This window comes from Acinonyx jubatus, chromosome B3, assembly GCF_027475565.1.
Source record: "Acinonyx jubatus isolate Ajub_Pintada_27869175 chromosome B3, VMU_Ajub_asm_v1.0, whole genome shotgun sequence".
Classification (NCBI taxonomy): Eukaryota; Metazoa; Chordata; class Mammalia; order Carnivora; family Felidae; genus Acinonyx; species Acinonyx jubatus.
In genome coordinates this window covers 65,786,621-65,858,709 of record NC_069386.1, presented here as the reverse complement: position 1 = coordinate 65,858,709, position 72,089 = coordinate 65,786,621, and positions in this window count along the sequence as shown.

Below are 72,089 nucleotides of genomic sequence, written 5' to 3'. Positions count from 1 at the left end.
TTGTTGTTGTTGTTGTTGTTGTTGTTAGTTTAGTCAGAAGCTATCCCTTAATGTATGGAGCACAGAGACTAGAATCAAATTTTAAGTATTTGTATCACAGCTCTGTCACAAGTTGTATACCTTTAACCTCTCTGTTCCTTAAATTCCTCATGCTTAAGATTACAGGGATGTGGTCAGGATTAAGAGACACAATGTGGGTAGTACGTCACACAGGGAGTCGCTCAATGAACATTAGCTATTACCTACATTCAGCCATCCTTATGGAAGGGAGAACAGAGGCAGATAATATGCAAAATTATTGAAAACTCTCTCCTTTATAGCCCATCTTTACAAACCAAACTGAGGGACTCCTACAAAGTGATATGTGTTCATACCTACACTGTAGGCAGCCTTCTCTCTTGGGAGGGTTAGTATTTCTATGAGCTGCCTTTATGGGAGCCTTGTGTGATGTGCATGTGTGAGCAGGATCCCCTCTAAGAGTGGGGTCCTACAATGGAGACACTGAGTATTTCTGCTGCTCCATGACTTCCCTCTGACATCATGCTTCCCAAAGAAAGCACCGAAGTAAAATGGGCCAGTCAGTGCCTTTTGGCTTCCAAGGATGAATATTAGAGTTGAGGTAGCAGCATTTTCTGGCAAATAACTATAGATACATACGATTCTCCCTTACAGTGCTTTTCCATAACTTTCATACATGTTACTCTGGGTTGTTTTTATAGCTGCAGCCAACACCAATACCCTTCTGTTTCTTCGTTTTCTTGACATTTTACCCAATCAATTATGAAGTAAATTGCTCTTTGCTCTCAAAATGGCATGGCTTTCTTTCTTTTGAACAAGCTTATGAAAATGTCATAAATTGTTAAAGGAAGTGAAGAAACAAAAAGCCACAGAGGAGAAATGTGGCTTTTATGTTTAATTGACATACAGCCTGTCGTTTTACCTTAGTGATCTGAAATTGTGCGCATTAAGGGTTAGGGAAATTCTATTTTAATTTTTCACACGCCTTTCCCTGTTTGGTAGTTTTATGGCCCTGTCAGGAGGTGGACAGTTATTTTTAGACCCATGTCAGAGATGAGGAACCTGAGACTAAGTATCTCCCTCAAGGTCTTAGGCACTAAACTTTCAGGTTCCCTGATGCCTAGGCCCACCCCTACCACTTAATAGTTCTATGACTTTGGGCTAGATACTTTGTTTTTTTGCATCTCAGTTTCTTCATCTGTAAAAGTTATATTAACACTTTTATTTCAGGGTTCTTGTTAGGATTAATTTAATTCATTCTCTGAAAACTCTGCCTTACATATCATGAGTGCTCAGGAAATATCAGCTAGTAATATGATGCTGTAAAATAATAATATCTGCTTTTCAGGTTTGTGAAGTTTAAATGAGATAATCCATGCAGAACTCTTAGCCCATTTCCTGGCAAAATAAAAGCACTGAATAAGTGTTTGGAATACTTTTAATATGATTTTGATGCTTATTTATTTGATCATGGTGATAACATATACAATCAAATAAATTATCAGTTGAGGACTAGAAGATCCTGTTTGCGTCCCTCCCTCACTAGAATGCTGGCAACAACACTCAGTACTTTTAAGCTTCCTTTACTGTCATATATTTGCAAATAAACTTATACGTGTGGATTAAAGGCCTAAAGACTCATCAGCTGGATAATTTGCTAAAAGGTCATTATTGGCCGTGAATGCTACTTACCACTATGACAACTGTCCTAAAGAAATAGCAGTGTTTATTCTTCTGTGCCATTGTTAGGTATCATTTTATGTGTAGAAGTTTTGGAGAGCACTTGAGGACATATGAGGAAAGAGGCAGCTGGTGATAACAGACTTCAGGCTTGGCAGCCTCGTTTTCAACAGATAGCCTTCTTCTCCTCTCTGCTATATGCTCCTGAGCTTTGGGTGCATAGGCATATCCTGATACTGTTCAGAAAGTAAAATGTTTTAAACCAAATAAAATTATTGATGATTTTAAATGGGATTTTTTAAGCTTGCCCATTATAAACCACCACATTCTAAGAAACCTATTTCATACAAGGGTGAAAAAACTGTCTAGTGACTTTTTTTTCCCCCTCCAAATTTGGGTTCTTTGTCTTTTAAATATCAAGAAGTTTTTCTGATAATTAAACATACCCAATGCACGCTAGGCTTTTGACTCTCAGGATTAAGCTTTCAGTATTTCAGAAAAAAATCTGAAAAGCCACATTGTTCTTGCTTGAGGCATGAGGTGTGATTAACTAGCAAAATAACTTACCTCACCAGGTCTTGCTACCTAACTCAGAGATGAATAGTGATTTTTAATATCTCTAGGAAGTCAACTCTGGTGCTGGGTTGTGCAAAATGAATTTAGCTGCTAATTTGGATATGTGCCTGTAATATCTCCAATATAGCCTCTCCGGGTCTAAATGTCTGTGTCTTAAATTCCCAAGTTTGAAGGTCCAGTTCTTCAGTATAGCTAGAGAAGAGAACTTTCTGGCCTGGAGTTTTAAATATTTTAGATTCTGGTCTGAAATATCTAGTGCAATTGTCCAGACAGGCCAAAGTCTTCAGGCAACTGCCAAATCACATGTCTGTTTGTGGTAAGTAGACACCATTTTCCTACAATATCACCATATCTGGAGGGCATCGTCAGTGCCTTCAACCATGTTTGGTGTCAGCCTATTTGTCTGAGAATCCAGCTGTTGAGTGGAAGTTTACACTGGTCTTCTCCCCAAGGGCTTTCAGAGTAGTCAGTATAAAGTCCGGAAAAAAAAAAATGAAGGGTAGATTGTTCTTAGCATGCAGGAAGGAAGTTGTCAGGCGGAAAGAGGATATGGGTTTGTTTGCATGCAAGGGTCAGTATTTGCTGGCTAGATATTTCCGCTGTGTCCACACGACAAGAAAATCCTCAGTTTCCTGTGCTGGACAAATAGCAGGAAAGGGTGTGAGGGTTATTGAATGACATTATCATGTTATAGCCTCATGGGTGAGGAAAGCCTGCTTATCAAAACTGATAGCAGCACAGGGCTTATTTGGGGAGGAGACCCAAGGTGCTGGAGTCACACTGGATGTTTTTCCTCTTGGGTGCTTTGGATCATTTGGCTTTTGCAGACCTGACATTCTTCCTCGCAGATAGAAGGGACTGTTCTTACTCACTGGAAAGTTACTATCAGTTCCATTATTTGCCATCTCCTCTTCAGCAAACAGTTCAGGTAGAAAGGAAATAAGAAACACTCAGACTGATTGTCAAAGTAGAAAATAATCAAGATACGAAACTTGCACCCCGCCCCCAACACCAACCTTCTTTTTTATGTTTAGCCACAGATGCTCATGTAGACTCGACTTTATTCAAGTGTGGATCTTGTTTAGTGTAAAGCTCATGTCCAATAACTGCCAGTACAATAGCTTAAATGAGAGCTAGGGTTAAACGTGTGACTCACTCTGCCATTTAAATGTTCTGGGTGTAAAAATTCTCTCTAATGTGTAACTCTGCAAGGTGGAGGAATATACAGGTAATGTCTATAGTCCTTACCTGTACATCTATTTAAATCATGATTTAGAAGTGCAATTGTGCATTTATTAATTTGTCCTATAATTAATTAGTGCTTACCACTTTTAGCAATTATAGAACCTCAAATGAAGCAGTTTGATATATAGTGAGTATTTGTAGGTGCTTTCTTGTCAGTAACCTACAGTTTGTAACAAGCAGTTTTCAATTAGGATTCTGGAAATTTTGAAAATTAGAAAATACCATGAGCCAAACAAATTGGTTAGAGTGATAATATTTGCTCTTAATGAAAGGTATTCCTTTCTTTTTTAATTCAACTTCAACCACAAACTCTGATTTCCAAGAAGAAATACTTAAATCCAATAAAAAAGGAAATGATCGGGGCCTATTTTCAAGGAGAAATCTTATTCTAAAAGTAAATAATAGAAACAATTGATCTTCTGAGAAACACATCAAAGAGAATTGAATTAAATCTTTAAAGGAAATAATAAAATGACTAACAGACAACATTGCAGAATATTAAAATGCCAATAGAAGAGGCTTTCAAAAATATTCTTTGGAAAATACATCCAGTCTTTAATGACACCCTGGGGATGAGGGTTGTAGTTTATTTTGAAGTCGGGAAATCATTTATTTTCCTATGTTAATTTAGAGGTATCTTTTCATTATATGGATTTACCAAGTAAAATATTCTACCTGGGCCATAAGAATTCTAGTAAATTTACAGCCAACTTACACCGTTTTTTAATTTGTAGCATGAAGAAAACAAACATGACTGTAATAGATTTTTAAGGCAACGTTACCCACAATAAGTACCAAATTTCCCTATTTCACCACGGAAGATATGTTTTTGCTATTCCAGGTAATGAAAAATAATCACAATATTATGATATATGGTTATTTGTATATACTGTAATCAGTTGAAACAACCAAAGTCAAATAGATGTCTTTTAGATTGCTTGTCCCAATTTCATTGTTCTTCTTATTTGGGGAAAAAAGGCTGGTTCCAGTTTTTAGTAAGTCAATCAGGTCTTTTCTTAGCCCTGGATCACTTCCTGTGATTTTCCTGGGGCTTACGTCTTCTCGTCGCCATAAGGGGATACAGAAAGCTCTGTCTGCTACTGAAATGTAGTGTGCGGTGGCCACACCTTGCTCTGTCCTTGCAGATGACTCCTTCCCACGGCTAGGTCTGCGGGAATGCTGGGAAGGTGGTGGAGCCTTGTAAGGTGCTGTGGGAGAAAAGGGCCTTCGACTGTCTCAAGGGTGCGTGAGACGTCAGTAACTGGTTCCAGAGGTTGTTTATGGTGCTTTACTCCTGGAGTCACTGTCATCATTTTTTTTTTTTTTCTGCCTGGCTTCATTCCCACCCTTCCAGGCTCTTTCCCGTTCAGACATTTTCTACACACTTCTCAGAATTATTTTGCTTTCTGAGAACTCTGACCGTGTCACTCTGTTTCTCAAAGGCCCCTGGAGGCTTTTCTTCACTCTTTAGCTTGAGCGCTGACTGCCACCTTCCAAACTCTCTCACACTGTTCCCACATTACCTGTCTGTCCTTCTCTCCTCAGAGTCACAGCATTGTGTGGCGTGAAATGGCAAAGCACTCAGGAAAGAAGGCTCTGGCCATGCACTTCTTTGTTAACCTAGCCGTGTTGCCCTTGCTTTTGTGCACCTATGCCCCAGCTCCTTGTGAGCTACAGGGGGAGCTCTGAGTCAGAGCTTGCTTGGGCTATCGGCCTTCATGTGATCTGAACCTCTGTATACAAGTAGTAGGAATATATACGTTCGATAGACATTTTCATAAGCAATTTTTCTCTTTTTTAACTTTAATGTCTTCCCATATTGCATTCATCTGCATAACAGTAAACACATGCCCCGACAGAAAGTTGCAGGCAGGGATATTTATTTATAACAGATGGCACAAAGCAGGAGCATGATGAATTGGTGTGTGGCTCCTGAACTAGCAGGCCCATAAATAAAGTATCCTCAAAGCTACTTTGGGGATCTTGCTTGCTCAGAAGGAAGAAAGGAAAGATGATGCTCACAGTTTTGTTGCCTTATATAATATAATCCCAAACATGTGCAATTTAACCACATGCAACCATCATTTTATAACTCTGAATTTTTTCATCCAAAAATCTGTTCATAGGTAGCATTTCAGACCTACAACATAATTATAGCAATGACAATTTTCCTTCCTTAGTTCCTCTGGTGTTTATTGATCGAATGACTCCGTGCATTTTAGGAAACGTATAATTACAAACTGATAATGTTCTAAACAAGACATAGACCAATAACATTTATATAACCTTTCACTTAAAACCTTATGTGTTAAAAAAAAAAAAACCTTGTATGTTGATAACTAGAATAATGAGATTATTTCCAAGAATACACTTATCAAAGACACAAATATTTTTCTTGAATTCTGAATAATTTTGTTTATTTCTCAATATACAAGGCATACAAGGATAGTAAATACAAAGGTCAAGTTCAGCTGACCTTGTGAATGCAAAGTATTCATTAAAGGCTTTGAGACTAAGCATTTGGGTTTTTTTCATCAACTTGAGGGTTTCCTTAGCCTTGTCATTATTTTAAAAATGTCTTTAGATTGAAATTTAACAGTTTTTTCAATTCTACCCACATGTACACAGCCAAATATTTTTACAGAATTATATGTATTTATGCGTGTATATGTGCACAATGCATGCTTATCTGTGTATACATATCTGCACATGTGTATGCATACATGTGCATGTATATACATTTGTATGCATGTACACACATTTGTATGCATGTATACATGCATGTATATGTGTTTCTATATTTTAATACTGGAAAAACTACTGCTATTATTTTGATTATGGAAAAAGCAATTGATGTGCGGAAGTCTTAGCAGAAAAGGACAAATGTTTCACTTTTTGGACATATAGTCTGGACTTCAACTGTGCTTCCTGAACAGATAATATTAACTACTGTGTCTGAAACGATAATCCCTTAAGTGAAACAAATGATCTGACTCACCGTAAAATTTCCTAACTGTTTTGGATCCTTTTTCTTTAGAGAGGGGAAGGAACATTAGATGCTTACTGTTTTTATAAATTAAACCAAATATGCTAATATCCTGGAGGTGTATCAGTCCCTACAATCACAAAGTTAAATTGCTATAAGCCCTTTTCAAATTTAAACAAATTTTTGCGAGAGGCAGAAATAAAGGACAACATAACCCATTGATAACTGAAGGGTGAGAGCAGAGTTATTACAGAAAAAAAGGTCGAGGGGTGCCCAGGCGGCTCAATTGGTTAAGCATCTGAGTCTTGATCCTGGCTCAGGTCATGATCGCTTTGGTTCCTGAGTTAGAGCTCCACATTGGGCTCTGCGCTGACAGCATGGAGGCTGCTTCAGATTCTCTCTCTCTTTCTCCCTCTCGCTCTGCCCCACCCCACTCATACTTTCTCTCTCTCTCAAAATAAATAAACTTAAAAGAAAAAAAGGTCAAAGACAATATTTTAAAAGTTTATTAACTGGACAAATATTTATTGACTACTTGCAATGTTATATGAAGTACGCGAGGTGCACTCAATACAAAGATGCATAAGAAAATCTTGTTGGGGATATAGATAACTAAAATCAAATATGGCAAATGTGTATGGAGATGTTGAAATGGTGTTAGGGGAGCAGAGGAACAACATCCTATCCAGTTCAGTGAGCAGTGTTTAAGGAAGAATGTCCTCTTTTTAAAATATATAGAACTATAATGTCTCTTATTAACATTTCTTGGGGAAAAAAAACATTTGAAAAATGGCTGTGAATTATTTTCACTTTGAATTTGCTAAGTATATAAGCGTGATTTGTGGTATGCTTTGAAACTCATAGTTAAAAAAAATTTTAGAGTACTTTCAAAAGACTGGGCTTTTCTGTGATAATGCCTTATAAAACACTTGGCATGCCGGCAGCACATGGTAAGTGCTATAAATCTAAGCTATTATTATTATTATTATTATTATTATTATTGTCACTAGTTCTATGACTGCTACTGCTTAGCCTACTGCATGTTTGTGGTTAGAATCAATGAGATAATAGTAAAGGGGAAAGTGCTGCTATGAAACTTTGTAAACATAGAAGACATTTTCATTAGTTAGAGATGTGGTCAGCTCTAAGAACCAGAATAAACAAGGCCAACATCTCTGGGGTAAACTTTGCTTTCTTCTTACTGGGTTGACTCATTGGTATAAGGATGACTTTTGTACCTCTGGGCATCCTGTCTGTATTTCAAGCAGGAAAAAAGGGGAAAAATTCTTTGTGACACTTTTTCTTTTTATTCTGGAAGGGAAGACTTTCTAGCAGAATTCTGCCTACCTCTCATTGTGGAGAACTGTGTCACATGGCTGTCTACTTACAAGAGAGGTTAAGTAATTGAATATTCACCTTTCCAATTTTTAGAATACAGGAAGGCAAAGAAGAAACTTTTTGAGTGGACTAACCTACATTGTCTGACATGATGTTATATGAATATTTTTATATATCAAAAATGCTGTGTTACATTTGCATAGTCAGGACTCAAGTCCAACATCTGCATTAACTGCATTAAGTCTAATCTGGTTTCTATGAATGTTTTCTCTGTGTCTATTAATTCTTTGGTAGAGCCAATTACTAGAATCTTGGGCAAACTGTAATCTTTTTGATATACTTTATTTTTAAAGAAAAATATGTTAACAAAATGAACTTATATTTTTCATAAAAGAAAATCATGGAGTATGTATATGCATTATATGCATTGATGGCAGTCTATTATAATTTCTTAATCTGTAGCTCTAATAAGAGATTGCTGGTGTTCAGTTTGATAGCCTCAAGTCTTGGCAAAATCCCAAATGAAGCATTTAATGGAAGCTGTGAGGTCAAGTATTTGAAATAGGAGCTATCCTAGAAAACCCAAAATCCAGTGCTACTCTAACTATATTTTACTTGCTAGAACAGCAAAGGTCCAAAATAATATTTTGGGAATTTTTAAACAATAAGAATGTACTTGTGTGGTGCTTCACCCCCGTCTACTGCCAAGCTAAAGACAAATGAATGAGAAAATGAGGTTAATTACAGCCCATGCTAATTGTCTAATTGTACCGGTTGGTGGAAGCTTTGTGCATATTAGTTTACATTTACTGATAATCAATCCATCACACCTGATAAATCACTTCATATGTATACACGTTCTCTCCCCAGCTAGATTATATACTCTGATTTCTCTTTCACAGATCCCAGACTAATGATGTGACCCTGTTCCCTTCTTAACCATTCTGCATGCTTCATGCTTTTGTTGTTGTTGTCTCACAGTGTTTTAGCTCAAGGTTAGTTTAATATAGAAATAGCAAACAAAAAAGTGCCAAAGGTCCTAGGATATACTTTCCTGGGAAAAACAAGCTGGTGCATTTATTTATTTATTTATTTATTTATTTATTTATTGCTCAATCTCATTTGCATTCCCCCATGCCAGAAAATAGCATAGTTTGTGTAGACAATTGCCATTTATAAATATTTAGCAGAACCTCATCTTCTCAAGGCAGTAAAAGAGGGTATTGAGGTGATTAGATATTCATGATATTAACTGGCCTAAAGGGCATGATTTATTGCCAAAATTCAAGTCAATGCATTAACACTTATTTCCTCTTATCCTTTTAACATATATTTCTTTCTTATCAAGAGCTAAATTAAAACAAAAAGTTCTCAAAAGAATAGCATCATTATAACATCTTTTAATCAGGCAGTATGTTATTTTGTCTCTAGCCGCATGTGCCTCTGTTACTAAGAAACTAAAATCGATAATTTTCAGGGAATGTACAAATATTCAATATAGATAAGTAGTTTTGTTTCTTTGCCTCAGACTTTGAGAATCTACTCAAGAAGAGACATAGCCTTTCTTGCATCTCCCAATTTGTAAACTCAGCAATCAAACCCAGTTAACTTGGGGAGACTCCTAAGGGATTGAATTACAGTTGTAATATTGTAATCATCAGGACAAAGAAGGTCAGAAGGAACAGATTTGTTGTGCTGTTTTTCCTAATAACAGAAGCATCAGATCCTAAAGTCTGACCCTAATTAAGTCTATTTACTCTTTTGGATCTCTCTTTTCCTATCTAACATGGGTATATGCGTTTCCTTTGCTATTCTAAAAGTGTATTGAGAAAATGAAAATGGAAATCCTTTTTAAATACAGAATAAGCTGAAAAGCACTTTTGTTAGTCTCAAATTTCACCTCCCAAAATAGGTCAAATGTTTGTCATCTATAATTTTTCAGATTATTTCCTCTAGTACCATTACTTGCTGAAATAAATTGTACAGGTGTTTAGAAAATAATAAAGATGACTATATATATATATATATGTATTGTGGTCCATATGTTATTTTTCTGTACCTGAGTGGGTTAAGTACTTAGGATTTCAATCTAGTTTGACATGCTCAGCTGTTTTTGACCTTTTGCTCAGAAACTAGTTAGTTAATCCAAAACTCTGATGGTCTGTAAGAGTGTTCCTCTTTTATGGGACCCCTAGGCATAACTGCTTAGAGAATGTGCCTGCCTGCTCTGTAATTGTCAGCTAAATTAGGAAGATTAAATTCAAATACAGCAAAAAAAGTATGATAATAACAAGCTCAGAACAATATGAAATTCTTCTGGTTTTGAGAACTGTTTTGATGGAGGGAAAAACCACCATACCCCTTGGAATGCATGTGTTGCACCTGTTTTTGGTATATAAGAAAGGAGAGGACACATTTTACAAGAGGCAACTGTGATTGTGTGGTAGGCAAGTGGAAGAAGGATGTTTTCATAGTCTTGAAAGCAATGCATGCAGGTGATTTCAGGAAAAAAAATCCCCACCGAACCCACCTCCACTGTTATTTTCTTCTGTTTTTATCCTCACTATTTTTGCTTTAGATCTTCAGATACTCACTGATATTTTGCATTTTTTAAAATGTTTTATTTATTTTTGACAGAGAGAGAGAGAGAGAGAGAGCGAGCATGAGCAGGGGAGGGGCAGAGAGGAAGGGAGACACAGAATCAGAAGCAGGCTCCAGGCTCTGAGCTGTCAGCACAGAGCCAGACGCGGGGCTCAGGCTCACACACCGCGAGACCATGACCTGAGCCAAAATCAAGACTTGGACGCTCAACTGACTGCGCCACCCAGGTGCGCCGATATTTTGCATTTTTAAATCAGTCTGATTTCTTCTTTTGCCAGATATCCTTTGTATTGGCCACTGACATCCCGACATATGGTATTGCATATAAAGCACAGAGATCCATCAAGTTCCACTAAACTCTATTTTTTTTCTGGGAAATTCCTATGATCTTATTCATTGTTATGTTGGGTTTGGCCAATAGAATGAATCAGAAATGACAGTGTGCCTCTTCTAAATCTAGGCCTTGAGTCGTCTTTGTGCACCTTTTCCTTGGAATCTTGAAACTGCTCAAGCTAGCCTGTTAGATGATGAGAGACGTGGCCCATTCACCAACCCCAAGAGCTGGCATGCAAATGAATCTATCCTAAACCAGCAAACCCTGGTCAGCCCATTCATTGACTATAGATGCATGAATGTGCCCAGGCAAGGTCAGCTGATCCTGGGTGATATCAGCATAAGATGCCAGCTGATATAAGACTCATGAGCAATTATAAATCTTTATGTTCTAAGTCATTGAATTTTGGGGTCGTTTGTAATAGAGCAATAGCTAACTGATGCAAACAATATAATTCTCTCAAATTTTCCATGGTCTCTTTACTTTGTAAATTACTAGTAATATTATTTTTTATTTTATTTTTAATTTTTTTTAAGTTTATCTATTTGTTATTTTTGAGAGAGAGAGAGTAGGAGAGAGGCAGAGAGAGAACCCCAGGCAGGCCCCATGCTGTCAGCACAGAGCTGGATGCGGGGCTCAGGCTCACAGACCATGTGAGATCATGACCTGAGCCAAAATTAAGAGTTGGACACTCAACCGACTGAGCCACCCAGGTGCCCCAGTAACAGTAACATTATATATATATATATATATATATATATATATATATATATACACACACACACACACACACACATATACACACACATATATATGTGTATATATATGTGTGTGTATATATATATATGTATATATATACCATTTTACTATTAGTTTTCTATTTGGTTTACCTCTGCAATATTTTTGAGTCTCTTTAAACTATCATACAACTAGGTGTGCCTGGGTGGCTCAGTCGGTTAAACATCTGATTTCAGCTCAGGTCATGACCTCACAGCTTGTGAGTTCAAACCCCCTGCTGGACTCTGTGCTGACATCTCCGAGCCTGGAGCCGGCTTCAGATTCTGTGTCTCCCATTCTCTCTGCCCCTCCCCTGCTCATGCACTATCTCTCAAACATGAATAAACATTAAAAAAATCTAAACTATCACACAACTAGATTTTAAAAGTCCAATCTGAGCATCTTTTTAGTCCATTTACTGATGTGTGTGTGCATGTGTATATTTACAGCATCTTTGGTGACTTCTGTGGGCATTTTTGTTCATTGTTTCTCCTTCCTTGCTTTATATTGGATTGACAAAGTTTATTTTCCTATTTTCTCCTCTATTAGTTTGTTGGATATACTTTCATTTCTCTTAGTAGTTATCCTGATATTAAAAAAAATAATGTTTATTTATTTTTGAGAGAGAGAGAGTGTGCGGTGGGGAGGGGCAGAAAGGGTGGGGGACGGAGGATCTGAAGCAGGTTTTATGTTGATAGCAGAGAGCCCAATGCAGGGCTGGAACTCATGAACTGTGAGATCATGACCTGAGCTGAAGTCGGACACTGAACCAACTAAGCCACCCTGGTGCCCCCTGACATTTTTAATATGCATGTTTGATTTAAGAAACTCTAAGGATGATCAGTACATCTATTTTTCTTTCAGGCAATACAAGATCATTAGAGTATTCTGTTATTACCATTCCCAGCTAATATGCTACTATTATGTTTTGGTACAGCCTTGATTTTAGCTTCTCCCTTTAAATAAGTGGTCATTACTTCTGACAGTCCATATTTATTCGGGTCTTCCTAAATATTTATCTATTAATGTGATCACTATTGCTTCCTTCATTTCATTTTTTTCTTCTGTAATTTCCATCTTTCTGAAGTCTAAATTTTGCTAGTTCTTTTAAGAAGGATCTGTGAATGGAAGACCATCACAGTTTTTGTTTATCTGAGGAACATTAAAAAAAATTTTTTTTAATGTTTGTTTATTTTTGAGACAGAGAGAGACAGAGCATGAGCAGGGGAGGGGCAGAGAGAGAGGGAGACACAGAATCTGAAGAAACTCCAGGCTCTGAGCTGTCAGCACAGAGCCAGATGCAGGGCTTGAAACCATGAACTGTGAGATCATGACCTGAGCTGAAGTTGGACGCTCAACCAACGGGGACACCCAGGCACCCCTGAGGAACATTTTTATTTTTCCCTTGCTCTTGATGAATAGTTTAGCTGGACATGAATTTGTGGTCAATAGTTATTTTCTTCTAACACTTTGAAAATGTAATTTAATGACTATAGTTACTATTGAGAGAAATTTGCTGTGTTTGTAATGGATAGTTCCATATATGCACTCTTTTCTTTGGTTGCTTTATAGGCTTTCACTTTTTGATAATTTTGCAATTTCACTGGGAATGTGCCTAAGTGTAAATTTATTTTCATATATCCTGCTGGGGACTAGTGTTTCTTAAATCTGGGCTTTCTTCTCTTTCTTTAAGTTTAGAAAACTCTAAGCTATTCTGTCTTTGAGTACTATGTCTATTCCATTTAGCGTATACCTCCCTTAAAGGTATATTGGTACTCTTTGGTATATCTTTTTTTTCATGTATTTTTTCGTATATTTCACCAATTTTTTTCTTTTACTCTCTGGGCTGTATTCTTGTTAATTTACCAAGATTTACGCTTTTGGTAACTAATTGACTCATATTTATGTATAACCTTTTCTTTAACTCATTCACTGAAGTTTTAATAATTGCAGTTTTTATTCTGCAACTTCTATTAATTTCTTTTTCAAATCTGTCTCTTCTTTTGTCTATAGCTTTAGTTCTTGACTTACGGTTTCTATTCTTTCTTTTATGTTTTAACACTTTTAAATATATTTGTTCTATATTCTCATTCAAATTGTTGTTTTACTATTTTATTAGTTCTGGTTTCTCCAGAAGTTGACCTTGAGTAGATTCAAGTGCAAGTGGCTTATTTGGGAGGTGAAGGAAATGTATGGGAAACAGCTAGAACACAACTCTCAGAGTTATCACACCTCCCTCTCTTGCCCAGAAGCAAGGGAGCTGGGATATTTACATATTAGTCATTGGTTGTGGGCTTCTCTGTGGCTGTTACCTCCTTGGAACATGTAGCCTGCCCTGTGCAAGGACAGTGGAACTTATGCTGCTGCTTTAGGGACAGCCCTCAGAGGGGGCCTGGGTGGCTCAGTTGGTTATGGGCCCTACTTCGACTTCAGCTCACGTCATGATCTCACCATTTGTGAGTTGGAGATCCGCATCAGGCTCTGTGCTGATAGCTCAGAGCCTGGAGCCTGCTTCGGATTCTGTGTCTCCCTCTCTCTCTGCCCTTCCCCTGCTCGCACTCTGTCTCTCTGTCTCTCTCTCAAAAATAAATAAACATTAAAAAAAATTAGAGACAGCCCTCAGGCAGACAGGCAGATACCTGCAGTTGGGAGTTAACAATGTAGTCCAAGGCCCAAACTATACTGGAAGGGCAGCAAACAACATTTGCTACAAGAAGTTAAACTCCCCATTGATTTTCATTGGTAACTCTTGGTTATGTTTGCTTTATAAGTTTCAACTATTAGCTCCATTAACACCATTTAGTGGTGTTGTGTGTGTGTGTGTGTGTAAATTCTCTGCCTTCCAGACTTAAGTATTTCTTCAGAATGGTTTTATTTTATATCTGCCTTGTTTCCCTAGGAAAAAATTATTCTTTTTTGTTAATTTCTCAGTTCAGGGGAACTGTGAACTATGAAGGTATAAATTCAGTCTTTAATTCTGTGCAAGTTGCAGGCTTGGGATGTTTTTCATTTTCTCTTCCCAGAGCTCATGGACAAGCTTCCTTGTCATCTCCCTTGGGCGGTGGTCTATTTTCTTTCTATTATCCTTTTCTCTGAGGGTGTGGCTTTAAAAGTCCCAACTTTATGCTCCGTTTCAGTTCTAATACCTTGCATCATATAGGCCCAAGGTCTTGTCTCCTATGCTCTGCTACCTTAAGCGGCTGGCTGTTGCCAAACTAGAGGACCCTACCCCAGGGCAGCTACAAAGTCAGCTCATGTGCTTACAATTAGGGCTTTCAGTTTCCTGGTTCTTGCCACCTGGGATTTTCCTTTTTTCTTGCAAACTTAGACATGCATTAAAAATTTTGTTGTGTTTTTCCATTATTTCTGGATGTTGGTAGCAGGATGGTTTCAGATTTATACAAGTCTGCTTTTTTTTTTTTCTGGAATTGACCATTTAGATTTTAAATATTTAAAACATGCATGGGGTATTTAAAAATAAGATAAATAGACATGCTTTTAGTAAGGCGTTGTGCTGTTTAAGTAAAAAGATTCTCAGGAGTCTGGACACTGTCCTAATCGGGAAACTTCCATTACTGAGCTGTAGTAGCCTTAGACAAGCTATTTAAACTTTTTATGATTCATTTTTATCATGTAAAAAGGAGACCAGATATTTGCTAAGCCCTTTGCAGTTATAAAATTCCACCAACTAGTTTACAATCTAGTACACAATGCGGATGCAGCAATTTAAGTCCATTTTCCTATCCTTTTCACTAGCCTGGAAATATTTCATGGGGCAGAAGAAGATGCAATTTAACTCTTTATATACCCAGTGCCTAGCATGGTGCCTGGCCCTATTTCCACCAAAGCTTGCTGGGAAACTTTTGAATGTACTCTGCATAAATCGCTATTCCTTTATAGTGTCTCTCTTCCACTTGCTTCCTCAATACAACCAGAAACACCAACTTTCTCTCTCCCTAACAAAACACACTGCTGAGAGTTTGCATTCTTTTTCTGTTATTGCCCTGTCTCTCTCCTTTCTTCATGGACAAGCTCTATGAAGTAGTAATTTTGGACCTCGCTCCTTTCATACACTCTTTTCTATTTTCATTTATAATCCTAATCTTTCCTGGCCTACTTCCATCTCTCTGATTTTTCTTTCTCAGTCTGTTTCATGGCTTCATTCCCCCATTTTTAAATGAAATTTTATTTTATTTTTTTTATTTTATTTTTTTTAATTTACATCCAAATTAGCATATAGTGTAACAATGATTTCAGGAGTAGATTCCTTAATGCCCCTTACCCATTTAGCCCATCCCTCCTCCCACAACCCCTCCAGTAACCCTCTGTTTATTCTCCATATTTAAGAGTCTCTTATGTTTTGTCCCCCTCCCTGTTTTTTTTTTCAACGTTTATTTATTTATTTTTGGGACAGAGAGAGACAGAGCATGAACAGGGGAGGGGCAGAGAGAGAGGGAGACACAGAATCGGAAACAGGCTCCAGGCTCTGAGCCATCAGCCCAGAGCCTGACGCGGGGCTCGAACTCACGGACCGCGAGATCATGACCTGGCTGAAGTCGGATGCTTAACCGACTGCGCCACCCAGGCGCCCCCCCCCCCCGTTTTTATATTATTTCTGTTTTCCTTCCTTTATGTTCATCTGTTTTGTCTCTTAAAGTTCTTATATGAGTGAAGTCATATGATATTTGTCTTTCTCTGACTTATTTCGCTTAGCATAATACCCTCCAGTTCCATCCACATAGTTGCAAATGGCAACATTCCATTCTTTTTTATTGTGTGTAATACTCCATTGTGTGTGTGTGTGTGTGTGTGTGTGTGTGTATACACACCACATCTTCTTTATCCAGTCATCCATCGATGGACATTTGGGCTCTTACCATACTTTGACTATTGTTGATAGTGCTGCTATAAACATTGGGGTGCATGTGTCCCTTCAAAACAGCACACCGGTATCCCTTGGATAAATGCCTAGTAGTACAATTGCTGGGTCATAGAGTAGTTCTATTTTTACTTTTTTGAGGAACCTCCATATCGTTTTCCAAAGTGGCTGCACCAGCTTGCATTCCCACCAACAATGCAAAAGAGATCCTCTTTCTCCACATCCTCGCCAACATCTGTTATTGCCTGAGTTGTTAATGTTAGCCATTCTGACAGGTGTAAGGTGGTATCTCGTTGTGGTTTTGATTTGTATTTCCCTGATGATGAGTGATGGTGAGCATTTATTCCTGTGTTGGTTGGCCATCTGGATGTCTTTGGAGAAGTGTCTATTCATGTCTTTTGTCCATTTCTTCACTGGATTATTTATTTTTTGGGTGTTGAGTTTGATGAGTTCTTGATAGATTTTGGATACTAACCCTTGTGCTGATATGTCATTTGCAAATATCTTCTCCCATTCTGTTGGTTGCCTTTTAGTTTTGTGGATTGTTTCCTTCGCTGTGCAGGAGCTTTTTATTTTGATGAGGTCCCTGTAGTTCATTTTTGCTTTTGTTTTCCTTGCCTCTGGAGATGTGTTGAGTTAAGAAGTTGCTGAGGCCAAGATCAAAGAGGTTTTTGCCTGCTTTCTTCTCAAGGATTTTGATGGCTTCCTGTCTTACATTTAGGTCTTTCATCCATTTTGAGTTTATTTTTGTGTATGGTGTAAGAAAGTGGTCCAGGTTCATTCTTCTGCATGTTGCTGTCCAGTTTTCCTAGCACCACTTGCTGAAGAGACTGTTTTTATTCCATTGGATATTCTTTCCTGCTTTGTCAGAGATGAGTTGGCCATATGTTTGTGGGTCCATTTCTGGGTTCTCTATTCTGTTCCATTGATCTAAGTATCTGTTCTTGTGTCAGTACCATACTGTCTTGATGATTATAGCTTTGTAGTATAGTTTGAAGTCTGGGATTGTGATGCCTCCTGCTTTGGTTTTCTTTTTCAAGATTGCTTTAGCTATTTGGGGTCTTTTCTGGTTCCATACAAATTTTAGGATTATTTGTTCTAGCACTGTGAAGAATGCTGGTGTTATTTTGATAGGGATTGCACTGAATATGTAGATTGTTTTGGGTAGTATCGACATTTTAACAATATTTGTTCTTCCTATCCGGGAGCACGGAATCTTTTTCCATTTTTTTTTTGTGTCTTCTTCAATTTCTTTCACAAGCTTTCTATAGTTTTCAGTGTATAGATTTTCACCTCTTTGGTTAGTTTTATTCCTAGGTATTTTATGGTTTTTGGTACAATTGTAAATGGGATCAATTCCTTGATATCTCTTTCTGTTGCTTCCCTTTTGATGAATAGGAATGCAACCGATTTCTGTGCATTGATTTTATATCCTGCCACTTTGCTGAGTTCTAGCAGTGTTTTGGTGAAATCTTTTGGGTTTTCCACACAAAGTATCATGTCATCTGCAAAGAGTGAAAGTTTGACCTCCTTCTGGCTGATTTGGATGCCTTTTATTTCTTTGTGTTGTCTGATTGCAGAGGCTTAGACTTCCAATGATATGTTGAATTGCAGTGGTGAGAGTGAACGTCCCTGTCTTGTTCCTGACCTTAAGGGGAAAGCTGTCAGTTTTTCCCCATTGAGGACGATATTAGTGTTGGGTCGTTCATATATGGCTTTTATGATCTCGAGGTATGCTCCTTCTATCCCTACTTTCTTGAGAGTTTTTATCAAGAAAGGATGCTGTATTTTGTCAAATGCTTTCTCTGCATCTATTGAGAGGATCATATGGTTCTTGTCCTTTCTTTTATTGATGTGATGAATCACGCTGTTTTTTGAATATTAAATGAGCCCTGCATCCCAGGTATAAACCCCACTTGTTCGTGGTGAATAATTTTTTTAATATATTGTTGGATCCAGTTGGCTAATATCTTGTTAAGGTATTTTGCATCCATGTTCATGAGGGAAATTGGTCTATAGTTCTCCTTTTTAGTGGGGTCTCTGTCTGGTTTTAGAATCACGGTAATGCTGGCTTCATAGAAAGAGTTTGGAAGTTTTCCTTCCATTTCTATTTTTTGGAACAGCTTCAAGAGAATAGGTGTTAACTCTTCCTTAAATGTTTGGTAGAATTCCCCTGGAAAGCCATCTTGTCCTGGACTCTTGTTTTTTGGGAGATTTTTGATTACTAATTTTATATCTTTACTGGTTATGGGTCTGCTCAAATTTTCTATTTTTTCCTCTTTCAGTTTTGGTAGTGTATATGTTTCTAGGAATTTGTCCATTTCTTCCAGATTGCCCATTTTATTGTCATATAATTGCTCATAATATTCTCTTATTATTGTTTTTATTTCTGCTGTGTTGGTTGTGATCTCTCCTCTTTCATTGTTGATTTTATTTATTTGGGTCCTTTCCTTTTTCTTTTTGATCAAACTGGCTAGTGGTTTATCAATTTTGTTAATTCTTTCAAAGAACAAGCTTCTGGTTTCATTAATCTGTTCTACTGTTTTTTTTATTTTGTTTTGTTTTGGTTTTGGTTTTGATATCATTAATTTCTGCTCTAATCTTTATTATTTCCTGTCTCCTGCTGGTTTTGGGGTTTTATTTGCTGTTCTTTTTCCAGCTCTTTAAGGCATAAGGTTAGATTGTATATCTGAGATCTTTCTTCCTTCTTTAGGAAGGCCTAGATTGCTATATACTTTCCTCTTATGACCATCTTTGCTGCGTCCCAGAGGTTTTGTGTGTTACCATTTTCATTGGCTTCCATATACTTTTTAATTTCCTCTTTAACTTTCTTGGTTGGTGCATTCATTCTTTAGTTGGATATTCTTTAGTCTCCATGTATTTTTTACCTTTACAAATTTTTCTTGTGGTTGAGTTCGAGTTTCATAGCATTGTGGCCTGAAAATATGCATGGTATGATCTCGATTTTTTTTGTACTTGCTGAGGGCTGATTTGTGTTCCAGTATGTGGTCTATTCTGGAGAATGTTCCATGTGCACTGGAGAAAAATGTATATTCCACTGCTTTAGGATGAAATGTTCTGAATATATCTGTTAAGTCCATCTGTGTCATTCAAAGCCCTTGTTTCCTTGTTGATTTTTTTTATTAGATAATCTGTCTATTGCTGTGAGTGGGGTGTTGAAGTCTCCTACTATTATGGTATTAGTATCAATGAGTTTCTTTATGTTTGTGATTAATTGATTTATATATTGGAGTGCTTCCACATTTGGTGCATAAATGTTTACAATTATTAGGTCTTCTTGGTGGATAGACTGCTTAATTATGATATAATGCCCTTCTTCATTTCTTGATACAGTCTTTATTTTAAAATCTAGATTGTCTGATATAAGTATGGCTACTCCAGCTTTCTTTTGTTGACCATTAGCATGACAGATGGTTCTCCATCCCCTTACTTTCAGTCTGCAGGTGTCTTTAGGTCTAAAGTGGGTCTCTTATAAACAGCATATAGATGGATCTTGTTTTCTTATCCATTCTGTTACCCTATGTCTTTTGATTGGAGCATTGAGTCCATTGACATTTAGAGTGAGTAGTGAAAATATGAATTTATTGCCATTATGTTGCTTGTAGAGTTGGAGTTTCTGGTGGTGTTCTCTGGTCCTTTCTAATATTTGTTGCTGTTGGTATTTATTTATTTCTCTCTCTGTCTCTGTCTCTCTCTGTCTCTCTCTCTCTCTATATAAACATATATGTGTGTATGTATATATATATTTTTTTTTTCCCATCTTTTCTCCCCTCAGAGAGTCCTCCTTAAAATTTCTTGCAGGGCTGGTTTAGTGGTCACAAACTCCTTTATTATTGTTTGTCTGGGAAACTTTTTATTGTTCCTTCTATTTTGAATGACAGCCTTGCTGGATAAAGAATTCTTGGCTGCATAGTTTTCTAATTCAGCACATTGAATATATCCTGCCACTCCTTTCTGGCCTGCCAAGTTTCTGTGGATAGGTCTGTTGCAAACCTGATCTGTTTTCCCTAGTAGGTTAAGGACTTTTTTTTTCCCTTGCTGCTTTCATGATTCTCTCCTTGCCTGAGTATTTTGTGAATTTGACTATGATATGCCTTGTTGATGGTCGGTTTTTGTTGAATCTAATGGGAGTCTTCTGTGCTTCCTGGATTTTGATGTCCATGTCTTTCCCCAGGTTAGGCAAATTTTCCACTATGATTTGCTCACATAACCCTTCTACCCCTATTTCCCTCTCTTCCTCTTCTGGGACCCCTATGATTCTGATGTTGTTCCTTTTTAATGAGTCACTAATTTCTCTCATTCTTAAATCGTACTCTTTTGCCTTAATCTCCCTCTTTTTTTCTGCTTCATTATTCTCCATAAGTTTGTCCTCTATATCGCTGATTGTCTGTTTTGCTTCATCCAACCTTGCCGCTGCGGCATCCATTTGTGATTGAAGCTCAGATATAGCATTTTTTAGTTCATCCTGATTAGTTTTTACTTCTTTTATCTCCACAGAAAGAGAGTCTAATGTATTTTCAACTCCAGCTAGTGTTCTTATTATTAGCGTGATACTAAATCCTGGTTCAGACATCTTGCTTGTATCTGCGTTGGTTAAGTCCCTGGCCATCGTTTCTTCCTGCTGTTTCTTTTGAGGCGAGTTCCTTTGTTTAGTCATTTTGAATGGAGAAAAGGAATTAATGAGGTAGAAAAAATTAAAAATTAAAAAAAATTAAAATTAAATAAATATTAAAGTTAAAAAATTAAAAATAAACCCACACACAAAAAATCGAATAAATGATGCTAGATCCTAAGTGTGTTTTGGTCTGGTTGTTGAAAGTGGCTTGATAGATTAGAGAAAAAAGGTAAGAAAAGAAAATAAATCATTTGAAAAATTGAAAAAATGAATACGCTAAAGTAGACTAAAATGAAATGATGGAAGTAAAATAGAATTTGAAAAAATTTACACAAAAGTAAAAAATATAGTAGAAAAAAATAAAATATTTTTTAATAAAAATTGAAAATAAAAATGAATTTTTTCTCTGTATTCAAGAAAAAGAAAAGAAACAAAAAAGGGAAAAGAAAGAAAGAAAATTGAATAGGTGGACTGGCTAACAGGCTGAAATATGACTGAAATTACTTCGTTTTCCCCTAGAAGTCAAACTATGAAGCGTTTTATAGTCCATAAACTAAGCAGGCGGTGAGACTTGGGTTCTCAAAGAGTGAGGTTGGCCCAGTTGGGCAGGGCTTAGTGTAATGGCTCCATTCTCCACTAGATGGCGCTGCTAGCCTACTGGGGTTGATTGTTGTGGCGCTTATGGTGTGTATGCGCATGCACGGGAGCGGTGAAAACGGCATCACCCAGCTACCCAGGCTCTAGTGTTGGAACTCTGTTCTCCCTGATCAGCAATTGTGCATCTGTCTTTCCTCTTCAGCTTCTGTCCACTCCCCACTTCCACACTGTCCATGACCAAGCCCCAAGCAGCACCTCCCTCCTGAGTTTTGTTGCAGATGCGGCTGCCTTCCCCAGCCCCCCAGTTCTGAGAGACTGTGGCTTTGACCCACTCTGCCCCTCTGCAGATGGCCTCACCAAGCAATGCTTGGGGCTGGCTGCACCCAGGAACGCTTGCATGACCATGCTACTGCCAATGCCCACAGACTGTGGCCGGGTGCCAGCCCACTCCAGAAAAAGTTCACGAGAAGTGTAACAGTAGCATCTCAGGGATTATGGAAAATCACAACACACATCTGGCACCAGGCTTCACCCCCAATGACCTTGTTCCAGCACCAGCCAATGTGGCCATTCTCTGGGGTCTTCTGGGCCCAGGTGGCCTCACAGCCTCTATTGAATGTCTTTCCAGCAGTGGAACCGCTCCTCTCCATGTGGTTCACGAGAACCTCCTGGACCCCACTCCGTTCTTGGGGATTCACTCTTCCACCAGAGCACTGCCAGGTATTGAGCTGAGGAGTTGCAGACTTTGCACTCCCCTGGTTTGCAGTCTTAATGGAATTTAAACCCTCTCTTTTCTCCTTTCTCCCTTCTTAGTTCAGTCCCTGTGCCTGTTTCCAATTTTCCACTTTCTCTCCAGCTGTTTTTGGGGAGGGGTGCTTTTCCCGTATACACACACTCCCATCTCTGTCCTCTCACCACACACAAAAGCAGCTTCCTGCCCTCTGCGGCTTCTCTCTCCCCAAGTTCACCTCTCCGAGCCATGTACCTGCTGAATTCTGTGGTTCAGTTTGTGCGTATTGTTGTGTTAATCCTCAGATAAGTTTTCTAGGTGTGCAGGATGGTTTGGTGTTAGTCTCACTGTATTTCACGGACGTGAGACACACAAAAACTTCCATGCTGTTCCACCATCTTGACTCCTCCCCATGGCTTCTTTTTTAATACTGCATCTAAAATTTGAATATGATTGGGGGTTCTGTTTCTTTTTATTCTACATGATCTTCCCAAATCACATCATGTGTTACCTGGGCTTTAATCACGTGCATGCTGATAATTTTTAAAACTTGATATATTATTATACATAGATGTCTTAGTCTGTTAAGGCTGCTATAACAAAAATAGCCTAAACTGGGTAGCTTAGAAACAATAAAAATTTATTTTTGATAGTTCTGGAGGCTGTGAAATCCAAGATCATGGTGCGAGCAGATTTGGTGGCTGGTGAGGGCCTGATCCCTATTTCATAGACACCACCTTTTGTGGTGGATGAGGTGAGGGAGTTCTCTGGGGCCTTTTTTATTGTTGTTGTTAATAAGAGCACTAAGTCCAATATTGAGAACAGAGCCCTCATGGCCTAGTCACCTCCCAAAGGCTCTACCTTCTAACACCTTTATCTTGAGTTTTAGAATTTCAACATATGAATTTTGGGGAGGAGGGGAGCAAACAGTCAGACCATGTCCATATTTTTTACTTATTTTATGTGTAGGTTTGTCTCTCCTGTTGAATTAAAGCCCCATGCAAGCTGGGACATTATCTGCCTTGTTCACCACTGCATCTGCAAAGCCTGGTATAATGCCTGGCTTGGGGTAGGCACTCAACAACTACTACTTGAATAAACAACCAATTTCAGTATGTGATGCCTCATGAAAGCACTGTGTTTGATTTTCGTCAGCAGAGCAAGAAAGAAATTTTAAAAAAAGAATCTGAAAATCTCAAAAGATTATCCATCAGAGATTCTAAGATGGTGACAGCAGTGGCCAGTGTAGTTTTTAAATTTCTCTTATCTGTATAAAAACAGAATAAAACAGCAAAACCAAAAGCTCATAGATAGACCTTGGGATAAAACTAGGTGATAAGGCATTCCCACAAATCCCAAAAGACAAGTGGACAGGAACAAACCACGTGCAGTCACGGTATCTGCATGCTATTGATGTCAGGGAGAGAGGAAGTGGACAGAAGCAATAGTTGAGAAGAGAGCCCCCAAATGGACGAAGGGTGCTGCTTGGCAGTATGGCAGGCCCACTTAAGGGCAGCAGCTGAAATTGGAAGATGTTTGCCTTGCCCAAGAGCTGAAACGTTCAAGGGTTCCAGGGCCCTTCCCCAGCCCCCACATGCTCTCAAAACTGATGTAAGAGCTCCCTTCCAGGATGGAGTCCCACAGTGAGGAGAAACTTCTGGAAGCAGAATCAGAATTTAATAAAAAAGGAAAAGAGAGCATCAATGAAATGCAGGGGATGGGAAACAGAGCAAAGAAGTATCAGAAGGCAAACCATTGTATTTATTCTTATTGAGGTATAATTGGCATGCAATAAATTCCACATATTTCAAGTGTGCAGTTTGACAAGTTTTGACATGTGAAATCATCATCACACTCAAGATAGTAGATATTTCTATCACCCCAAAAGTTTCCTATGCCTCTTTGTGATCCATCCCTCCTGCCAAAGTCTGCTCCCTTCTAGGTAATCCTGACCTGCTTTCTGTCACCATAGGTTGGTTTGCATTTTCCTGGAATTTTATGTAAGCTGCACCATAATGTTTTACTCTTTTCTTTCTGGATTTTTTTTCACTCGGTGTAATTATTTTGAGATTTACCCATGTTGTTGCATGTATATAACATTAGTTCATTATTTTTTAATGCTAAGTAGTATTCTACTTTGTGGATATGTCACAATTTGTTTATCCACTCAACAGTTGATAGATACTTAGGTTGTTTCCAGTTTGGGGCTATTTTAAATAAAGCTGCTATGATCTTTTATGTATAAGTCTTTGAATGGTTATATGCTTTCCTGTCTTTTGAGTAAATACCAACGGGTAGAATGGCTAGACCATAGGGCAGGTGTGCATTTAAGTTTTTCAGAAACTACCAAACTATTTCCAAAGAGGGTATACCATTTATAATTCCCACCAGCAGTGTATGAAGAGTTCAATTTCCTCCACATCTTCAGCAACATTTGGCATGGTCAGTGTTTTTTATTTTAACCATTCTAATAGGTATGTAGTGATAACTCAAGGTTTCAATGGTGTATTTCCCTAATCACTAATGAAATTGAGCATCTTTGTATCTTATCTTGTATATGTAGAATTTGCTATTCGTGTATCTTCTTGATGAGATGAAATCTGTCTGTTAAATCTTCTGTCATTTTTTAATTGGGTTGCTTGTTTTCATAGTTTTAAGAATTCTTTTTTTTTTTGTAAGAATTCTTTTTATATTCTGGATGCAAGTCCCATATCAGATATACTATATACTTTTTAACCACGCACAAAAATAACATAAAAGAATTCTCTGTGAAGGTAAAAAAGCTGTGTAAACTAAGCTTCCTTCTAAAAGTTCAGGAAAGCTAAATACATAAAAAAAAGAGTAACAGAAAAGTATTGAGTTCAAATTTTATGCGAAATTAGTATAAGGAAAAGAGGGCTAGGGGGTTTTAGGACTCTGTCTGATACGTAGGACAGACCTCTGTCCTAATCAGTACAAATGTTTGCATTATAAAATCAGAAAATAACTCAGAAGGCCTGTCACTGAGGCATAAATTTTTATCCTTATGTATTTGTTTCTTTGCCTTAATAATATTAAAAGAAATATACCACCAAAGGGTTGATATATTAAGTTACAAACACTTCAATGAGCATAATTTTAAGTCATCTTTTGCTATATGATAGAAAACTGAGAGAAACTCCATAGGCAAATGACCCACCCAATAGATATTCAAACAGAGTGAATATAGAAGAGAGCCATTTATCATGTGACAAAATTTTGGTGAAGAGTAATTTAGGTTGGGACTGTTTTACCCTGCATGTGGTAGAATTGGGGGCAGTATGAAATCTAGTTTTCTATAGAAGACAAGTCTTAAATGGAAGGAGGCAGAACAATAATTGCTCACAATTTCACTTGACACAATCATGATTTTACCCTCCAGGTGGAAAAATAAATAAGATAAAACAAATACTTGGCTCTGAGGAAGATCAGAAATAGGAAGACTTCTTACTGATAAAATGTTTATGACTCAGGGAAAAAAATACAAGGAAGAAGGCAGATGGAGAAATGAAAGCCAAAAAGCAGTGTGTATGGGATGGGGGGTGGGGTGGGGAAGGAATGGCTAGAAAGAGAAGAGGGAAGAAAAAGGAACACAGAAGATTAAAACAATATTTTAAAGGTTTGCTCTCTCTTTTTGAAAAATTTAAAAATATTTTCAGCAAACAACATTGCTTCTCTCTTGGTTTTGTTTTGTTCTGTCTTCCTTTCTACACTGATGTCTGTTCTTTGTTTTGCATCCTGGTTTTGCAGGGGGAATTCTGCTTAGCCAGACACGAAGGGAAGTGCCAGCTATGTCAATCAGCTGTCATAACTAGGGCCAGAGACCAAAAAAGAACAGCATAAGCCAAAAAGGAAGGAAAAAAAAAAGAGACAGAGATGGTGTGTGGGAGTATGTTGGGGGGGGGGGGCGCTGCAAAGGGAGCTTGCTGGGCTGGGAAAATACATTTTACCCATTTCTCCCGAGTTACTTCATCTATACTTTTTTTCAGTTCTGTGGGAAATCAAGAGCAAAGGCTCAGCTTATCAGTGATTTCACTGAGCCAGGATTCAGAAAGCTGAAGGAACATCCTGTACCAAGCTCTGAAACACTGACCTCAGTAGAATCCCCACCCTGAAGATCTAACGGAAAAATATTTGCCTCATAGTGTGTGATGGCTCTGTAAGATATGCAGGCTAGGGAAGACAATAGGAAAAATTTAGAATTAAATATTGAGTTCAAATAAAAGCTTGGACAAAGCAGTGGCCTATTTCTTACTTGAAATGCGGTATGCTGAGAACTTTACCAAATCCAGCCATTTGCCTGTGTTTGGATTAGTCTTGGAAGGATCATTAGACCTGCATTTCTGCCAAACACAGTTAGGATTTGCCCATGCTGATGCCCAAATATAGACCTCAAGTTCAGTGTTGTGTCTACCATGTGCCTTGTCTAATCCAGAATGGGCTTGTTCGTCATGCTCTTTCCAGACATAGTATAAACCACTAGGACAACTATAATTAATACTGAGAACACTAAACAACCTTTGGCTAGAGCTATTTTGACCCAATAGTTGAATCCAGTGGAATAAGACATCTAGGTTTATAACCCTAGCTAAGGTCTGATGCTGTCTATGACATTATTTTTTCAGGCCAAATGAGTTATATGCCCAAGAGTCCTGAGTTGCTCAAGATGAGTGCATTCAAGTTTGTTCTTTTTGTGTGTAACTTGTTCCAGTTTCTGGCTCCAGTTTCTTTCATCAATTATGATTATGGGTTGTAATATTAACCTAGATTTAAGTATGCCAAGGTTTGATGGAGAATAAGAATATATAAATTCTTGACCCATTATTTTTAATGTTGATATATAAAAATATAGTCTAACTCAGCTAAATAATAAATTGGATTACATGATGATGTTATTATTGCTAATAGATACTGGAACTACACTATATACTCTTTAGGTAATCAATATACTGGAACCAATTATACATGAATACTTGTGAGGTTAGAGTTTCTAAGGCCCTCACAAACACGAATTATACTTCTGACACCAGATTTGTCTTTAAAGACTTTGAATTATTTGAAATGTAGATAATAAATTTAAATAGCCACTTACCTATCTATACATTATTACTGAAGAATGCTCATCTCAGCAGAGGTTGGCAGTAACAATCCTTAATGTGTCTCCAGAGCCACATCCTTCACTTACTTTATCTGAAATATTTTTTATGAATTTCTGGCCAAAACCACTTTTGATCCAAATAAAATCCATTTTTTAAAAAAAATTTGTGGCATTTTGTAGGGGAAAATTCACTTCTATTTGTGATTATTAGGTTCGGGGCAAGGTTTTTTAAACAGCTACTTCCATACCATCCAAGATTAAGCTAGAACACATCAGAAGGTAAGGTTTCTCTTAATACACAGTTCATTTTGAACAAAGTTGCATTCAATATATGCACCATAACAGGAAATTGTGTGCATGCAATAATATTTTTACAGTGAGTAACATCTTGTCATTTGTCAACACGTTTGTCATTTATATCCCCTTGCAGCTAAATTTAGTTAGAAAAAGCCTATATAAAAAGACATCTATGTATTTATGTATTTCTAGTGCTCATCTCTGAAAGGCCGAAGCACTTGACAAGCAGGATATTTTAACACAAAATGATACAAAGAGATAAGGAGCAGATACATGGGGAAAATATTAGCTTTTTTTGTTAAATTCCAAGTTTCTCTGAAACTGTAAATTTGTTACTAGATCAGGTCAAAGATGAATATGAAAAAGGGTAGCCTGCAGAGATGCGGTGATGGCGAAGATCCATCTTTCTGCTCCAAGTTCTTAGTTGTGTTTCTTGAAGTGAATTGATTTTTAAAGAGATCATATTCACTTTCTTTGCAAGCCATGTAACAAAACTTATTTGATATTCAGAACACAACACTGTGACTTGGTGTATTGAATTTACAAAGTGGACACAGGGAAAAATGTAGGAAGTAGCTGTCAGGAAGGATTATTATAGAAAATGTACAGAAGAACAAGGTAGAGAAAATCTGTTTTTTTCTTTTTTCCTTCTTTCTTTCTTTCCTCCAGTCCCACTTGCCTCCCTCCTTCCATCCCCTCTCCCTCCCTCCCTCCCTTCCTTCCTTCCTTCCTTCCTTCCTTCCTTCCTTCCTTCCTTCTAACTTCTGTAATTGGATCATACTCAAATAAGAGACAAAGTTAACTAGACACATAATTAATATAGGTAGAAATTTTAGAGTAGGAAAGGGAAAAAAATGTGATTGTTCAAGCTTTGAATTTTTTATAGCACTTCCCAGCACGTGTGTGCAATGCACACACTCACACGGTATTAAGTTCCCTAAGCCTAAAGCTGGAAAATTTTGTGCCTTAATACTTCTGCTGTGTTTCTCCATTGATAGAGTTTTCACCTAAAGTCCAAACGTTTGACTCTTGCCACTCCATGAAATATTTGGAAAATTTTACCACAAGCTTTCTCAGAGACCAGATAAAAACACCCTTTCACTGTTCCCTGTCTGTCTCCCTCCCATTTCCTGTACACACCTACTTCTTGGACAGTTGCATTTAATGCTAAGTTCAAAAACTATGACTTTCAGAGAGGAAAGTTTTGAAGAGAGAGATGCTTTTATTTGCACACTTAGAAAAGAAAATCTTTTTTCCTTGGGGTGTTTGGGTAAGAAGCTATGATCAACCTTCAAGTTCAAAATGGGAGAATATGATTCACTCTTAAAATTTCCTTGATTGTTTTTGGAGTGAACGTTCAAAGACCATCCCCCCCCCCCAAATGTGTTCCCTTCACATGAACAGAATTTAGGAAGAAAAATAATGCCTTACCTTAATCCTAGACATAGCAGCATCTTTGATGAATGTTCAGAATATCCCTAGACATATTTAACCTCATAATTTCTAGGATTTTCCATAAAATGATATTGATAGAAGGGGCCTCAGTGTCAAAATTTCAGCATTTTCTTGTAGCACAACAGGATTTTCAGATGAATCTGCTCTCTAGAGGTGGTAATTCCTGGAATAATATATATATATATTTGTCCCAGCAACCAAGCTGTGACACAGTTAGTATACAGTTAAACAACTCACTTGATGTGCCTTCTGTTGGCTCGGGTGTGTGTGTGGTGGGGAGGGGGAAGGGAACTCTATTTAGAGCCACTCAAAATTGTCCAGTTTTTCCTAGCTGAACTGTTATCGTCATTTCTCTTTAGCTGTCTCCTGGGCTTTGAAGTTCTGTCTTATATTGCCCCTCGAGTACCTCCAGCAGGACCTGAAGTTCACAGTTAACATTAACAAAGTGAACACTGTTAGCAAGACACTCTACCGTGAATTCCTAGAGTTCACAGAGATGAATGGCATTGAAAGGACAGTTCTGAAGATACAAGGTCAACTTCTGCTGAGCTACCAAATCAAGCATAAAAATCATAGAACATGCCTATGTTCTTTGGGCTATACCTTCAGTAACATGTGGGTGTTTTAATTTTTCCCTCATTTACTTATGGGGAATTTTCTGAAAGAAAGTAAAAAGTGTATTTTTCTCTTATGCGCAACAGTTATAGAAATGTTGCTTATGTTATGATTTTATCATACCTAAAATAATTTAGATTATAAAGTTCCAAATTAGACTTTTCCACCTTAGGCTTTTTAAAGACAGAACATATTAGCCACATTTGTGTTTCTCTAAGAGCTGATACAGTGCTTTGTGAACCATAGCAAAAAAAAAAAAAAAAGAAGAAAAAAAAATATATTCCAAACATTTGACTCATCTCTCTCTCTCTCTCTCTGTGTATATATGTGTATATATATATATATATATATATATATATATATATATATATATATTAAAATTAATAGACCATATTTAGTTTTCTCTGACAGTTTTCCTGGAAGGCTCCCAAATTGTTTTACCAAAACAGAATGTTACCAAAAGCTCTAGGAGTAATAGATCAATAATAACCCTGTTTCATTGAAGAGGAAATTGAGATGAAGTATGTCCAAAATGACTTCAATGGGGACATAATATAGAAACAAAACTAATAAATTCTAGATTTATTTTGTGGTTTTTACCTAGAGCCACATATAGTTTGACTAATGTAACCTCCTCTGACATGAACATATGGATATGTGGGAAGGAAAGGAGAGACGGATGGAAAGACATTGGGAAAAATCTAGAATGACTCATCTGGTTTACTTCTTTTCAGAAATTCAATCCAGGCTTATATTTGGCACCTATTACTAGAACTGCACTATGTTACATTTTATAGTATATGTAGAAGAGGGTTAAGACATATTCCTAAATATGTACATTGTCTCCAGAAGCTTTTAAAATGCAAACCTAATTAGCTGGGTGAGATAATGAATAAATTTATCAGTATTCCTAAATACTTGTCATTTTATCAGCAGGGATAAGGGTCCTAAGACAAAAGGACTTGGAAAGGTGGTGATAATGGTGGATAATGGTGAAATCAAGTGCACTGGGCATTGTCCAGGAAAAAAGTACTGGTGATAGAAGTGGGGTGAACCATAGGGAGGATCCCTTGTCCCAAGAGACAAGTGTGAGGATCCTGAGAGCCTAGCTGGGGAGAGGACACTAAAACAGAGCTCTGTTTCACAGTCTGGCTTAGACCTGGTCCTGAGCACTTCTGTGGTGATGATGGAGGGATTGGTGGGGGATTGGTAAAAAGGCATGGGAAGGGGATGTGATATTTTAGGGCCTTGTGACCTTCTTGAAGAAACATGATTTTAGTGATTCTTCAGAAAATCTCACTTTGTTTGTAAGGACCACAATCTCTGAAAGTGTTGTTCCTGATGTATTTACCTGATGATGGGCAATGTATGTTGACAGTCCAGTGAAAATATTCAGTCTCACAGATAATTTTTTTTTCAAACCTCTGCATGAAATTAGTGAAATCAATTCTAACTGTAGTTTATTTAGGAATTCATATTGTAAAGCCAAACATCTTTTATAAATATTTTAAATCATTGTCCCATGCAATTCTATAAGCATATGTTTGCTTTACTGATTTTATAAAAAGTGACTTTATGAAATCATATAAATATTTGCATATAAAAACATGAAGTGACAGCATTATTTCAGGTCTTATTGAAAGTGAGACTGCTCTGATGAGTCAATACACTAGGGATTAGGCTGCCCTGCAGATCCCAATGGGTACTTCCTTAAATTTAATTACTATTTTAAAAGCTGTTAGGAGAAATCTGATTTTAGCTAACTGGTCTTAAATCATGTTTGAACTTGGCTATACTATTCCTCTGACAGAGCTGGAGGGTGAACAACAACAAAAAATGGACATACGTATTTGGATTCACACTTAGTGCACAGGGATGGGTTGGTTCTAGAATTAGATAGATAGTCAGGAAAAGGAGATATCTTTTCAGATGGAACTACTGGGAAAATATTTAATTCCAGGACTTGAGTTTTAATTAAGACTCTTTGGCTGCATCCCTGGGTGCCTGCAGAAAAGAGTATGGCCAATTCTTGTTAAAGGGATTGGAGTAGTTCCTATGAAAGCCAGAAAGTACTCTTTCTCCAACTCTTTCTGCTTTAGATACACATGGCCAGTACACAGGTCTCAGAGGTATTTGTCATACGTCTAATTGCATGTTGAGTCTAACTGAATGGTGATAATCTAATTCCAAATTCCTGGGAGAAGTGGATTGATCCAGCTTGGATTAGCCATTCAACCTTGGTCTGATCATCTCTTTCTGGTGGATTTGGGTGGGGTGATCAGAGAACTGACTGAACTAATGAAATCAGTCAACTGGGGACCTACTTCTGTGAGCAATTTTCAAAGAGTAGTAAGTCAGTTGAGTTGGGCAGATACCCAAGAGTGGTTGTGTAGAATTTGAAGTGGGGTTCAGTGAGCTGATGCAAAAGGGTAGGGGAAAATGAGAGGTTGAAGTAAAAGAAAAAAATAACACACAGCAGAGATAAAAGTAACTCTTTGTCAACCAAGATTAGAGTCAGCCACTCTAAATTTCTGAGTGAGAATATTTCCTCTCCTTTGCCAATGTGGAAGTGGAGAGTACTGTGAGAGTTTTACCTCCCACCTAAAGTATTTCCTGACTAGTCATTTTCCACTAATGCTTTTAACCTCTAAACCTCTACAGTTCTTGTTGCTACAGAGCTCTTGCTAATACAATATCTTATGGAGTTTTTTAGTGCTATATTACAGAGCGAAATCATCAGAAAACACATATATAACTTCTTCAGAGTGGAATTCATGTTTTTGTTTCTTTATGGCCCACCTGCTTTCAGGAGCACCTAATGCAGTAATTCACCTAGAGATTGGGCTACTCAAAGGCTGTACCTTTTCTTCACTCTTCAGCATCAAATTATTAACTACAGAACCAGAAAATTGTACTGGATGAGCTCTCACATGCTTTCCACCCCTAAGACTCTCTGATTCCAGGGTCTAAGATATAAACGCTCCCCAATGAATGGAAAACTTTGTGACAAATCACCACTTTGGGGTGCTTCTGACAATTTTAGCCTGCAGGTGCTGCTGTGGTGCAAGAAAAATTAAGGCATGGGGAGGCACACATCAAACAATGGCGAGAAAAAGATGTTTTCAAGAATTCTATTTCCACCCACATGCAGGAGTAGATTTCTCTGCTCCAGCATCTCTCTGTGAAAGGACTGGGGTTGGTTTCCCGAACAGGGCAAGAACCAGAGGGTGTGTGTTCTCTCCAGCTGGACCTGGATATCTGAAAGGATGTCCTGTTTACATTTGGCACCAGAGCCTAGTGATTACACTGCCTGAGTACCCCCGATGTGAGATGAAACTCAAAATGGATTTTTCACACAAGTTTAAAAAATAACACTCAGCTGACCCTGTCATCATACCACCTGGGATTGGTTTACCAAAGGCCTATATTTAAAAAGAATGCTTACTAAGAAGGGTGAGGCCATGGTATCCATGGAATGCAGTTTTTGGTGGTCATGGAGGATTTTCTTTATCCTTTCTCTTTCTCTTCCCCTTCTTTTGTTCTCCCCAATTCGATTCCTTTCTTTTCTTTGCCTTTCCCTTTGTTTCCTTTTCCTCTCTTGTCCTTTTCTTTCTTTCTTTCTTTCTTTCTTTCTTTCTTTCTTTCTTTCTTTCTTCCTTTTTTTCTTCTTTCTCAAAGAGAAAAAGGAGGGTCAGGAACTTGACTTATGGCCAGTCTCATTTCATGAAATGACCTTTGTAGGTAACAACACTGTCCAGTGTAATATTCCATAGCTAAGCATTAAGTAAAGAAAAATCAACAAAGCAACTGGCTTTTCCTTCTTTCTTTCTTTCTTTCTTTCTTTCTTTCTTTCTTTCTTTCTTTCTTTCCTCTGCTCTCTCTGTTCTCTCCTCTGCTTCCCTCCCTCTCTCTCTCCTTTCCTTAGTCAGTCTGTCTGTCTCTGTCTCTCTTTTTAAAGAAAAAATTTATCTTTGAAAGAAGGTGTGGGAGGTCATGGTGGTGGGGATCCAAACTAAGAAGAACAAAGGAATGAGAAATTAGAAAAATGTTACTGGTGAAAACATCATTGTAAAGATAGAAACTGTCAAACAACTAAGCTCGTCAGTCCTGGAAGTTGGAGTACTGTGAATGTACAAGTTGTCTATTTGTTCATTGCAAATCTTTTTTAAGAAAAGATTTTTTTAAATGGTATCTTCTCAAAGAGCTCCCGTTGTTTCTGTCAGCTTGACTTTCTGACCCTCTGGTTTATAGTTAGTACCCAACAGTGTCATATCTTATTGTTGGCTACCACTCTGCCTTAAAGTCTTTCTGGCATGAAATGGGTGGGAAAATGTGTATAAGGAATGATTTTGGGGGTATGAATTCTGTCTTCCCAATGAAATTGCAAGCTTCCTCAAGGTAGGTCAGCACAGAGTGCCATTTTTAGACACTGTGCTGACACAGATCAGGGAAGAACGGACCAACCTAGAGGTATCTAACTTTTGATCTTTCCTAAAGAATTTGCACCTCATTGCATGATTTCTTTGTTTATTCTGTATAGAGTGTGCATAACAAGACTCAAATACCAATTTGTGTGTATTTGATGATGCCAAGGCTGTTCTTGCAATAAGGAGAGCCAGGATTAGCAATTGAATAGCCAAGTAAATGAAGACCAGGTATTCATAACCCACCATTTATCATGGGTTTGCAAGACAACCGCATTTATTTCAATCTATGTGTGAGAGAATGTGCCTAGCAATCAGGTCAGCACTATGAACGTTGCACTGTATTTATCTTTAGTCCCTAAACATTGTGTGTAATCAAGGAAGTGAGATGGAGTAATAAAAAACCATTATAGAGTTCTGAAAGCCCTCAATTTCATATTTACATCTTGGAACCAGCTCATTCTGACTTCATAACTCCTTAATTAGAGGCACAGTCGCTTTCTTTTCTGTAGGGCATTTTTTTTCACCCTCACAATACAAGCATACATTTGGTAACTAATACCAGCAATTAGCCTCATCTGCTATGTAAATGAGTGTAATTGCAATTAAATACTTTAGTAGGCCCAAAGGGAAAACATGCAATCATTACAAAGTAAGTAGAAGAGCATGGTTAAGGGACATTTAGAAGTGTTCGCAGAAGTGCCTTTTCCCTGCAGTGTCAGGAGCCTTTTCTATGGTGAATTATTTCACTGGGAGCCCTGGAACTTGACTTGCATTTCTTGTTCTATTTTCCTAAGAAGATCGGGCGAAAACTGTCCTTTTCAGCATTTCTCAAGGTTGGTTGGTTTTGGGAAAAATCAATTTGGGAAGTAGTTTCTCTTCAGCATGGATCCAGGGCTTAAAAATATCAACTTTCAGCTACCTTGTGTTGTGCAGGTTGGAAAAACAGCACTATATTTACCAAAAAGATAATTTTCAGTGTCAATATTTGCTCCTTACTAGATCCTAAGGTTGAGAACATTTGAAAGAGCATAGCACAGAGGAGAGAGTGATGACCTACTAGGGAGTCAAGCAGTACTGGTACTAGTTAGTAGCATGGAGTGGCTTAGAGCCTAGGCTCTGGAGCCTGAGTGTGGGCCTCTAGTCCTCACTAGCTACATGCACTTAGTCAAGCCATGCATCCATTTTCACCAGTTGTCAAGTGGGAAGACATAGTACATGTCTCATAGGTTGCTGAGGATATAATTGGTTCATGCAAATAAAGCACCCAGAATACAGCCTGGCAAAGAGTAAGTGCTCAACCAATCCGTGTGTGTTGAAAGATCTTTGACCCTTTCATTCCTCCATGTAGATTTCCTGTCTAGATAAAGCCAAACCTCAAAGTAATGCACCTAAGTGGAATCATTTTAATCTCTAGAAGGAGTAAGCTTACTGTGTTTTCAGCGTTATGCTAGAAGGCTTCTTTGAGGGACATGATCCCCATGAAACTTACTGTTGTAGGCATGCATTTACTCTAGGAGTGATTCACACTTCAGTGTAGGGACTTCTTAATGAGAGTCCAAGTAAAAACAGATGTTCTTATCTATGAACAGTGAATATGTGACACATCATTTTTCTTTCTTGGCATTGGTGGCTAGGAGTCACATAGGCAAATTTGTGGCCAACACATTTCTAGTTATCTACACAAGACTCTCCTGCCTCACAAGCTTTTGTTTCTCCCTCTTTTAGTTTCATAAACATCCATGTCCTTATTTGTGAAAAAAAATATTTTGCCATATGCATCTTGTAAACGACCTCAATTATTCTCACATAAGTGTGTACCATTGAGCAAGTCACTTTGCTTCTTTGAGACAGCTCCTTCATCTTTAAAATGTAAAGTTGGGCTTCTGTTTTTTGTTTCCAGCTTCAAAGTGCTGATCCTTAATTAAAATGAATACTTTTGTTCTTGGAAATGATAGCTTGGATAAATGAAGGAGAGGCTCTCTAGAAAACAAGGGATGCATGGGAGCCGAGCTGAAAAATGTGGAAGAACATTTCATATCTTCTCACTTTGGCTACTTCTGCTTTCTCTCTCACTCTAAATGACCCAACACATTTAAAGGCATGGCCATGAATATTTCAGTCCGTTCTTGGTTCCTTTTCTGCAGTGAAGAAAAGGCAGAAGGCTTTGTTTCTGGGAGTGGAGGTGGCCAAAGCATTTTTGTGACTTCAAGGGAATGGGAGCAACAGGATCTCAAAGAATAAAGACAGTGAAAGACTGTAAACCTCTCTTGCCACTTTTGATAGAAGGGGAAAATTCTAGAGTTCTTATCGTCTTCTCTTGTTCACCTACCACTTAAGAGTTACAGGGAGAGATTCAAAGGCTTCACATTGTCCACTCCACTGAACTACGTTATCAGAGAAAAGACTGCCAGATGTTTAGCAATCAAACTTGGTGCAGAACATAACTTTAATGGAAAACAGAAGGGCGTTTTGCTTCCCTCCCACTGTGCTATCTATCCAAGCGACTTTCAGGAGCCCACTTTCCTTACTGTCTTTGAAAAGCACACACACGCACTTTTTAAAATGCTGTAGTCTGACCCAATTTGATATAACATAAGGTGAATCTTTGCATATATTTGTGAAATGAGTAACTTTCTATCCTTAGGGAAGGAGTTCATAAAACCTGTATTTTCTAGCTTTAAGGCCACCTTAGAGAACAATTAATCAAACACAAATAGGAACAGTTGGTATGCAAACCACCCCAAAGGAATCAAATCTTATTTTCCCTGTTTATATCTGGTCAGCTCCCCTGGCACCTCAGATTCAACGTTTTTGTTTGTTTGTTTGTTTGTAAAGATTTGGTAACTTTTAATGGGCTAAAGTGGATAGGAATGTAGAAGATGTGTGTGTGTGTGTGTGTGTGTGTGTGTGTGTGTGTGTATGTGTGTGTGTGTGGTTTCTTTTTTTTTTTTTCTTTTTAGAAAGAAGAGGACATTTAATTATTTTCTCTTAAGATGCTTTTAAAAAGAAAAAAAAACAGAGTCCTTTATTTTTATACTGAATTGAGAAAGAGATGCTTTCTGTAGAAGATCATTTGAATCACTGTGACAATGAGGGAAATGCTGCCCAAAACACTACATGACTAAGGTGTAAAGGCTTCTCATAGCTGGAGAAAGCAGAATGACTTTAACTTATTCAAAGAGTTTCACTTATTAAGTTGGGACTGGCTTGTTTTGAAAGGGTTTGCCCCATACCCCAGACTTTATTCTTTACAAACTACGTCACAGTAAAGTGTCCATTTGTGGGTTGTAAAGCAACTCCAAGACATCTGGCTCTACTGGGGCCATGGATAAGTGTAATGAAAATTTGACTTCAGTGGCTACTTCCTCTAGATGCTATGCATTCTGGTCCTTTCTTATAAAAACAGCAACAAAACAACAAAATATAAAATAAATGGAAATTTAATTGCAAAGTAATTTGTAAGATTTCTGTTACTTTTTATTTTGTTAGATTTGAACCTTCAGATATAGTGAACCCAGGAAGAAACAAATCTTGGTATAATTGCAGTTTATGAAACTGGCTGTTGAGAAAATATTACTCCATTATTTAAGACAAAGTTCCCAGCCTCATCCTCAGTTTCTTGATATTCTCCTTCTTCACCCTGCCTGCCTTATATTCCATTGAGTTTCCAGTGTTTGGTGAGCAGAAGAGATTCAAACAATAGGCTGTAGGCATTGGATTGGGTGCTACTTCAGAGGTAAGTTTTCTTTCATAGACCTTCAAGTGTGTTCTGTGTGCCCAACTTGATTGACAAATGGTGTTTAGAAAGGGAAATTGTTCAGAAGGTAATAAAAATATCTTTGTTTATAGTCTGACTACAAAACAAAGTGAGAAAATTCTCAGGCCCAATTTTCAGTTCTGTGGTCCAGAAAGATCACTCAAACAGTATTAGGTCTCACTCAGTTTCCAGGTTGCCCCTCGAGAGGTGAGCTTAGGCTTTTGAGGTTAGGGTCACTATCCAGATGATTCCGCCTTCCCTTCCTCTGCATTCCCTTTAATAACAATGCTTTTCCCTTGTTCGGTTGCCTGTGAGGGGCCTCTGTGTGGCTGTATCTTTTATTTTCACTCATAAAAGAGTGTTTCAAAGAGGAGTCAAGATTTTGGCCTGATCTCTTTTCCCAAGTTCATGGCCGTGCTCCCAATTAAACAAAAGTTTCTAGATTGGATCCCAATGGATATCACCTATTTTAGGCACTCAAAGAAGGACTTGGCTTGGCAAGGAATGTTAAATATCAAATATACATTATCTTTGAATTATTACTGTTATATTATATAAGCTTATTTTTTATACTCATTTAAAACAAAATCATGGCAATTCCCTGCAATCAGGTGTATTTTAAAAGGGAAGCAACTCACAGTAGGAACAAAAAGAGATTGGAAATGTGTTTGTCTTATTTTAAGGAGGGATTAATTAGATATATCTTTTTTTAAATTATTATTTTAAGAAAAAAATCTGGGACTGTATGAAAATGAGTTGACCAAAGAGTGATATTTGTGTGGTAAAAGAATATATTTTAAATCTTCTCCACTATATACTCTGGCAAGTATATTTTTTTTCTGTAGACCAATAGTTTACATGCCCCAAATTTTGAATTAATTCATGACTACTACTGAGATACTTCCTGTCTATCAGGTATAGAAACCAAGACCAGATGAATTTCATGAGAATTTGTTACAACAGCAACAACAAAATTTAAGTGTACAAACCATTGGTCTTTAGGATTTCAAACACCAAATCCTGCTTGTTTGGTTTTTTGGTTTTGATAACAGAAATTTTTCATTTATGGCCAATGAGAAACTTGATGTAAACCCAACCGGAATTCGAGATCTTAGGGACATAGTCATCCTGAATTATCACTTTTCAATGGATTTCAGTGGTCCCCAAAAAGGATGATTTGAGAACATAGACCCAATACCAGTACTAGAAAAGAAAATTGAAAGTAGTGTCCTCACTGGAGAAGTATTTCCCTATCAGTGGAACATCATATTTATGCTCTAAACTACATAGAAATAAGGGCTTAGGGTTTAAAACAAAGGAGGTGGGGGTGATGGTTCTGGAAGAGTGTTGATGCAGAATGCATAGTCTTTTTGTGTAGTAGGTAGCCAAAAGCATGATTCTTAGAGATCCTATCTGTTCCCAAGCTACAATTTAAAGGTTAAAGCAAAGCAATACAGAGAAATACTGTAACAATTCAATAGTTGCTTCTTGAATGGCCACTGTGACAGTGCTTTGTCATAGGATATGCCAGAGCTGGTCTTTAAGCTCTATGAGCCCAGAGACCTTCTCTGATGTTTATCTTGGAAGGCCCTTGCTGTTCCTGGAATAGAGTAGGTACTTGGAACCTATTTGTTCAACAAATGAGTAGAAAAAATCATACAAAGGTCTGTCAGATGAAGTCTTTGCCCACAAGGGGCATATTGACTATAAAAGCATTCACAAACTGCTTTACAGTTCACAAAATCTATTGGCCTACATTATTATCTGTAGTGGTCAGTGGTTCCAAATCTAATTTGTATCAGAATCACCTGGGTAGGCCTTTTTTTTTTTTTTTTTTTCCGTGCAGATTTTTATAACCCAACCTGACTTAGGAAATGGAATCTTGTTGGGAAGTGGTAAAGTCGATGGAGGAAGCAGGTGACAGCACTCGCCAGGTGATTTTAGTACGCAATGCTGACAGAAGGTGCCATAGTGAAGAGGACAGGCTCCTGGCTCTGACCAGACTGAGTTTAAAACCGGCCCTAGAGTTTTTTAGCTTTTTAACTTTAAGATGAACTTTTCTGAGCCTCAGTTTTCCCATCTATAAAATGGGGGAGAATAACAATAACTATCCACAGAAGACTATTGGGTGGACTCAAGGAGATAAGCCACATAAAGTGCATATCCCAGAGCTTGGCACAGAGTAGGCGCTCAATAAACTTTGCTTGAAATTGCTAACCACGAGGGCCTATGGCTTATTTCATTTTCAGTACTAGACCTAGGCTAAAGAACCGCGTTCCCTGTTCTCTAGGATGAGGCTGTCATGACATTTTCTCTCATCTGTTTAACCACGGGATGGTCTGAGAAGCTCGCTCCTCCTGAATCCCAGCCAGGACCAACTAGACATTTGGTCAGGTCAGAATAGAAGAGACTGTGGCATTTCCGATCCTCCATTGGACTTCCCTCTAGGATGAACGTACTCATGTTGTTTCAGGATTTCCAGCAAGTCCTGGCCTGGAAGCCAGAAGCTAAAGTTATCCCAAAGTGATAAGCTCAGGAACTACATGAGATGTTGATTTAGATCTAGTCTCAGAGGTTATCGAAGGTTCAGAAGCTGAGAAAGGGCAGGGGGTTTAAGGGTTGGTTGGAGGGGGTCTAGCATTTTACCCACAGGGGAAAATTGTGCTGTAGAGAGAAAACCCAGTTTTGACTGAAATGTGTAAGCAAATAGGTAACTTTAAATTAATGATAAACTATAATCTGGGTCTCTAAGATAAGCAAAATAAGCAGCTGTAATAGAATGAGGTTTATCAGAGTGTGATAGGAAGGTCAGGCATGACAAATTGGGAAACTGGGATGTTGAGTTGGCTCATGACTATTATGTAACTAACATTTTTGCTAAATTTAAACATGAGCAGCCTTCTCTGGAGGTGTGTGGGTGGAGAGGTGAAGGGGCAGATTGAAAACAATGGTCTTTATTTTAATAATATACTTTAATTTTAGGCCTGAATGAGAACTTTCAGCTAACAGTATACTTTTTGGCAGTTCTGAATTTTTCTGAACTGAGGCTACCCTTAGCCCTATGGAACACCCCTATTTTTCTGTCAAACTACTATATCCAGTGCATTTTTCTCTGGCCTCCCTGGAAGTAGAATTGTCTCAGCCTTTCCCCTGCAGAAGGCAAAACATAAACATAAGGGCACTAAAATGGAAACAGGATCTTGGTTCTCACTGTTTCACCAGGCTCCTTAGCACTGACCTCTGACCCTCATTAAGATCCCATGGAAAGTCTGGGCATCTGGGGTGTGTAGCTCACTGTGGGAATTTTTTTGTTGTTATGATTGTTGTTTTCCTCCTCCTGGATTATTTTGGCTTAACCTGGGGCTATGATGTAAAATAAGCCACTTTCAAGAGCTTTTCCTGACCTTGTCTGGGGATGGGGTTAGAATGGGATTTGACTACTGCTGCTGTCAACTCAAAGAATCCATTTTCAAGTCTTCATCTAAAATTTATGTGAGAAAATAAAACATAGCATCTCTAGCATTTTCTTGCATTAATGACAGGTAACTTCTTGGTTTTGAACACACATGTAGAATTGTTGAAGATACTGAGGCTTCATGTTTTTTTTGTTTTTTACTTATTTGTTACTTTTGTAAAAGTAGAGCTCTAGATCAGATACCCTCTCCCATATTTGCTCGATTTGTGTTGTTTCACATCATACTTTCATTAAAGAAGACATCTTTCCTGATCATTCAGTGGGAAAGATCTCAGATAAGTTCATTTTTCTTCAATGGAATTCTTTGTTGTCCTTGAGCAGTTTAAGAGGCTGAAGTCCAGAAATATAATTGGATAGTAATTTAAAATATTCTGGTTGAGTGGCTAATTTATGTACACATTTAAGAGTAATTAGTAGAGAATTTAGAAAATTTTCAATAAAAGCAGAAGAGTAGTCATCCACAATAAGGTAAAGTAATTCTTTCCTCTTTGGTTGGGTACCTCTTTGCATATCTCAGGGTCATAGACTTCCATTCAGCAAAGGCCAAGTTTCATCTTAAGCTTTTCTAATCCATTGTAGACTTTCTTAAAAGCTCAGTTCCAGTTGATATAAGAGGAACTCTTATAAAAATGTGCTCAAAGAAGGCTGATAGGTTTTCTTACAGGTATTTTGGTTGTTTTAAAAGAGATTATTAACATAAGGCAAAATTTAAACTTTATAGTGTTTTGTTTACTCACAAGAAATTCAATATTCTCTGATTCTCTGTTCTAAAAATTCTGGAGAAAATACAGAATTACTAATTTGAAATGGAAAAACTGAGAGTCAAGAGGGCAAGTGATTTGCCCATTGTGTGTAAAACTCAAGTTCTCAGCCTCTGGTACTGTATTGTATCTATAAGTAAAAAGAAAAACAGAAACCCAGCCCTGCTCTACCTCAGGAAAGAAGAGAAAAACTAGGAATGCATATGTGTGTTCTTTCAAGCTCTCTCTATAAAAAAAAATCAATTTTTCCCACAAAGCCCTCTTTTATTGAATGGGTGTATATGCAATATTCTAAAACCTTCCTAATAGAGTCCATTTTGTGCTTTAATTTAATTTTAGGACAGACTTCTGGGACAGATATATATCTGGTTCTATAGCACTCAAGCTATAGTTATTTAATAGACTAATGTTGGGAGGCGAAGCAAGAGGAGAGTATATAATTACTAGGTTGAATGGACATCTAAGGAGGCCATGGAATAAGTCCTTGCTGTGCCATCTATTTTTTCTCCTTGAAAATACCACTTCCCCTTGCACTCTGCTATTCCAGGCCCAGAACCTTTTTAAAACTTGCCTCTTTAACGGATCCATCTATGAACATGTAGATAGCTTCATTTGACTTGATATAGTTTTTCACATTCTTCAGCTCTTTCATGCATCTGCTTAGTCCTTTTAATTAAATTACACACTCTTTTTTTTTCATTACTTTTTTCTTTAATTTTACAGGGCCCAACATGTTGCTCTACACAGAGCAGACAGTAAGTTTGTTGACTGATTATAACATGAATCACAGGTAAAATAAATTACTCGACCACATAAAGGATTAGTACAACGCTCTCTTCTGTGTGGAGATGAGATAAAACTGGAAGAGGAGTGTGTTTCTGTCGCCCATGGGTCCTGTGCAGGGAGCTCCAAATGAGGAGCAGGTCTGACATGGCAAAGTTGAATTACCTTTATTTTAATGACTGCAACTTATATATGTATATGGCTTCTTGGAAGTTCAGATATTTTTAATACATATGACCTCATTTGACTCTCCAAGAAAACTGGAAGTCAATCTGTATTGACTCTGTTTTGTGGCTAAAGAAACTGAAGCTCACAGGATTTAGTGATTTATCCATATTGATATCTTGCAAGTAGTTGAACCTTGAACCCAGTGTTTTGTCTTTCTTTGTTTCCTTTTACCTCCAGGGTTCATGCTCTTTCCAACCCACCATGCTGTTTCTCTTATTCCATAAAGCTATCACTGCAACACTCATAGTCTGTGACTCATTCTGGAATAACAACCCTGCCTCAAGTGATATTTGCCAATAGAGTCCCACAGTTACTGTTGTGCCCTGTAGCTTCTAGCATAATAAAATTATAATATTGAAAAAAGATGGCTTTTTTTTTTAAATAAGAGTTCTTAAGGAGCTGAAGGTTACATGGAAAAAAGCCCCAGGTCACTCAGACATTGCACTTTGAGCATACTGAGCTCTTGTGCTTTGTTTGACCAGCATGATTCTGGCTTTAGCTCAGAAGGAAGTTCAGTGTAAGCTTCTAGGTCAACTGACCCACTAGAAGGAAAATTATAGCACTCTTCACCTTTTTTTCAAAACTGAGAGGATACGTTTAGTAGTAACTTTCTGAAGGGGTATAAAGTACAATATGTATGAAATTGTCAAAGATAATTTATTAATAAAAAATTAAAAGCCATTTCCATAATGTGCTTTCAGAACACGTTATGCACAATCACAAAATCACAGCGCATTTATAAAACTCCAACTAAAACAACATGGAGGTATTAGTGGATTAACTCCTTCCCACCTACCCCCAAACAACAGCACTGTACCATGTGTAGTACTTCCAGTTTTATTTAGTTTTAGGCCTTTGTTTGATTTCAACTAGTTTAGACATCATAGTCTCAAATGTCTCATGAAGCATAACGGTTCTGGCTCCGATTCTTCCATTGAACCCCACTGCATTGCCCACCCTCAGCTGCGCAGGCTCAGTCTTCCAGATTTAGTAGAGATCACTACCACCCATAAATTTTATGTGCATTAAAGGTAGTTTCCCCCTCTTGTAATCATTATTAATATTTGATGGCCAAGGTATTATTCTTTATCGATAATTTTATAGATCATAGTTAATTTAGAAAGAAAAAAAATCAGAACTATAATGCAAAGTAGTAGAGCTCCACGTTAAAGAGTGACCTTGTCAAAGAGATGCATTTTTACTTCAATTAAATTCAAAGTCAGTCAGTCCCATAGGTAATGTTAGCAATTATAAGAATACTTTGCAAAAGTAGTTAAAAAACACTCAGAGAACTTTTATGTGATGCTAGTTTTTAAAGCAAGAATGACTTTCTTCTAAAACTTCAATTCTTTATGAGATCATTTTGGAGTGTACTGTTACATAAAACATGAGGTCAGTAACTAAGGCTAATTAAATTTTAGTAGGAGCAAAAGTCACCAAAAGGTTTTTGCATTCATCCTACCAATTCTAAAACAGTGATACAATACACCATTAATAGCCTTAGAATTGCTAATTATTTCAACATGAATAGCGATATCAATGCTGTCAGTTTAATTTAATACACTCAAGAGAATTCCTGCAGAATGCATGATTTCTCTATTATTTCCTGGTTTTCACAACCACTAAAAGCTATAAATTCTCTTTCTTTTTTTCAAAGAGAGATTAGTAGTCTAGACCCTTCTCACCTTTTTGAGGAATGGTGCAGTTGTTATTTTTTTTAAGAAATGGGAAGTAAAGACAAAATAGAAATTCAGAAATGAGAGTAGCCCAGGTTTAATTCTGTGATCCAGTTTGAGGAAAAATGTTCCTAACTCCAAAAGAATTAAGATGCTCGTGCTTTCTGTTGATTTCAGTGGAGTTTCTACTTAGGAAATGACCTTTGGCTTGGGGTTGAAGTGTATCCTTTTTGGAGAGGATCTAAAATGGATGTCTGGAGGAGTACAAGTAAAAAGAAATTGTTTGATTAAATAAACAAGTAGAAACTTTATTGGAAACTTTACCAGATTAAAAGGATGGAGTAATACTCTCATTTCACAAAATATTTCACTTAGAAGGCAGTAGAGAACAACCACGGCTTTCTGATGGGGGAAGAGGGAGTTAAAATTTATTCTACAAAAGAATCATTCAGTAGTAACTAATTAAAAAGTACTAGTTAGACCTTAAAATCATGGAATCTCAGAGTTGGGGGAAAAAAAAACCTTGAGGATAATCTATTCTAAGTTTTTAATGCGTATAATCCCTTAAAAGTGATCGGTCAATCTTGGCTTGCATATCTCTAGGGATAGGAAACTTACTACCTTATTTTCAGGACATTCTAATTGTTTGCACATTCTTTTTTAAACCAATTGAATTTTGTTTGAATTTTCACTCATTTACTGGGTTAGTATCTTCCGAAACGTGGTATTTGACATGGTTTTAGGTGATATATGGGAAATAATCTTAATTTTAATATATTTTTCAACATACATTAAAAAATACATTATTGTACCAAACTCATGATTTCACAGATTATTATTTTTTGGATGGAGCTAAGGGGAAAAAATGAGTCCACATAAGGCAGAATTAAGAAACTGTTAAATTAATGTTAAGTGTATGTGAAAATGAACATGACCAAAGTTGTGCAGGTGATTACAAAATGATGAAGTATGAAAAACAGTACCCAAGGTCTACTGTGGAAACAAGAAGGGATGCCATAATCCAGAATCATGGCAGACTGTATTGTCATGAGATAAGTCAGGAGGGTGTATATGGATAAACTGGGGCAGAGGGAAGAGGTAGAAGGCTGCTGTAATAATGGGGCAGACTTACAATGCCCTGATCCATGGTGGGAGTAGCAGAAATGTCAAGAAAGAAGTCTATTAATGAAGTGTTATGGAAAGAACACAGTCCTGCATTTCCAAGAACTCAGATCTTAGTCCTACCTGTCCTCTAACTAGACCTCCCCTTACATCTCTCTCGATCTTAGTTTTCCTCATCTTTGGAACAGGGATGGTTTCCAGTGCATGCACCAAAATTTCTTCCAGCTTTGAAGACCTTTGATTACATAATCATTATGAATATATGGGCTCAGCAAATGAATGGATATATGAGGAATGGGAAAGAGAATCGAAAATGGCAGTGAGGTTTAGAGAATGGGTGAATAGGCTCATTCACAGGCAAGAGAGTCAAGTGGGGAGGATAATTTGAAATCAGTGGGAAAGGAAAGATTGATTTGAATCTATTGCAATGGAGTTGCCAGTGACATCTCTTTGTTATGTCTGACAGGTCCGTGTGCACTTGGGAAAGAGTGAGACTATTTGCTCATTTGCAAAATAGAAATTAGGTGATCTATAGAGATTTGGGGATTGCTTACATAGGGATAGATGAACTCCTGGAAATGAAGAAGACTATCAATAAAGAAAAGGAGGAGAGAAAATTGGAGTCAAGGGAGTTACATTTATTCAGAGGCTACTAGGTGTCAGGCATGTTATTTACATTGTCCCTTTAAACTATACAAAAACATTATGAGGTATGTGTAATTTGCCCCATTTTACACAATAGGAAAATAATGCCTGGCATGGTCCAAGATCACATAAGAATGAATACATAGCTCAGACTTGAACCTTGAATCTATCTGACTTCAAATCTATGTGATTCCAGTCCTATGAGGACAGAGACATATGAAACATAGACAGTGAAGGCGAGGGATGAGTACACTGCATAGGAGTCCTCCGAGGGGTGCAGGGAGATCCTCTGATTGTGTGAGGTGAGTGCAGCAAAAGCTAGAGGGAAGAAAAGGAGGGAACAATCATAGCTGACCCTTGATCTGTGTGAGGGTCAGCGGTGCTACCCCCATGCAGTCAAAAATCTGTGTATAACTTTTGACTTCCCCCAAACTTAACTAGTAATAGACTATTGTTGACTGAAAGCCTTACCAATAACATAAACAGTCAATCAACAGATATTTTGTATGTTGTATGTATCATATACTGTATTTTTACAATAAAGTAAGCTAGAGAAAAGAAAGTGTTAAGAAAATTATAAGGAAGAGAAAATACGTGTACAGTGCTGTACCATATTTATCAAAAAGAATCTGTGTATGAGTGGACCCACATAGTTCTAACCCTAATATACATTCAAGGGTCAAATGTGTATACTGAACATTTACTGTATGCCAGACACTATTCTAAGTGATTTACTTGTATTCACTCATTTAATCCTGGTAATAACTGGCTCACTGAATGGGCAGCACTCAGTAGGTTTCAAGGCAGTAAATAATTTTTTTTTCCTACTATAGCCTTTTAACCCCACCCACTCAGTGTTCCATGACTACCCCTGGACAATGTATTCAGCAGATCCGCTGACTTTTTTGATCACTTTTCAGGTACCGTATTAGAAACTATGATCCATACATTAATATAATGCTCACTATGTGGTCCCCCAAAAAATGGAGATGTTCTTGGCATACTGAAACAAAATGTTAAGTGGGGAAAAAAGCAAGAAAGTAAATACGCTAACCTACCAATATGTGATACATATTCATATATAAGCATGTATGATTGAATACTTTTTGGGGTATTACCAAAGACCCAATAAAAGTATGTGCCTGTAGGTAGGGAAGTTATTGGCTAGGGTAATTGTAGAAGGAGGGAAAATTTCCATTGAATTTCTTTTTATTCTCTTTGACTTTTCATCTCTTTGAATGTATTACTTTGGAGCTCAGTCAGCCCTTGCCACAATAATGAAGCATGATGACCATTCCCAAATTTGTGGCCATAAGCATTGATTCTCATTCTCATAAGCAAGTGGTTACCTGAATGGCTCTGCTTCAGTGTGCATTGTGCAGATTGCCCATCATAGCTCTACTTCATTTGTCTTGTTTTGAGACCCCCAGCTGGGAGGAGTGGAGACTTTCTGGGGCATGTTCCTTTCTTGGCAAAGTCAGGAGCTTCCAGAGGGGTTACAGAAAACATTTATGCTAACTAACTGAAGGTATAGGCTTGGAACATCCACATAGTCACTTCCAACCCATATGCTTAAATAAGGAGGGAAGCATACTCCTCTAGGAGGTAGAGAGAATGAACCATTGCTGAACAATAATCTACCTCACTATTAAAAACTTACGTCAATTTAAGTCTAATATAAAAATTTGAATCTCTCATCCAATCCCATATTTCTCCTTTCTCCACTGTAGCTTAAGCTAGAGCCATATTTAGAAGTCTGTAGTGAGGAAAGGCATATGGCCAATTTTCTTCTCTCTTGTCTTGTCTTGTCTTGTCTTGTCTTGTCTTGTCTTGTCTTGTCTTGTCCTGTCCTGTCCTGTCCTGTCCTGTCTTGTCTTCCCTTCCCTTCCCTTCCCTTCCCTTCCCTTCTCTTCTCTTTTTTCTTCTTTTTCCTCCCTGTCTCCTTCTCTTTCTCTCTTTCTTTCTTATTTCTTCTTCTTTCTTTGCTATACCAACTTTCTAACTTTTATATGCTTTATCTGTCTTCTCCAAAGTTAGGTTCAAGAAAGAAGGATGATTAGAAGGAAAGGTCAAGTTCTAATATGACTGGTCTTCTGTACTATAAATTTAGGTCCTATGTGTGGCCCGTAACAAGATAGTGGTTCTTTGTTTCATGAAATATATTGTGAATTCTTTGAGATTCCTGGAAAGAGACTTCTGCTTGACCATTCCTTGGTGCAGTTGATGCACCTTCTGAATGACCATTCACAGAGGTTTCCAGTCTGTTCGATCTGTTGGGTAGGATTCTTTCAAGTATTCAAGCTCTGCTACTATATGCCACCTATAAGAAATAAGCATCCTTACCTGCTGTTGATTAAATGTAGCTTGCATCCAGTGTAGCCCCTATTCTCTTTTCAGAGAGGTAGCCATTCATCATTCAATTTTTCCAGGTGAAAGCCAGTTTCAGGTTTTCTTGAATTATGTCAACCTGGCTTCATAGTAAGGAAGCACCTTGTCCTTTGAAATGCACAGCTCCGATCAACTCTTCCCAAACAAATTTTCTCCTCTCTTCTCCCTGGTCTAGATTAAGCCCTTTATAGCATAGGCTGGAGATGGATGATGGGTTAAAGAAGTGGATGAAATCCAGAGCCATGGATTGTAGACACAGCTCCGTCACTAACTGTGGAAGTGACATGAGTGAGAATCTAGTTCAGCACCATTTTTCTAAAGAAGAGGAAACTGGGGATCACACACTTCACATAACTTGTCCACTTCAATCTGATAGTTAGTGACAAAGCTCTGCCTAAATCTGTGTTCTTTGGACTGTGGTGTATTTTTTCCTCCCACTGAATCAAAGCAGGAAGTGCTTACTTATGTTTAAATAACCCTCTTTTTGTGATTTAGATCCTTCCTTCTTTTTCTGGCCTTGGCAAGGACCAGACCAGGAGAATAGCTGGTCACCACTTTTTATATTTGAGCATTATAAATAAAAAGCCTTCCAGACCTGCCCAAAGGGTTGGGATTTCTTCGAGAATCTTAAGCCTCAGGGACTCATTTTAGTCATTCAAACTACAAAATACTTTGGTTCTGAAGATCTTCTTCTGAAAGACCCAAATAAAGATCTCTCCTCGCAGTCCATTCGTCAATTACCCCCCCTCCCTCCCCCCTAATGGCTAGAGGGAGATGTGAAAAGTCAGCTGAACTTGGCACTCATTATTCCTAGAGGAAGGTATATTTCAAACTTAATACTTAGATTCCAAACTCTTTTCTCTGTAGGAGTTCTAATGCTTAGGTAAAATAACATTCTTAATTCCAAGCGTAGAGTTCTTAAATAGGAACACGTATCTTCTTTTTCCCTTTTATTTTTGGAAATTTAAAGTTCATTAAGTTATTAACTTTTGAAAACTTCCACCCTCTCACTTCCTTGTCTGTCAGCCTAAGGTCGTCCCTTCTCCTTGACACAGTCTCTCTCCCTAAAAGGATATATTCTGTTCCTCTTGTGCTGTATTTCTCATGCTTCTCAACATCAGTGCCCTTTTTCCACCTATCTTTAAAGGCCTGTGAATGTGCACGTGCACACTCGGCATTTACACACACAATGCAGATAAAAGAACAAAACCTCCTGTCTTCTGAGAAAAATTCTAACTCTCCTCAGGTACCGGAGGTGTCTCATTTCATATTCCTGCTTGAAAATATGAGAGGAATCTCGAATTGTGATCTTGCATTATGCTTCAGAGCAGGCCTTCTTAAAAGTTCAATTCCTCCCCCCAAAGGAAATGAGAGAGCTATTTAAAACAAGCAATCAATCCATTTAGAACTCACCACAATCTGAACAACATTTCTTAGGGTGATGAATCGAAGAAAGAGAGGAAAGGAATTTTTTAAAAATGGATTTAAAAGGAGATTTTGGGCCCATCAGCATTCATGGAGTCCAAACATAGAAATTCAATTCAATTTATCATGTAGAGAAAAGATTAATCACTTGCAGAAATCTTGAAATCAGTGTGCTGCATTCAAAGTTGTTAAACGAGAATCATTTTTAATTATTGCTATCGGCTTGGTATTAAGCTTTTCTACATGATTTGATTATCTTTTTTTTAACAATATATATATTTTTTTCATTTTTATTTATTTTTGAGACAGGGAGAGACAGAGCATGAATAGGGGAGGGTCAGAGGAAGGAGACACAGAATCTGAAACAGGCTCCTGGCTTTGAGCTGTCAGCACAGAGCCTGACGTGGGGCTCAAACTCACGGACCGCGAGATCATGACCTCAGCCAAAGTCGGCCGCTTGACTGACTGAGCCACCCAGGCGCCCCCATGATTTGATTATCTTGCTGCAACATGAGTTGTCTTTAAGTCCTCTCTGTTTCAATCCCCAAATCAAGTCCATTGCTACCTCTGACAATTTTTCAGAGGGTTCAGATTTAGTCCTTGTTCTTTTGAAAAGTTGGCATCTCACAAGAAGTGACTACTTCATATGAATTCATACTATTCCGGTAATCTGTTACCTGACTATTGTTTTCTTCTTTTTTTTTACTTTGTGTGTGTGTGTGTGTGTGTGTGTGTGTGTGTGTGAGTGAACCCAAAAGTAAGGATCATTTCTGTAAGTATTATTTAGGGAATAGCATTTCCAGGTGCAATCTACCTACTACAGTTTCTAGTTATTTCTCTAAACTACTTTTTTTAATGTTTATTTATTTTTCAGAGAGACGGAGGGAGAGAGAGAGAGAGAGAGAGAGACAAAGTGTGAATGGGGGAGGGAGACAAAGAATCCGAAGTAGGCTCCAGGCTCTGAGCTATCAGCACAGAGCCCACCACAGAACTTGAACCCATGAGCCATGAGATCATGACCAGGGCCAAAGTTGGATGCTTAACTGACTGAGCCACCCAGGCGCTCTGCACAGTGCATTTAATTCCTTCCGTCCTTCCTTCCAGCTCTAAGGTTCTATGAGTCTGTTTTGCAGGAATTAGGTTCCCTGTATCCTGGACTGCCTGTAACAGAAGCTAGGCAAGTGTGCATGGATGTGTGTGTGTGTGTGTGTGTGTGTGTGTGTGAGTGAACCCAAAAGTAAGGATCATTTCTGTAAGTATTATTTAGGGAATAGCATTTCCAGGTGCAATCTACCTACTACAGTTTCTAGTTATTTCTCTAAACTACTTTTTTTAATGTTTATTTATTTTTCAGAGAGACGGAGGGAGAGAGAGAGAGAGAGAGAGAGACAAAGTGTGAATGGGGGAGGGAGACAAAGAATCCGAAGTAGGCTCCAGGCTCTGAGCTATCAGCACAGAGCCCACCACAGAACTTGAACCCATGAGCCATGAGATCATGACCAGGGCCAAAGTTGGATGCTTAACTGACTGAGCCACCCAGGCGCTCTGCACAGTGCATTTAATTCCTTCCGTCCTTCCTTCCAGCTCTAAGGTTCTATGAGTCTGTTTTGCAGGAATTAGGTTCCCTGTATCCTGGACTGCCTGTAACAGAAGCTAGGCAAGTGTGCATGGATGTGTGTGTGTGTGTGTGTGTGTGTGTGTGAGTGAACCCAAAAGTAAGGATCATTTCTGTAAGTATTATTTAGGGAATAGCATTTCCAGGTGCAATCTACCTACTACAGTTTCTAGTTATTTCTCTAAACTACTTTTTTTAATGTTTATTTATTTTTCAGAGAGACGGAGGGAGAGAGAGAGAGAGAGAGAGAGACAAAGTGTGAATGGGGGAGGGAGACAAAGAATCCGAAGTAGGCTCCAGGCTCTGAGCTATCAGCACAGAGCCCACCACAGAACTTGAACCCATGAGCCATGAGATCATGACCAGGGCCAAAGTTGGATGCTTAACTGACTGAGCCACCCAGGCGCCCTTCTAGTTATTTCTTAAGTCAAATCTAAACTCAGTCTTACCACTCCAGAAATACATTTCTATTGTTGGTTTTGGTAGAATTTTTTTACTGCTCAATATTTGTTTTTCCTGGTAACATCATTTCAATTTTGCCCTATTGCATAGAATCTCCTGGGACTGTCAACCAAGGTGTCCTGCCCCGCTCTGGCCTTGGCAAAATTCTGTGATCCAAACCTTCTACCAACAATTTGACATGAAGCAAAGTGACAAAAACAACAAAAGCAAAACAAAACTTCCTCAAAATGGCAAGAGCTCACTTATTTCGAAGACTGTCTACTTGCCCCTACCTACTCCCTGGACCCTCATTGTTGCTTTGGCCTTAATCCTTGCTGAGTCTGTTCTTTCAGCTTCTTTATTTACCATGCTGTGAGCTGCTCAATATCTTTCTAGTAAATTTTGTTTTTCTGTTTAAATTAGATTTAGGTTTTGTGATTATATTAGAGTTGGTTTTTGTTGATTACAAACCAGAAACTTCCAACTGAGGCATAATGGAATTGGCCTCAAATATCCTCTGGCCCAGTTGGTTTCCCACCTATGGTGAAGGCTTTTGGGGGACTATAAAATTGCTCTCTGTTCTTCCTATTTTTTTCCCTTTTTTTATGTTGCTAAACTTTAGCCTTTTCATCCTTCATATTTCTTCAAAGTTTACTTTTTCATGACAATTAACTCCATTTAATGATTCCCATTAACAGCCTTCCAGAATTTGCTTAGTGCTCATTTGGTATTTGCCAGTTCCTGCAGGTGGCTCTCCTTGCAGAGAGAAGATCTCTCAGCTTTTGTGTAAGGATAATCTGCCAAATGTTGGACAAATAAAAACTGAGTCACACTGTTTCCATTCCTGTGCTTTTCAATAAAGTAAACCAAAGACAACTTACTGGTTAGACCAATCCTGTAACACTGTTATCAAATGTAAATTATCCATAGGAAAACCATCATCAGAGTCTCTTTCCTCCAAAGAGCAGGAGATAAAGTACAACAGAGAGAGGGTCAAATCTAGGGAGATGGTTCATGCACAAAATTTATGTTCGACTCATACCAGCAGCAAATGATCCTAAAATCTCAGTGGCTTAATGCAACAAAAGTTTATTTCTTATTCATACTCCATGTCTAACAGGGGTTAACAGGGATTTCTGCATATCATAACTTCTCCAGGACCAAGTAGGTGGAGGCATCCTGTTGATGAACATATTTCTTTTTTTTGGTCATATTTATTGCAAAGCAAAACAAGCAAACAAAAACAAACAAAAAACCCCAACAACCATGGTCTTATTATCTTTAGTTGGTCAGGGAAATAAAATCCCTCCATGTGCCTGGAAAAGGCGTGAGTATCTGTCAAACAATTCTAATGATTAGTCTAGATGCCTTGCTCTGTACCTGTACTTCTCTCTCCCTTACCATACTTGGCATTAGTCAGTTTAGAACTACCCACCTCAGGGCAGGCACATTTTTACAGATTTAGCATTTTGTTTAATTGAGCTGTTACTTGATCTCAACTAAGACATTAATCAACAATGTTGAATTGATAGGGTCTTTACAGTTTACATGCATCTCTATACAAAATATTTCCTTTGACCTTCACAATCACCCAGAGACATAGGTGGGACAGAGAGTATTAATTCCATTTTGCACAGATGACTAAGTTGGAGCTTAAGGAAACAAAGTACTCAACCCATATTCACAGTGGTAGAGCTGGGACTTAGTCATTATATGTTTCCACACCAAGCCTACTGTCATGTCTTTTCCACACCACACCTAACACAGTGAGCAAATAAAGCATATGGCCTCTACCAACCTTATTACCATGTAAAAGAGGACCCAAAGAGGATAGAAATTCCTTCCAGAACCAAAGAAGTGAAGCTATAACGATAGTCAGGGCAGCGCCTCTAGCATATTATGACTACTGGAAGGAGGTTTGTCCCCTGCCCTTTTACACTCCACATGGGTGGTTGCCTGCTTCTCTACCTTCTTCTAGAAATAGCTTGAAGTAGGGGAGCAGGCATATGTGAGTGTGTGTCTCCTTGTCAGTTGATTAAGAAGATGGGAGAGGACCATGTAGGTGTGAACTGCTATAAGGAAAGCAAAGAATCCCTCTGCTGTTGCTGGTAAAAATGAGTGGCTAAACTAAGCCCTATGGTTGGAAACAGTTTCTACCTTTATATCAAAAGAATAATGATGTGTAACACTTTTAACATCTACTTTTCAGGTTAGGAAATTGGCCTCGTGTAGCCCAGTGTAACCATTGGAGTCGCTAGGGATTAGTTTGTTGCAAAAAATTTATGGTCGTTCCTTGTCCTGGAATTTCCTGTTTCAGACAGGTGTCTGTGTATCTCAATTTTTGGATTTGAAATATTCGTTGTTCCCAGCGGAAGGGCAAACCGTGTGGCCCTGGACTTGGTTGTGTCATGCCATTCATTTCTCTTGTCAACCTACCTTGTCAACAGGCATGGATCGTGTTATAGAAGCACGATGTGGATAATAAAGAACTTGAAGGTGATAGGAAGGGAATGGAAAACTCCACTGAAGAAACCTAAAAGACAGATGCAAATGTGAAATTGTCTAGCAACTGTTGCCCTTGAATATCAATCACTGCCAATCACCAATCAACTTTTCCAGCACTCAACCCCCCCATCACACGTTGCCCTGAGAGGGGTTGTCGCCTCCTGAGCGTGCAGCACACCTGCAGGCAGGCATCTTCTGGCGTTTGCCTACAGGAAGGTCATTAAAAGGCATAACAAATGAGGGCAGCTCCCCCAGCAGGAGCAATTAACCTTCAGGAACCTGGCAGGCATAGGTATATTTTAGGACTGCAGAAAGCATTAACCTTCTCATTATTTAAAGAAGCGAACAGTAGGAGGAAAATCTGCAATCTCCTTCACCATTTCTCTCTTCACTTCCCTCTCTTCGTCACCCCCTTACCCCATCCCACCTCACCACCACCCTGTTTCGTTCACTCTGTCTGTCTTCAAAATGTATGAAGTCCTCTTCATGCGGGGATAGTGACAGTTGTTACTTGGCTCCAGCCTATCAAGTTTCAATGTGGGCAGCTCTCAAGGAGGCACTTACATATGGCTAAGCAAGATCTTTTCTTCTCTGGGTCCGATATGGGTCTCTTCTCTAGGTCCAATCTGAGGACCAGACTGGAGGGGGTATGTGGTGGAGGTCCTGAAACCTCCTGGCCTGGTTCCATGTGGTGACAGGTACCACTGATGCCTGTCACACATACAGGGTCCCTGCAGGTGCCTCTCAAATGCCCATCCGTCTCCTTCTCATCCATTTCCCTTTGGCTTTCTGGAAGAGAAGAAAGCCCAAATGCTCTGCAGGGGAGAGCAAATAGCAAGTGGGCTCATCCATCATTGCTTCCTGTCAGGTGCAAGCTGTAGATGAATGTTCAGAGACTGCCATAGCCCTGGTCAGAAACTGCCTAACAGTGCCCCCTTTTCCTATTAGCTAGGGACTTTGGATTGGGAAGGAAAGAATATCTACATAATTGTAGGATGTTAACATTCAAGAAATAGCATCTTATTTTGAATGTCCATGAATCCGACGTCTATTAGCTGGGATAACTTACATTGGGATCCTAATGTACAAAAACAAATCTGTGAGGTTCAATTTCATTTTCAATTAATGATGCTTTTTTCTAGAAAGGTAGTAGTGAAGCTGAAAGAAAAACATGAGACAATAGTCTTCTCTTATATCAAACGTCATTGATGTATATCCATTTAAGAGAGAAAAAAATATTTCATTTCATGAAAGAACTAGGTGCTAGTATGTCATTTAGAAATCATCCCTAGGTTATTAGGCAGCAATATGAAAATCTAATCTGGCAACATGTTTGTAATTGTTACAAGAAGGCACCTATGAAGAAATTCTGAAGAGACAACTGATTCAGGATTTGATGTGGCTTCTGGCAAAGTGAGGAGATGCCAGGATTGCCCCAGCCTCTGAGGAAGCCTCTTTAATTTAAATGTGCATGCTGAGATGCAGCTGTGCTGATGAATGCATATTTATTGGACCTGGATAGGAGGCAAATGCGTAACTAATTAAACTATTCTAGTGTCAGCTACTCTGGCCAACATCCCCTTGGAAAAAAAAAAGCATCACTATTTAAAATGTATTTTGGAACCAAAAAGTTACCACTCAACTGATCGACAAATAATACCTGAGAAGGGACACAAAGGTGATTCTACTAAGATTAGAAAAATAGGGTTGAGGAATATCTTTAATTTAGAGGTGACTTTTGACTACATTTTCACTCTATCTGAGATGAAGAGGACAAATTGTCTAGAATATGTACAGAATGTCATGTTAGAGCACATCTAGTCCACCTGTCCCCCTCAGAGCTGAAGCAACAGAGCATAAAGTGACTGGAATAGAAACTATGGAAGCTTCTCTGTTTTCTAGTTGAGAGTCCTTCCTTTGCACTACTGTTAGCCAATGAAGGATTTTATAATACAATCTTTAGAAAAAAAAGTGCAACTGGTTAATAAGGAAAGTTCTTTAAATTTGTTTCTTTAGCAAATCTAGACAAGATAAGCAGTATGACCAAGCTGGAAGCAAAAAGATGGGGCTGGATAGCTTCAGAATGCTGGAGTTCTGTTATCTCCAATGCTCTGCAACATGTTACATAATTTAACCCGGGCATTTATTTCATCCATACCATGCATACTTTGGATTTTCGTTATCTAATGACTAAGTGTCTATTGATAGATCTAGGTTGAGGAGAATATTCCAGTTTGGGGGTTTTCTGAGGCAGCGCGATAAATAATACTTCTCTTCCTTACCAGATTCTGAATTAATCAAGAAATAAATCAGGAGTAAGCTAATGGAGTACTGAAAGATCACCTTTATTACTGATAAAATTTGAACAATATATCTTAAAGCGTGTTCAGATGGGCTGGCTGAGCTGACTCCCAGCATCCAATGGGCTGACCTGCTCCCTAGGAGCAAGGGGGGGGGGGCAGGGTCATATCAAATGCACTAATCTGATAAGTAACTCCATTTGCCTCTTATGCCTTCATCTTTGCTGGTGCAGTGAAAGGAGCAAGGAACTCCCCCACAGGAGGAAATAAGGTAGAAGAAGAAGGATTCCCTCCTAAAACTTTGTCATTTTGCCTTTTATGATTCTTTCCTCTCAGTGTGTTATGAAAGGCATGAAACCCAACACTGGGGAAACGCCTTCCTTCTTTATCAACTTGGGGGGGGAGGCACTAAATGTGTGTGTGTGTGTGTGTGTGTGTGTGTGTGTGTGTGTGTGTGTTGAATGGCGTTTTCTCCATGGGCTGAAGGAACTATCTCCTTTTGTGCAAAGGTGGGAAGAGAGGAAGGAGGAAGGGTTTAGACTCATTAGAAAAGTGATAACAAAGTGAAAAAAAAAAAGAGCTAATGTTCAGTTTGGGATATTCAAATAAAGATTTCACCAAATACATGCGGAATTAGGTGAGAAGAAGAAAGAGAGAGGGAAAAAAGAATATTTTTCCTTTAGCATAGCAAGAGCCAAGCCTAGAAAAAATTCATTTATCCTAGATATTTATTAAGTGCTGACTGCTGACTGCTGACTATGGATTTGAGATGGTTCTGAGCACTGAGAATACAGCAGTGAAAAATTCTATTGATAAAACCCTGCCCTTGCTAAGATTGTATTCTAGTTGGGGCAGAGTTGAGATCTAGTAGGCCTACCATGGTATCTACTCTGGGCGGGGTGGAGGGTGGTAAATCAAAGCAGGGGCTGAATACTGGATGCCTATGGCAATTCAACAATAAGAGTCAAGGGGTCACCAACAGGCCCCACTCAAGTTAGAATGGGCCATGTATGCCTCAAGCACATTAGCTACTGACTTCAGACCTGAGTGCCAGCAGAGGGAGTAGCAACCAAGTCAAAGGGAAGCAGAGACATCATCAGATCAGTGAACTTCTTCAATCCACTGCCACAAAGACTTGGCAAGCCCCTTCCCCTAATATATACCCAGACACCATTTTGAGAAGAGAAGGGAGAAGATGGCAAAATCTGCAAGTGGTTGGATCCTCAAAGGAGAGAGTACTCGAGTGGATCTTGATTAAAAGTGAATTATCAATGGACTGAATGTTTAAACTAAAAGGAAGCTTTATACTGGAATGACTGAATTATTTTTATCTGGATTAAATTTACTTCTTTTTCCTTGATATCTGACAGTAGGGAGACCTGCCAGAAGAATATGGGTGATTTTATGACCTTGCCATAATGCTATGGAGATGATGTCACAGAAACAGCAAAGGTACTTGGATGCCTCACTGTTGACTATTTGTCTTAGACTAATTTTGAGACAAAAAAGAACCTTTTTTCTTCCTCTTTGACGCTTACAGTCTTAACTAAGCTCAATCTACTGGAGAGAGATGATTTTCCAGTGATTTCTACTGTACGTTTTATCCTCAAGGTACTAGAGTGTTCAGAGGGTAGTATAGAAATTGTCCCAGAACTTAGGACTACCCGTGGTTTAAGGTGCAGAAAGTTGGGCTCCTACTGGGTAAATAAAGAGGTGCCTCAATTGAGAGAGAAAGAGATCTGCTAGGTCATAGCAGGGCTGGGCCAAGGATCACCCAAGGATTTATGTTTCTTTTATTTAGTTCAATGGGACCCTTTAATCTTTTTGTGATGTCTTCCTTCTTCCCCTTCCTGTTCTGAGTTCCACCCCCAATTTCATCACCCAAACTGCTTTTCCAAATATCAGCAAAGACCTACATGTTAAAAATCCAATGAACTCTTCCAAGCTCTCATCCACTATCTTTCCATTGTATTTTTGTTTCTGGAGTTCACTGCTGAAATTCTCCTTCTTTAATATTCTGAAAGTGCAGTGCTGGTTCCTCCTATCTTGTTGAAAATTCTTTGTCAATTTTTGTTATGGGCTGGGCTGTGTTTCCCTCAAATTCATAGATTGAAGCCCTAATTCCTAGTGCTTAGAATGTGACTATATATGGAGATAGGATCTTTAAAGATGTAAATAACTTAAAATGAGATTATTAGGATTGGCCATAATGCAGTATGTCTGGCATCCTGATAAGAAGAGGAAATTAGGACACAGACATGCACAGAAGGAATGAAGACTGAGGGAGCAGATGGCCATCTACAAGCCAAGGAAAAAGATCTCCAAAGAAACTGCCCTTACTGACACCTTGATCTCAGACTTTTGCCTTCCAGAACTGTGACAAAATGAATTTCGTCTGTTTTACTTTGTTGCAGCAGCTCTAGCAAACAAATACAGTCTCATTTATTGTCTTTTTCTGCTCATTCTCTAATTTCCCAAATTTCAGTCCCTAGATCAGTCTTCATGCTTAGACTTGCTAATATCATATACCTCCACACATTCAATTATTACCACCATGAAAGTGATCCTCTAAGTTACTAGGTTGAACCATATGAGAGGACCATTTTTATATATTAAAAGTGGTTGGCTATTGATGGTTTCATTGGCTCAACCTGATATGCCTCTACTGTGGACTTTCCTGAGGCTCAAAACTTGCATGTCTCTCTGCCTTTTACACCTGCCCACATAATTATATGCTAGGAACCTCCCAAATAACACATCTAACACAGAACTTAACATCTTCTTAGGAAACCTGTAGGCTTCAAGCATTGGCCTCATCTTTGGGTCATTCCTGTCCTTCAGTGCCCCATACCATGATCATCATATGTGTAGTCATATGTGATACCTGCCTTCTATATGCACTTTCTTAGGTACAGCACTTTGAGGGGAATTTTGAGGAGCCTCCTAACAATTTGCAATTTAAAATATAGTCCCTGAAACTGGAACATCCCCATTGCCTTCAATCTTGTTAGAAATAAAGAATCTTAGTTCCCACCTGGATTTAGTCAATCAGAACCTGGGCAGTTTTTCTTAAGTCCCAGATGATTCTCTTACAAATTAAAGCTTGAGAAGGACGGCCTTGAAGTAGGGTGGTGGCCATAGGAATTCTAACTTTCCATAAAGATAATAAAAATTTATTTTTCCACTGGCAGCAGGAGAGTTTAGAATAAGAGAAAACCCAACTCACAATAGTCTTGCAACATAGAGTATTGCCCTTAATTAAAAAAGAATTGCATTTTTATATTTAATTTTTTTAATGTTTATTTTTGAAAGAGAGAGAAAGAAATAGAGTATGAGCAGGGGAGGGGCAGAGAGAGAGGGAGAACACAGGGTCTGAAGCAGGCTCCAGGCTCTGAGCTGTCAGCACAGAGCCTGACATGGGGCTCGAACCCACAAACCATGAGATCATGCCCTGAGCCGAAGTCAGATGCTTAACCAACTGAGTCTCCCAGGCACCCCTAAACTGCATTTTTAATAGGTGAAAAATTATATTTTAATAATGTTACTTCTTATTCCTCTTTGATTCCTGGTGAGGTTCTTTATTGATATTTGTCCATGAATTTCCTGCACATAGCATTTGATAGTTGTTTTTCTAATCTAATTATTTGCACACTTTTCTAAATCCCGTTATTATTATTACTTTGTTATTACAATGTGGATGACTTCTAAGACTTTTTGTTAACCTGCTAAATTTAAACCAAAGCATTCTCAATATTCCTGACAGCTATGCTTTTAAACTATGTAGAATGTGAGGAATACATTTTCTTCCCAATGATTTTAATCAGCTACACAAGTCACAAGTTTTTGCTTAATTTATGAGTCAGTTTGAGGACATTAATGGTTAACGATGGTTTTAAAATAAACACTACATTGCTTGACACACAGTAGGAACTGGGGATGATTCTGAACGGAGTCAAAAGGCAGAAAATAAAATAAAAAGCATGGCCCCATTCGGCAGCCTCTTCTTTAAACCTAATAGCTGCAGCACGCGTGCGCGCACACGCACGCGCGCGCGCACACACACACGAGGAGTCCTTCTGGGGAGCCACTATGGATACAGAGATACGAAGCACTAGGCATCATGCCTTTTCTTATCATTCAGAATGATTAGTCTGCTGGTTGTGACTATCTGGGCAGCCTGGGAGGTGGCTTGACAAGGTTACTCAGGTCAGAGCAGGATAACAAGCAGTAGAAGAAAGAGCTATACACTATTTAAGAAAATAAATAAACAGCCCTGATCATGCTCCTAAAGCCAGCAGCTTCACTTTGCAGTTGAGTAAGCCGTGCTTGTCTTCCTTGTTTCTCTTTGTTTATGAGGATTTCTAAGTTCTTGCCTATTGATGGTGTAATTTGCTCAGCCAGACAAGCAGGTACTGTACACAATAAGTTATTCTAAATAAAAGGGGCAATTAATCAAGGAAAATCAAACTGTGAGCCCTAGTACCACTCCTTCCTGGCTGGTCCCAGACTCCCAGCTTGTTTATTTAGTGTCACCCATAGTCTGTCATGGCTGACCTAAAACTATCAGGAACAGCCACAATGGCAGCCAAGCATAAACAAAAATCTGAACTGAAGGTACAGTGGGACTGCCATTCCACAGATAAGATCTATTGCTGTAATAGCCCTTGATTATGAAGACCAAAGGAGAAAAAACACCAAATATACAGACACTTTTCTGTTTATTTATATATGAAGAAGGAGGGGGAAGCAAATCATTTACAAAGAGGAGGGAAAAAAGGGAATAAGGTTTCATTACATGTCAGTGTTTCTCAGTTTATACAACAAGATTCTGCGATAGCAGGGGTTTGCTGCTGGTCTCCTTTGTTTGTGTATTGACATTTTGCAATGCTTAAAAAATCACACACTGGGACCAGAGATAGCTGGGAGAAAGGAATTGAGGCGGGAAAATCTACTGGACTGTTACCTAGGGAAAGAATGTTTTTCTCTTCCATGTAACTGTTCCAAAGTAAGCTATAGATTTAGGCAACAAATGAGTAGGTTTTTAGAGGATCTCTCATATAAAAGGATGTGCTGGGAGATTATGCCTTTTCAGATGAATGGGACCCCTTAATTATTGCAAACATGCATTATGCATTTTTCAACATGCAAGAAGCAGTCCTCACTTCTCTCTTTGCCATGATATTCTTCCATGGTGGAACCCTTTCCCTTTTTTCCCCCCATCAATTTATTTAATTTTATAAAGTTGGGGAATTACTTGGAAAGAAAGTTATCTGGAGATGCTACTTATCAGAATGTGATGAATGTAGGTGTCCGCCTCAGAGCCAATCTGGTCACTGCTTCAAGAAGGAACGTGGGAAGATTACTTTCATCCTTAAAGAGGCCCACAAGTTCTGGGAAGCGGTGGAAATGGATCTCTTCATTGTTGTTTGTAGGTGCTACACTGCTGTTGCTCATGTTCCAGGGGCCAAATTTATCCATTTAATGGAGAAGTGTGCTTGTCCTACTCGCATTCCACTTTATAAAATGTGTAAGAGGAAGGGCAAGATGCTTCCAATAGGGTCGTAGTATTGAGGAATACCGGTTTATTGTTCTCTGTTGGTCAATTACTGGGACAAATGGCTGCAGGAAGTTCTCCCCAATCTATTTTCTTGCAGGCCATGCAGTATTACATTTCACTCCAAAGAGTAAAGTTCTAATGCTTTATCACATTCCAATGCTCAAAAGGGAAATTGCTGCTAAGGTACTTAACACTAAATGCATCCATTTTGGTATACTGACATTGCCTGGGACTACAGATAAATTTCAGCAAATCACACTCATACACTAAGGAATTGGGATCTCATTCTCTGAGGCACTGGAGGAAATAGAAGGCTCTGCCTAGGGAGGGCACAAAATGAGGGTTGGCATTATCAAGACACTGCACTGAAAAGGTGAAATGTTCTATCAGCTACTGTGAAAAACCCCAACTGTGTTCACTTGCATGACTGGCTGAAAATTCATTTTCTTTTCCCTCTTGGGTCTTTTGTGGCAAAGGAAAACATTTGGGAAAGGCTGGTATGAGGACTAACATAGCGTACACAAAGAGTCAGAGAAGGGTCATGTGGTTAGCACTAAACTAACATTCACATTTAGATAGATGCTTTAGTCCATTTCTGCAAACCATTCTAAATTCATATTTGTACTCTTGCAGTCTTTTATGACTCAAGATCTGAAGTTCTGAAGGTGCTTGTGAAGTACAACACTAGTTTTTCTTTGCCTGCTTGAAGTTTAACATGCCATTCTCTCCCTGTAGAGCCTCCCTAGTGCTTTCCAGTGTGATTCCCATCTCTCCCCTGGAGGTGTTCTTTGTGCGTGGTGATGATCTGTGAGGGGATGCTTCTGTACACACAGATGATTAACTGCATTGAGGCCATTTTTAGGATGAAATATGATGACCAGAATCAAGTGATTTATTATCACGTGCATTGGTTATGTTCTATCTAATTTTCCTTGTCTGTAAAAAAAAAATGTTTTTCTCATATCATTTTTAAGTTAATTCACATACCATAAAATTCACCCTTTGAGAGTGTATAACTCCGTGGCTTTTCGTATATTCACAAAATTGTGTGACCATCAGCACAATCTAATTTCAGGGCATGTTCATTATCCCAAATAGAAACCCCACACCCATTAGCAGTCACTCCCCATTTTCCCTCTTCCCAACTCCTGGCCACCACTAGCATGATTTTTGTCTGTGTGAATTTACTTATACTTGGCATTTTGTGTAAATGGAATCATTCTACAGGTGGTCTTTTATGTTTGGCTTCTTTCATTTAGCATGATATATTCAAGGTTCCTCCATGTTGTAACATGTATCAGTATTCCAATCTTTTTAAGACTTTATTTTTTAGAGCAGTTTTAATTTTACAACAGTGAGGAGATACAGATACTTTCCATATACCCTGACTCCACACATACAGAGCCTCCCCTTTTATCAGTATCACTCATCCAAATAGTTCATAATTTACCAAGGATGAATTTACACTGACATATCATAATCATCCAGAGTCCTTAGTTTATGTTACGGTTCACCCTTGTTGTATCTTCTATGGGTTTGAACAATTATGTAATGACATATATCCATTATTATACTATCATATAGAATATTTTCACTGCCCTAAAAATCTGCTATGGTCTGCCAATTCACTCACCCTTCCCACCGGCCCTGGCAACCACTCATCACTTTATTGTGTCCATAGTTTTACCTTTTCCAGAATGTCATATGGTTGGAATGACACAGTATGTAGCCTTCTCAAATTGGTTTCTTTCACTTAGTAATATACATTTAAGCTTCTTTCATGTCTTGATAACTCATCTCTGCTTACTGCTGAATAATATTCCATTGTGGGATGTACTACATTCACCTGGTGAAGGACATTGTAGTAGTTTCCAAGTTTTGACAATAATGAATAAAGCCACTATAAGCATTTGTGTGCAGGTTTTTGGATGGACATAGTTTCCAACTCCTTTGGGTAAATGCCAAGGAGTGTGATTACTGGTTCATATGGTAAGAATATGATTCATTTTATAAGAAACTGCCAAACTGTCTTCTAAAGCAGCTGGACCATTTTACATTCTCATTAGCAATTGATGAGAGTTCCTGTTGCTTCACATCTTTGCCAGCATTTGGTGTTGTCACTGTTCCAGATTTTTATAATATTACTAGGTGTATAGTGGCATGTGACTGCTTTAATTTGCATTTCTCTGATCACATAATGTGGAGCATCTTTTCATCTGTTTGTTCTCCACCTGTATATCTTCTATGGTGAGGTACTTAGTAAGGTCTTTGGCCCATTTTTAACTGAGCTGTTTGTTTTCTTGTTGAGTTTTAAGGGTTCTTTATATATTTTAGATAACAGTCATTTATCACACGTCTTCTGCAAATATTTTTCTCCCAGTTTGTGGCTTGTCTTCTAATTCTTTTGATTCTGTATTTCACAGAAGTTCAAAATTTTTAATTTTAATAAAGCCCATCCTATCAATTATTTCTTTCATGGATCGTGTCATTGACATATCTAAAAAGGCATTGCTATGCCCAAGGTCATCTAGGTTTTCTCATATCTTATTTTCTAAAAGTTTTGTAGTTTTGCAGTTTACATTTAGGTTTGTGACTCATTTTTAGTTAATTTTTATGTAAGATTTAAGATTTGTGGTTAGATTTATTTTTGTGCTTGAGAATGTCCAGTTTTTCTGGCACCAGTTGTTGAAGAGACTATCTTTACTTCATTGTGTTGCCTTTGCTTTTTTGCCAAAGATCAATCGACTATATTTATGGGGGTCTATTTCTGTTCCGTTATGGGGGTCTATATTCTGTTCTGTTCTCTGTATTCTGCTCCATTGATCTATTTACCTTTTTTTTTTTTTTTTGCACGTACTACAATATCTCAACTACTGTAGCTTGTTAGTAAATCTTGAAGTTGGACAGTCTCATTCCTCCAACTTGGTTCATCTCCTTCAATATTGTATTGGCTATTATGGGTCTTTTGCCTCTCTGGGGGCTTGGGTGGCTAAGTCAGTTGAGCGTCTGACTCTTGGGAATTGCTGGGCGCTTGGGTGACTAAGTCAGTTGAGCGTCTCTTGATCTCGGCCTAGGTCATGGTCTCACGGTTTGTGGGATGGAGCCCTATATCAGGCTCTATGCTGGTGGTTGGAGCCTGTTTGGGATTCTATATCTCCCTTTCTCAGCCCCTCACCTGCGTGTGCCCACATGCATGTGTGCACTCTCTCTTTCAAAGTAAATAAACTTTAAAAAAATGAAAAATAATTTGGAAATGCTTTGTTGATTGTTTTATTCTTTGCATGGCTGAATAATATTCCACTATATGGTGATACCCTATTTTGTTTATCCATTTATCAGCTGAAGGATATTTGAGTTGTTTATAATTTTTGACTATTATGAGTAATGCTTCTGTGAATGTTCCCTACAAGTTTTTGTTTGAACATCTATTTTCAATTCTTTTGAGAATTTACTTAGAAGTGTAATTGCTGAGTCAATGTGGTAACTCCATATTTGAGTTTTGAAGGGGAATTTCAGACTGTGTTCCAAAGCAGCTAAAATAGAAGTATTTATAATGGTAATTTATAATTCACATTCAACAACGTTTAAAAATTTCTATTGTTTTATCTATGGTTTATTATAGCTTTAACTCTTCTACACAAAATATTCTTTGATCAGAACTCCATTTTATATAGGGGATGATAAAGTTGAATTGAGTTTTAATTTAAATGCCCATTCCTATTCCTTAAACTTTTTCTGACTCAAAACTTTTACTATGCCATTGCAGTCTGTATTAAAGACAAACCTAAAATACAGTTACTTCAATAATTGATAATCAATATTATATAGTTTATTGGATATATATTAATAGCTATTAGTAAAAATACATTGACAATATTTATTAATTATGGTTCTTTTTACTTTTTGTGTGTATTTTGGTTTAAATAGTACCCTGTTTCACTGAAAAAGATTACCAAAGTTCATATTCCAGGAATGAAATATTCTATTTTATTTAAACATATTTATAAAAATCAAATACATTTTGATTCACAGTGAGGACAGAAACTTTAAAACAATAAAATATCATAATTAAAAGAAAGCAACTATTAACCTTGACATTCGAACAGTAAATTAACCAATTTGCCAATTATTCTCCAGGTATGCAACAAATGAGCTAATTGACTGATTTTTTTTAAAATGTTGGTCTGAATTATGTCGTTGGAGTCAGTAAAATTTGGAGTGTCAATGCCTTTTAAACCATTTGGTGATATTCAAGAACTTTCTCAGAAATAAGTACAAATATCGGAAATAAATCCTATTGTTTGTGCTTTTAGTAAATGAGAAATGGCTCTTTATTCTGGTCTTGCTTGTATAATCATGCTATTTTTAACACATTAAGAATGGGTTAGGAAAAAACAAGAATGGGATGGATTGTTTGCTAAACTTAGGAGATTGCCTCTCTTCTAGGTTTATGCTTAGATTCCATTTATCCAGCTTCCCAAATTAACAAGTTTAGATGTTCTGCTCCTGCATATACTGTTTAGTGCTGAGAGTGGAATTAAAGACCCATGAGAAATTGAATGGGAAAAGAAAAAAAAATCTTCTGAGAATATCAAGTGCATTTTAGAAAATATTAAGTTAAAAAAATCAATAACTCAACATTTCTAAAGGTAAATAACATTAGACAGAAAGCAAACAAGCACCATTATGGTCAGTGGTCAGATTAGAGACATTTTCCCCAATAAAGATCTTATGGCACCAGGGAAACCAACACAGACTCTGTTAAGCTGTTGGAATTATTATTCATTTAAGAGAGCGTCTCATATAAAAGATCTACTAGGGTGTTTGAGACCACATACCCCACTCAGGTGGAGAGTTACTTGCAGGTCTAAAAAGCTTGGTTGTTATCTGAAAGGCTGATGTGATTTTGTGGAATAGCAGATCAATTTGAGTATAGCAAATTAGTAGTGTAGACCACATAGCAAACTTAGGACAAGTAGCAAAGCCTTCTTGGGAAAAGCTTGCAAATTTTGTATGTAGAGATAATTAATAGTTGATTCTACTTTGAAAAGGGCATTTTTCTGCTTGTCTACTATTGAGATTTATAATATTAAAATCATTGTTATTCCTGTTTCAGAGACGAAGTCTCTACACAGAAGTGCATTCAAATATTTCTTGTTTTTGTTATGAGTCACGGTAGCAAGCAACAGAAAGCGATTCTAGTCAACTTAAATGGGCAAGAAGAATTCATTATAATGATACAGGGATGTCTCATGGAGTCCAGTAGTGGGAAGGAATTTGGGCTTTGAAAGGAATTGATACTAGGGACCAAAAAGTTGTCTTTTCCTCTCTGAAGATTGGTTTCTTTTGCATGATGATAAATGAAATTTCTTCCCCGCATTTCTAAGTCTGTACCTCACTGGTCCAGATACTTCCAAAAGGACAACCTAAATCCAATTTCTGAGGGAAGAGACTCTTTTTGGCTGAGATTGAGACAGATGCACATTCCTGGTCCAATCAACCATGGCTAAGGGGATGGGGTTATAAATAAAATGTCTACGGTTGTGCCTACCATTGTGGATGGAAGGGCAGGGAATTCAGGGTGCCTGAAAGTGTAATGAAGCGTGTTGTCTGTGATATGGGCAGAAATTGATCCAAGTATGCATCAGCCAGAACTAATTTCAAGTAAGTCACCTAGAATAAGAGTGTAAACAAAAAACCATTTGTCCCATTCCCCAATAATAATAGCTATATTGTACAAATGTCCCAGAAAATTCTGCATGTGCTTAGCCTAAAAAAAAAACAAATATTGACTTATATGTAGTTTTTTTCAAAGTACAGATCAAAGGATGCATTCTTACGGGAGAGCATAGTAGATACTGTTTACCAATCTTTTGAATACAGTCTCCAACTAGGGGGAAAATCAATTGCTTTTTTCAGTTTTCTCTATTAAAAGTCTTGTGAGGTCTTCAACAAAGAGCTTTCAGTTCAAGAAATTTCAGAGCCAAATAACTATTCATTCAAGGGTAAAGTGTAAAAAGTACAATTGAACATAGCAATTGGGTAGTTGTTAGAGTGACTGCTAAACTATTTACTGTGTACAATGTTGTCTTTCCTCCACATCCTTGAGGAATAAAACTCACATAGACTGTGTTCTTAATGTAGATGTTTTAGAGGTATCCAATATAATATGAACACTCAAATAAAAAGCTACAATAGCATATTAATTGTTTTCCAATTAATTGGAAAACATTCTGCTTTAGAATTTTTATATTTATTAAAAATAAAAGAGAAGTTCTGGTTTTGCCTTTCTTTGTGTATTTTACCTTTATTTGTATATGCATATGTTCTGTTATATCCCATTAAAATTTTTTCATGTATATTTATCTATTTTGAGAGAGAGAGAGAGAGAGAGAGAGAGAGAGAGAGAGAGAGAATCCCAAGAAGGCTCTGCACTGTCAGCTCAGAGCCTAACCTGGGGCTTAATCTCACAAACAGCAAGATCATGACCTGAGCCAAAATATAAAACCAGATGCTAAACTGACTGAACCACCCAGGAGCCCCTGCTATATCCCGTTTGAATCACACAATTCCCTACTTCCCAAAAAAAAAAAAAAAAAAAAAAGACAAAACAAAACCCAAACTGAAAACCAGATACATATTATCTTACAACAAAGGTATATTAAAAGGGGATTGTTGCTAAATCGAAAGGACTATTTTTTTATTATAGTAGGCAGAGGCTTCAAGGGAGGGAGGATGAGATCACCATAATTTGGGAAACAGGAAATGAGAAAATATCTTCATGAGGGAAGGTGAATTTAAAATTGTAAGGGGAAGAAATCACAGGGTAAGGAAATGTCATGATCTAAGTTACTGAGTGGAAGGGAGTGGTGGAAACAAATATTTCTTAAGCCAATATTATGTGGCAGAGATATTGTTGGGAAGGATACAGATATTTTAAATTGGTGATAATAGTATTTGGAATATGGAGCATAGAGAGCAGAGTTGTAGTTTTGCATAGTAGTGTGGGGTCATAAAAATGGCTGTGCAAGCTGAACCCATGCAAAGCAATCTTAATGGTCACTGGGAGAAAGTTACAATTGTTTAGCAACTTAAAAAAAAATTCTGTTAAGGGCCGCCTGTTAATTGGTTAAGCGTCCAACTCTAGATTTCAGCTCAGGTCATGATCTTGCAGTTCGTGGGATGGATCCCCACTTGGGATTCTCCCTCTCCCTCTCTCTCTCTCTGCTCCTCCCCTGCTTATACTCTCTCTCTGTCAAAATAAGTTAACATTAAAAAAATTTCTGTTGAAAAAGTAAAAACTGTCTTACTGTCAGTTATAAATAAGTAGAGAAATTAAAACAGTGAAGCCAATTTAATATACTGTAATAAAAAAACGTGAGAAATATTGAGAATTGAAGAATATTATTGTTTTTGTAAAAAATCTATCAAGAGTAGTTTTAATAGTACTTGTTATCTTCTTGCCTCTAATTTATGACAGGGGGTGAACATTTTTCTATGCATTGGCATATTGTCATACTCCTTTCTAAGTTTTGATTAGCTTCCAACATTTTATCCTCCGTGCTTTCAATATCACAAAATATCTCTAAGAACGCCTTTAATATTGAAGTTGTTTGCCAGCATCTCCCCCTCTGGGACATCTTCGTCCTTTTTGTCAAAACCTCTTTCCTCATTTATGTTGATAAGTTCACCTTCAGTAAGTTCCTCTGGCTGTACATCCCAAGTCTCTCAAATGGTAGCCCTGTCAACAATCCTGTGGTCAGCTCTTTCTTCTATAGCTCTTCACTGGATGAGAATTTCAGTTTTGACATTTCGCTGTCCATTTCTTTGCTGCATTTTTATCTCCGTGAACATTTTGATCTCTGTTAAGAGGCCAATTCCCTCGTTCAATTATCCATTTTTGTAATACGTCATCTGGACTTATCACTGGGAAACAACAAAAGTGTATTCTTCACTGTCTATGCATACACTGAGTAACAGATGTCCAGAGGCTAATCACTGCCAGACCTTGAAAGAAGCGATGCGATTGGTCACTGATTATGATGCATATCAGTTATTTGTTATATGTAATTTGTGGACCAAAAAGCTAGATGTGAAGTTCACACTTTATGCAATTACTCATAAATACTATACTGTGGTAACTGAAATTTGGGCCATTTTGTTGGGAGACTGGTATAATTTAACTTAGCCATAGTAGCTGAAATTCATGCCAGTACTGTGTAAAGTGAGGACTGCCTGTAGAGAATAGGAATATAGTTTCCAGAGAAGATGAAAGTGAGGCCAGAAAAGGGCTATTTTTATATCTTAAAAAGTTAAGGTAAAATTCATATAATATACAATTAACCATTTTAAAGTATACAAGTCAGTAGAATTAATGTATTTATAATGTTATATAACTACCACCTTTCTCTACTCTCAGAAATTTTCATCACACCAGAAAAGCACCCTGTACCCATTAAGTAATCACTCCCCATCTCCTCTCAATTCCCTGATAACTACCAATGTATTCTCTGTCTTTGTGGATTTGTCTATCTGGATATATTATATAAAAGAAATCATACAATATATGACCCTTGTGTCTGGCTTCTATCACTAGAATAACTTGTTCAAGTTTCACCCACATTATAGCGTGAATCAGTACTTTGTTCCTTCTTGTAGTTGGATAACATATCATATTATTGATATACTTCAATTTGTTCTTCCATTCATCCATAGGCATTTGGGTCATTTCTAACTTTTGGCTATTTCCACCTTTTGGATAATGCTGCTACAAACATTTGCAAACATGTTTCTCTGTGGACGTATGTTTCCATTTCTCTTGGAGGGAAATTACTGGGTGTTATGGTAATTCTATGTTTAACCTTTTAAGAAACTACCTGTACATGTATTAGGGTGCATGTATGTATGCATTTCTTTTGGGTGGGATTGCTGGGTCTTAGGGTTTGTATATGCTCAGCTTTAGTAGATGAGGATAAACAGTTTCCCAAAGCAATTGTACCCATCTACACTCCCACCTGGAGTGTATGAGAGTTCCAGTTGTTCCATATCCTTGTCAACATTTGGTATTGTCAGGTTTTCTAATTTTAGCAATTTTAGGTGGGTAT